The sequence below is a fragment of the Myotis nattereri genome (genome assembly GCF_964212035.1).
Source record: "Myotis nattereri genome assembly, chromosome: 3".
In the NCBI taxonomy this organism is placed as follows: Eukaryota; Metazoa; Chordata; class Mammalia; order Chiroptera; family Vespertilionidae; genus Myotis; species Myotis nattereri.
This window is the reverse complement of record NC_138077.1, coordinates 109978024-110050112: the sequence shown is the minus strand read 5'-3', so window position 1 is coordinate 110050112 and position 72089 is coordinate 109978024. Positions and strand designations below refer to the sequence as shown.

The 72089-nt window shown below is 40.3% G+C and overlaps 2 pseudogenes across 2 annotated transcripts; both read right to left on the bottom strand.

The window, feature by feature from the left end:
- Positions 1–44482: 44482 nt before the first annotated feature.
- LOC308517176 (elongation factor 1-beta-like) lies at positions 44483–45312 on the bottom strand (annotated as a pseudogene). The gene has a single exon. The product of its transcript is annotated as an elongation factor 1-beta-like (transcript).
- Positions 45313–59321: 14009 nt separating this feature from the next.
- On the bottom strand, positions 59322–60427 carry LOC308516442 (glycoprotein-N-acetylgalactosamine 3-beta-galactosyltransferase 1-like; annotated as a pseudogene). Its single transcript has one exon. The product of its transcript is annotated as a glycoprotein-N-acetylgalactosamine 3-beta-galactosyltransferase 1-like (transcript).
- Between the last annotated feature and the right edge of the window lie 11662 nt (positions 60428–72089).

Genomic DNA, 72089 nt, shown 5'->3' with positions numbered 1-72089 from the left:
CTTGTGATTGTTTATCTTTCTGGATTCATTTATAGTGCATGAACACTAATCATGCCTGTTATACCTATATGCCACATATTTTTCCCCTTCATGCCTTCTCTACTGAAGAGATACCTATCTCTGCATATTCTGTGCAAACCTTCCCAAATTTTTAGTTCAGTCTCCTGCTTCATCTGAAAGAGGTAACTCTTTTATTCCACCCAATTGTTCTCTCTCCTTTGAACCTTCACAACAAACTACCACTCTCACAGCACTGGCCACTTTCTATTTTCTAGCATGGCTGAATCAACTTTACACAAATTTTTTGAGGCCAGGTTCCCTGTGTAATGTGTTTTGTGTTTGTGTGTGTGTGTGTGTGTGTGTGTGTGTGTGTGTGTGTTTTGTTTGTTTTTTACCTCCCCAAAAACGTATAAAATCACAGGCATGAACTGTTGTGCAATAAACATTTTATTTATTTCCCTTTATTGATTACGATATTACAAATGTGTTCCTATGCCCTCAGTGTCCCCTCATCCCCCCAATCATGCCCTCACTCTCACCCCTTGTTGTCCACATTCATCGCTTATGTTTATATGCATGCATACAAGACCTTTGGTTGATCTCTCCCCCTCACCCCCACCCTCTCCTATCTTCCCTCTGAGTTTTGAGCATGTGATCAATGCTTCTCTGTCTCTACATCTGTTTTTGTTCATCGGTTTATGTTGTTCATTGTAATCCACAAATGAGTGAGATCATGTGGTATTTTTCTTTCATTGACTGGCTTATTTCACTTAGCATAATACTCTCCAGTTCCATCCATGCTGTTGAAAATGGTAAGAATTCTTTTTTTCTTACAGCAGCATAGTATTCCATCGTGTAGATGTACCACAGTTTTCTAATCCATTCATCTGCTGATGGGCACGTAGGCTGTTTCCAGATCTTCTATGGTAAATTGTGCTGCTATGAAAAGGGATGCATATATCCTTTCTGATTGGTGTTTCTGGTTTATTGGGATATATCCCTAGAAGTGGGATCACTGGGTCAAATGGGAGTTCCATTTTTAACTTTTTGAGGAAACTCCATACTGTCTTCCATAGTGGCTGCACTAGTCTGCATTCCCAACAACAGTGCACTAGTGTTCCCTTTTCTCCTCATCCTCTCCAGCACTTGTTATTTGTTGATTATAGCCATTCTGAGAGGTGTGAGATGGTACCTCATTGTTGTTTTGATTTGCATCTCTCAGAAGATTAGTGACTTTGAGCATGTTTTCATATGTCTCTTGACTTTATGAATGTCCTCTTTTGAAAAGTGTCTATTTAGGTCCTTTGCCCATTTTTTGATTGGATTGTTTATCTTCCTTTTGTTAAGTTGTATGAGTTCCCTATAAATGTTGGAGATTAAACACTTATCGGTGATAACTTTGGCAAATATGTTCTCCCATCCAGTGGGCTTTCTTGTTGTTTTGTTGATTGTTTCTTTTGCTGTGCAGAAGCTTTTTATTTTGATGTAGTCCCATTTGTTTATTTTCTCTTTAGTTTCCAATGCCCTAGGAGCTGTATAAGTGAAGAAATTGCTGCGGCATATGTCTGAGATTTTGTTGCCTTTGGATTCCTCTAGTATTATTATGGTTTCCCATCTATTATTTAACTCCTTTATCCATTTTGAGTTTCTTTTTGTGTATGGTGTAAGTTAGTGGTCTAGTTTCATTTTTTTGCATGTATCTATCCAATATTCCCAACAGCATTTATTGAAGAGACTATCTTGACTCCATTGTATGTTCTTGCCTCCTTTGTCAAATATTAATTGAGCATATTGGTTTGGGTTGATTTCTGTATTGTCTATTCTATTCCACTGATCTATATGTCTGTTTTTGTGCCAGGCAGTTTTGAGAACAGTGGCTTTGTAATACAGCTTGATATTAGATATTGAGATCCCACCTACTTTGTTCTTCTTTCTCAGGATCACTGCAGCTATTCAGGGTCTTTTTTTATTCCAGATGAATTTTTGTAGTTCGTTCTAGGTCTGTGAAATATGGTGTTTTAATGGGAAGTGTGTTGAATTTATAGATTGCTTTGGGTAGTATGGACATTTTAATGATGTTGATTATAACAATTCATGAACATGGTATGTTCTTCCATGTGTTTATGTCTTCCTCTATCTCATTTTTGAATGTCCTGTAGTTTTCTGAGTAGGGGTCTTTTACCTCTTTAGTTAGGTTTATTCGTAGGTATCATAATTTTTTTTGGTGTGATGGTAAATGGGATTGCTGTTTTAGTCTCTCTTTCTGTAAGTTCACTATTGGTGTATAGAAATGCCATAGATTTCTTGTGTTGATTTTTGTATCCTGCTACATTGCCAAATTCATTTATTAAGTCTAATAGTTCTTTGATGGAGTCTTTAGGGTTTTTTTGTACAATATCATGTCATCTGTGAAAAAGGACAGTTTTACTTCTTCTTTTCCAATTTGGATGCTTTTTATTTCTTCTTCTTGTCTAATTGCAATGGCTAATACTTCCTGTACTATGTGGAACAGGAGTGGTGAGAGTAGGCATCCCTGTCTTGTTTCTGTTCTTAAGGGAAATGGTTTTGTTTTTTGCCCATTGAGTATGATGTTGGCTGTGGGCCTGTCATATATGGCTTTTATTATGTTGAGGTATGCTCCTTCTATTCCCACGTTGCTGAGAGTTTTTATCAAAAATGGGTGTTGATTTGGTCAAATGCTTTTTCTGCATCAATTGATATGACTATTTGGGTATTTTTCCTCTTAATTTGTTTATGTGATGTATCACGTTTATTGATTTGTGGATATTGTACCATCCTTGCATCCCTGGGATAAATCCTACTTGGTCATGGTGTATGATTTTTTTGATGTACTGCTGGATCCGATTTGCTAAGATTTTGTTGAGGATTTTGGCATCTATGTTCATGAGGGATATTGGCCTGTAATTCTCTTTAATTGTGTTGTATTTATCTGGTTTTGGTATTACGGTGATGCTGGCTTCATATAATAAGCTTGGAAGTGGTCCTTCCTCTTGAATTTTTTGCAATAGTCTGAGGAGGATAGGTTTTAGTTCTTCCTTGAATGTTTGGTAAAACTCCCCTGAGAAGCTGTCCGGTCCTGTGCTTTTGTTTGCTGGAAGCTTTTTGATGACTGCTTCAATTTCATCCATAGTTATTGGCCTATTGAGATTTGTAGATTCTTCCTGATTGAGTTTTAGAACTTTGTATTTTTCTAGGAATATGTACATTTCCTCCAGGTTGTCTAGTTTGTTGGAGTAGAGTTGTCCATAGTATTTTTTAACCATCATTTGTATTTCTGTGAGGTCCGTTGTTATTTCACCTCTATCATTTCTGATTTTGTTTATTTAGGTCCTCTCCCTTTGCTTCTTAGTGAGCCTGGCTACTAAGCCTGGTTCATCAATCTTGTTAATCCTTTCAAAGAACCAGCTCTTGGTTTCATTGATTTTATGTTGTTTTTTTTTTTTTTGTCTCTATGTCATTTATTTCTGTTCTGATCTTTATTATCTCCTTTCTTCTGCTCACTCGGGGCTTTTCTTGTTGCTCTCTTTCTAATTCTTTGAGTTGTAGAGTTCTATGATTTACTACCAATTATTCTTGCTTTTTGAGGTAGACCTGTAGAGCTATAAACTTCTCTCTCAGGACTGCTTTCATTGTGTTCCATAGATTTTGGATTGTTGTGTTTCCATTGTCATTAGTTTCCAGGATGTTTTTAATTTCTTCTTTGATCTCATTGGTAACCCAATCAATATATAATAACATGCTATTCAGCTTCCAAGAGTTTGAGTGTTTTGGATTGTTTTTATTGTATTAGTTTATTTCTAATATTATGTCATTGTGGTCTGAGAAGATGCTTGGCATGCTTTCAATCTTCTTGATTTGGGGGATACTTTGACTGTGACCCATTATGTGGTCTATTTTTGAAAATGTTCCATGTGCACTTGAGAAGAATATATATTCTGTGGCTTTGGGGTGAAATGTTCTGAAGATGTCAATTAAGTCCATCTGATCTAGTGAGTCATTTAGGATTGCTGTTTCTTTGCTGATTTTTTGTGTATATGATTTACCAGTGATGTCAGTGATGTATTAAAGTCCCCTACTATGATTGTATTGTTGTCAATCTCTCCCTTGATATCTTCCAGGAGTTTTTTATGTATTTGGGTGCTCCTCCATTGGGTGCATATATGTTTATCAGGGTTATATCCTCTTGTTGCATCGATCCCTTTAGTTTTATGAAGTGGCCTTCCTTATTTCTTGTTATGGCCTCCATTTTGAAGTCTACTTTTTCAGATATAAGTATTGCTACCCCAGCTTTTTTTTATTTCCATTTGCCTGAAAGATATTTTTCTATCCCTTCACTTTCAGTCTTTGTGAGTCCCTTCTTCTGAGGTGGGTCTCTTGTAGACAGCAAATGTATGGGTCATGTCTCTTTATCCATTTAGCCTTTCGATGTCTTTTGATTGGAGCATTTAGTCCATTTACATTTAAAGTTATTATTGAAAAGTACTTGTTTGTAGCCATTTTTATTATTTGTGCCTGTGTTCTTTCTTACCTTTATATTTCTTCTTTTTACAGAATTCCCTTTAGCATTTCTTGCATTGCTGTTTTTGTAGTGATAAACTCCCTTAGCCTTTTTTTGTCTGTGAAGATCCTTATTTCCCCTTCAATTTTGAATGATAGCCTTGCTGGATAGAGTATTCTTGGATTCAGTCCCTTGCTTTGCTTCACTCTGTAAATTTCCTTCCATTATTTTCTGGTGATGTGCTTCTGTTGAGAAATCATTTGATAATCTCATGGGAGAACCCTTACACATAACTTTCTGTCTCTCTCTTGCAGCCTTTAAGATTCTCTCTTTGTCCTGAACATTTGCCATGGTAATTATGATGTATCTTGGTGTGGGTCTTTTCGGGTTCATCTTGTTTGGGACTCTCTGTGCTTGTGTGACTTTTTTCTTCCCCACATCAGGGAAGTTTTCTGACAATATTTCTTTGAATAGGTTTTCTAAGCCTTGTTCCTCTTGCTGTTGTTCTGGCACCCCTATTATTCATATGTTTCTTCGTTTCATGTTGTCCCATAGCTCCCTTAGACTCTCCCATAGCTCCCTTAGACTCTCCTCCTGTCTTTTAATTTTTTCTCCAATTGCAGTTCAGTTTGGGTGTGTTTTGCTTTGCTATCTTCTAATTCGCTATTTCGGTCCTCCACTTCTCCTAGTCAACTTTTGAAATTTTCCTTCGTGTTTTTATTGCAGCTATATCATTCTTCATTTCTTCTGGATTCTTACATAAGTTGTTGATTTTTTTCATCCATTTCTTCTTGATTCTTGCATAATTTGTTGATTTTTTCCTTCACCTGGTTTATGCACTCTAGGACCTTTAATCGGAATCTTTTTTCTGTCATGCTGAATGCTTCTGTATCACTTAGCTGCTTTTCTGGCAAGTCCTCCTTTTCTTTCCTTTGTTTTTTTTTTTTTTTTGTCTACCCATTTTTGGTCTCACCAACATATCTAGATGTTGAGTCGTGCAGGGGTTGCTTCTTGGGTTGCAGTGGTTCCTTGGGCTGCAGTTGCCCCTCAAGTGGTCGCAGTAGTGACTGCTCTTCAGTTGGCAGTGGCTCGTGTGGTGGGTGCTCTTCAGAGCAGTGGTGTCTCCTCTGGCTGGTAGGTGAGGCTGCTCACCCAGCTGCTGTTCCTTGGACAGGGGTGGGCTGATCATGAGGCTACTGCTCTTCATGTGGGGGTGGGCTGAGAGTGACTGCTGCTCCTTGGACAGGAGTGGGCTGTTCACATGACTTCTGCTCCTCGAAAAGGCGCTGGCTGCTGCTTCTTGAATCATGGCTGGCTACATGATGCTGTTCCTCAAATGGGGCGAGCTGCTCATGAGGCTACTGCTCTTTGGACAGGGGCAGGTTGCTTACAGGGCTACTGCTCCTTGTATGGGTGCGGGCTGCTTGCACAGCTGCTGCTCCTCAGATGGGAGATGGGCTGCTTGTGTGGCTGCTGCTCCTCAGGTGGGCATGAGCTGCACACGTGGCTGCTGCTCCTCTGATGCGGGCGGGATGCTCACCCAGCTGCTGTTTGTCGGTGAGGTGCAGACTGTGTGTGGCTGCTCCTTGGACCAGTGTGGGCTGTGCAGGGCTGCCGCTACTCATATGTGGTGGGTCTATCTGTTCGTGTGTATGCTACTCCTCGGACAGGGGCGAGCTGCTCAGTGCGGCTGCAGCTCCTTGGGCTGGAGTGAGCTGCATGTGCGGCTGCTACTCTTCGTAGAGGGGCTGTCTGCTCACGTGGCTGCTGCTCCTCAGAAGCGGGATGGGCTGCTTACATGGCTGCCTCTCTTCGGGTTGGAGCAAGCTGCACGTGTGTCTGGTGCTTCTCGGATGGGGGCAGGCTGCTCACCCAGTTGCTGCTGGTTGGACAGGTGCAGGCTGCGTGTGTCTGCTGCTCCTCAGATCATTGTGGACTGTGCAGGGCTGCCATTCCTCAGACGTGGGTGGTCTGCTCATGTGGTTCCTGCCCCTAGGATGGGGGAGACTGCTCGGGCAGCTACTGTTCCTTGAATGGGAGCAGGCTGCTAATGGTGATGCTGTTCCTCGTATGGGTATGGGCTGCTCACACTGCTGCTGCTCCTCGTATGGGGGCAGGCTGCTCGTGCAGCTGCTGCTCCTTGGATGGGGGTAGGTTTCTTGCACACCTACTGCTCCTCAGACAGGAGGAGGGTGTGGGCTGCTCAGCTGCTGCTCCTCAGATGGGAGCAGGCTGTTTGGGGCTGCCTTTCCTCAATCGTGGGAAGGCTGCTTGTGGGGCTGCTGCTCCTTGGACAGGAGTGGGCTGCTCATGTGCCTGCTGCTTGCATGGTTGCAGTGCCCCAGGCTAAGGCATTAGGCCAGTCAGAGGGGAGCATGATTCAGAAATCACAGGAGCCTGTGCCCAAGGTGGCTGGAGACTCGTTGACTGTGGGACCACAGCCGAGGTAGCAGGTCCCTGTCAGGGGTGTCTATAGAGTCACAGGTGATATCTTAGGGGCACCCTGGGTTGGGATAAGGCCTGGCTCCCAGTTACAGCAGCTCTCCCCTTAAAAACGCTAGGCTTCTGAGGATGAGCCGGCCTCCTGGAACTGCTTACAACAGTAGCAGAGGCTGCCTAGTTAGGCAAGCCCATTTAGCCTGACCCCGAAAGTCCTGAAGGATTTATCTGTGCCTCGGAGGCAGCAGCTTTCCAGGAATCTTGGCTTCCTCCATCATTGGGGCAACCAAGCCTCCTGCTCACTCCAGCTCCATGGCTGCTGGCCGCCATCTTGGTTGGGTTAATTTGCATATAGTCGCTCTGATTGGCTGGTGGGTGTGGCTTAAGTTGTTGCAAAGGTATGGTCAATTTGCATGTTTGTCTTTTATTAGTGTAGATGGATCACTATTACCATCATATTTAATTGCCATTGTTAGTTCCATGGGAGCAATACCTTTCACTTCAGATTGGGATTCCTTTTCTACCTCATGTAGCATCTTGTATGATTTTGTTAATTTGTTTATTTCATTTATGAGGTTTTTGATGTTGATCATGAGTCTTTCTGAGCAACCTTAGTTTTCTGGCCATGCTAACCTTTTACTCATCACTTTGGCCATATCTAAATATAGAGTTGAGCAAACTTCCAAGAAACACCATCTGAAGAGTGTAAAGTTTAGAATAAACTTGTCCATGTATTCTAAAACAGTATGGCTCATATCCTGATTGTGATGCAATATTTGCACTCACTGAAGCAAAAGCAAAAGAACTATTTATCTTACAAATATTTTTCATGAAATTTTTACATTCAGAATCTTCATTTGTCATTAATTTTTTAAAAAATATGCTGGGTATTATGGAAAATGAATATCATTTGGACAAACTTTGCCTTTGCTACAACATCGAGTAAATTTTCCATCTGATGATTTTTCATAGGAGAAATTTAGTGACAGGCAAAATTGACATGTAACAGTCATTCTACCACAACTGTGTTAGATAATTGCATCCTCATTTATTCCATTTTCTCTGTGAAGGCAGTTCCTACTAGTATTGGTAGTACTTGTCGATGACTGTTGTTCAGATATATTCTGCTGACGCTGCCACTTTCTTTTGGATTCAGAGGTATGTTGTGCCAATATTTGGTCTTCAGACATTTTTTGTTGATGCCACTTTCTTTCAGTTGCAGAGGTACATTGTTCCAATAGTTGGTCTTCAGATACATTCTGTCACTGACACCAGCTTTGTTTGGCTTCAGAAGTACATTGTGTAGTAGTTGGTCTTCAGACATATTCTGTTGACAATGCCAGTTTCTTTTGGCTTTGGAGGTACTTTGTGCCAATACTTGGTCTTTGGACATATTCCTTCCTCCCTCCTGTCAGGGCATGGGGTGTGGGTGAATGGGATTCTGGGCTGTAAGGGCACAGGCAGCAAGCTAACCAATAGCCAATTCCATGAGAAATTGGGCTCCCTCCTCCATCCTGTCAGGGTACGGGGTGTGGGTGAATGAGATTTGGGGCTGTCAGGGCGCTGGCTGCCTTGTAAATTGGTTTCTGATTATTGATCTTCATTTTTCTTTTTATTCTCATACAAAATCTTCATTAATGACTAACTGCAAATATTTTCTACAAGCAACTCTCAAGAAATGTTTTAGCTGGTTCTTAATAGACTAATGTTATTCAAAAGAAAAAAAAGAATGTTCCTTATTTCCTTAAATCAGAAGAACGGCTGACAAAGACTCTAACCAAACTTTAGTCAGTCTTCTCTGCAACATTTTATAGACTAGGCTTTGACCTTTGCATTTCCAGGTTGATCATTGCTTTGTTCCAGAATCTTACTGAATAGGTTTAGCCAGGATTTTCTATCCTCAATATCTGATCACCTTCTCTTGCCATCAGCAAGAATACTATTAAGTCAGTTTAGAAAAATGGCCACCCTCATGTTTTCTCTTAGTAATTGTTGGTCCACAGCCCACTACCACAAGCAGCTCCTTGACTTCAAATCTCTACTTGTCCATACTGTATTTGGTGGTGAGTCCAATCTTTCCTCTCACCTACTGAAAAACTGCCATGACCTGCACAGTTAGGTTCAGGATCTGAAGGAGGGGCCAATGCACAAATGAAAATTCTATACAAGAAATATGAATTTAGAAAGCACTGGGGGCCAGGTGGAGCATCTTTCTTGAAGAGACCCACTGAGTTCTGGCCTAGTATGCTTTTTATTTACTTGAATACACATTTGTCCTTTAGCAATGCATACAGTCAGATCAAAGGCAAAGTTTGGTAAACAATATAAAGATTATTAGGTTGGGAAATCACCTCGAGCCACTGCAATCACAGTGGAAGCAAAACTTGTGCTGTTATTCAGCCCTGATGAATATCAAAGTCCATTGGCCTTCTAATACCTCTCTTTGATGCTAACTGATGTTTGCTTTAGCCTCTGGCATTTCGCCCTTTTTGTTTTCTTAATAAATCTTGAAAAGTGAATGCTGTCTGTAGGGCTTGAGTCTTTTCTAAGCCTTTTCATTTCCCATCTGCAGACTAGGAATAAACATATAAGCCCAAGAATGAGACAGATAATAGTGGTTATGCTAAGAGGCAAATGTAGGGAGATCCAATGAAAAGGACTGAGTTCTTTCATGTCCTTTTAGAAATTGTTGTCAGTTTCTAAGGAATTAGTCTGTAAATTTGCCTGGGGCTTCTGCTATTTGGGGCCAGAGCAGTCATCTGTCTGCAGCCACAGGTACAGGTTGAAGCTCCAGGTGCAAGGTCCTCATTAGTTTGGTCCGTTCCTTCCATGGCTTCATGTTGGAGTTTGATGTTCCTTGCAGGAATCCACATGGGCTTGGAAGAGTTTTCTGGAAATACACAAGCATATTCTCTACCAAAGGTTAATAAATGGTAAGGACCCTTCCATAAACCAGACTCAGGATTCTTCTGTTTGGTCAAGCCTTTTTTCTTTTGGCTTATATGACACCAATGTAATTCCATTAGTGTCTTGCCATCAGTGTTACAAGTGAAAAAATTTAAGTTAATTAAGGCTTAGTGTAGTCTACCCACAGGAGACTTCTCCAGCATAACTATTCCCCCTTTTTCCCTTTTTGTTTTTCAAGTTGAGATTTTAGCCACTGATGTTGGCATTCTATAATTGCCTGTCCCTGGGAATTGTATGGTATTCCCGTGATGTATTGAATTTTTACAAAATTGCTGGAAATGAGTTTGTGTATGCAAGTTTATTGTCAGTTTTAATATTTTTTGGAATTCCCATGATGGCAAAAGCAGCTAGGCAATGATTAATGAAAAGGTATCTACAGAGACATGCAATGCCCCAAGGCATCCAAAAGGAGTATATTGTGTTACATCCATTTGCCAGATATGGTCCCTTATCAATCCTTGAGAGTTAATACCTGTATTAGGCCCTTGAGGCAGATGTAACATACAAGTGGGACATTCCTTGATAATCTGTTTTGCTTGCTGTCAAGTGACTGAGAATTGTTTAGACAACATTTTGGCAGGCTGATGTAAAAGCTGATGAGATTCTGTGGCTTGCTGTAATAAGGCAACTAACTGATCGGCATATGCATTTCCTTTTGTTAAAGGATCAGGCAGGCAGGGTGTTTTGAGCCCTGATATTAGTAATATAAAAGGAGTATTGTCTTTGCTGTACAATTTTCTGTACCTGTTCAAATAGTATAAATAGACTTTGGTCACTGAGCCATTTTAATCAAGTAGTCTTAATTCTGTTTACCAGGCCAGCAGCATAGGCAGAATTAGAAAAAAATATTAAGAGGCTCTTGGAAATTCTACAATGCAGCCTTAATAGCTTCTAATTCAATTCTTAGTAAAGAAGTATGACTAGTCTGGATGACTTGGTCTGAATTTATTGTATGAAAAGCAGCTTTACTATTAGACGAACCATCAGTAAAAATAGTTAAGGCTCCAGGAATAGGTTCCTGTCTAGTATTCTTTGGTATTATAATAATAGGGGTGTAATATAAAAATTGTATTAACTTGTTTTTAGTAGGTGATAACTAAGTTCCCCTGAATATCCACTTATTTCAATTTGCCAATTTTAATTAGTCTGAAATAAGGTTTATTTTCTAAGTTCATTTGTCCTTGGTTGTGGGCAGCAAATGACATTAATTGGATTTTCTGCTATCAGTCTTTCTGGGTATACTGATATAAGCTATTTACCTTTTGTTTAGGGAGGCAAAGTGCAAATTATTAACTCTTTTTTTTTTAACTGTTTCATTGCTTAAAGTATTACAAAGAGTATTATATATGTCTCTTTTCTTTTCTCCCCTTGGCCTTCCCCTAGCCTCCCATAACCCCCAGTGTCTTGTGTCCATTGGTTATGCTTATTTGCATGCATACAAGTCCTTCAGTTGATCTCTTACCCACCTCCCAACCCTCCCTGGACTTCCCACTGTAGTTTGACAGTCTGTCCAGTGTTGCTCTGCTTCTGTATCTATTTTTGTTCATCAGTTTATAATGGTCTTAATTATCCATAAATAAGTGAGATCATGTGGTATTTTTCTTTCATTGACTGGCTTATTTCACTTAGCATAATGCTCTCCAGTTCCATCCATGCTGTTGCAAATGGTTAGAATTCTTTCTTTTTTTACAGCATTATAGTATTCCATTGTGTAGATGTACCACAGTTTTCTAATCCATTCATCTGCTGATGGGCACTTAGGCTGTTTCCAGACCTTAGCTATGGTGAATTGTGCTGCTATGAACACAGGGGTGCATATATCCTTTCTGGTTGGTGTTTCTGTTTTCTTTGGATATATTCCTAGAAGTGGGATTAATGGGTCAAATGGGAGTTCTATTTTTTACTTTTTGAGGAAACTCCATACAGTCTTCCATAGTGGCTGCACCAGTCTTCATTCCTACCAGCAGTGCACGAGTGTTCCCTTTTCTCCACATCCTCTCCAGCACTTGTTATTTGTTGATTTGTTAATAGCCATTCTGACAGGTGTGAGATGGTACCTCATTTTTGTTTTGATTTTCATCTCTCAGATGATTAGTGACTTTGAGCATGTTTTCATATGTCTCTTGGCTTTCTGAATGTCCTCTTTTGAAGTGTCTATATAGGACCTTTGCCCATTTTTTGATTGGATTGTTTATCTTCCTTTTGTTAAGTTGTATGAGTTCCCTATAAATGTTGGAGATTAAACCCTTATCGGTGATAACTTTGGCGAATATGTTCTCCCATACAGTGGGCTTTCCTGTTGTTTTGTTGATAGTTTCTTTTGCTGTGGAGAAGCTTTTTATTTTGATGTAGTTCCATTTGTTTATTTTCTCTTTAGTTTCCAATGCCCTAGGATCTGTATCGGTGAAGAAATTGCTTCGGCATATGTCTGAGATTTTGTTGCCTTTGGATTCCTCTAGTATTTTTATGGTTTCCTGTCTTATATTTAAGTCTTTTATCCATTTTGAGTTTATTTTTGTGTAAGGTGTAAGTTGGTGGTCTAGTTTCATTTGTTTGCATGTATTTGTCCAATTTTCCCAACACCATTTATTGAAGAGACTGTCTTGACTCCATTGTATGTTCTTGCCTCCTTTGTCAAATATTAATTGAGCATATTGGTTCGGGTCAATTTCTGGATTGTCTATTCTATTCCATTGATGTGTATGTATGCTCTTGTGCCAGTACCAGGCAGTTTTGAGAACAGTGGCTTTGTAATACAGCTTGATATCTGGTATTGAGATCCCGCCTACTTTGTTCTTCTTTCTCAGCATCGCTGCAGCTATTCGGGCTATTTTTTTATTCCAGATGAAATTTTGGAGAGTTCCTTCTAGGTCTGTGAAATATGCTATTGGTATTTTAATGAGAAGTGCATTGAATTTATAGATTGCTTTTGGGTAGTATGGACATTTTAATGATGTTTATTCTACCAATCCAAGAACATAGTATGTTCTTCCATCCGTTTATGTCTTCCTCTATCTCTTTTTTCAAAGTCCTGTACTTTTCTTGACCAGTTTGTCTCAGTGGATAGAGCACCAGGATGTGGGCTCAAGGGTCCAGAGTTTGATTCTGGTCAAGGGCAGGTCCCTTGGTTGCGGGTACATCCCCAGTGGGGAGTGTGCGGGAGGCAGCTGATCGATGTTTCTCTCTCATCGATGTTTCTAACTTTCTAACCCTCTCCCTTCCTCTTTGTAAAAAATCAATAAAATGATTTACTCTTAATTGTCCTTGGTTTAGGAAAGATAGGACTTACTAGATAGTCCCAAACCGCTTCACATTTATATTTTTTACATGGTTGCCAACTGCTGTTACATGCTGTATTTGCCATTTCACTGCTTGAGTGAGGCGAGCCACGAAATTAGAAAATGATTCTGTAGGTCTTTGCATATATTTAATAAAAGCTTCCTTAGGATTCCCTAAATATATTGAATAAATTTTTCATTTTTTCCCATAGAGATTTTTAGATAAGGTCTTAACTAATTAATGTCCTCTAATAATTTCTAAAAATCATTTAACACCTTAAGGCAATCCTTTCATATTTCTACCTTTTGAGGCCTAATACATTGACTTTCAATTATGGTTCCTAGATATTTTGAGAGATATTTCTTTCTGTATCTTTTCTGGAGCAATCTTTAAGTCCTATTTAGGGATTTTCTTTTCTAATTAGGCAAGCATTTCTAAAGTTTGCTTTTCCTGTTGGCTTGCCGTAAATTGCTACATAAAGACTTTTACTTTCTTTTAAACAGAACGACCAACTTGGTTGCCTTTCAGAAAAACAGGTAGGAGAGAGACCTGCTGGCCAATACCGCAATGCATACATCTTAAGTAAAAGTAATTTTCTTTTTACTTATGGTGTTTTATTAATGGTGAGATTTAATACTTGAATAATAACTTTTAGTTTACTTTGTAAATAATAGAATAGATTTTTAAATTTCTCCTTATTAAGCTTAAATTTACTTTTAAACAGCATTTCTTTTGACTAGTGTTTATTTGCATATGTATCAAATTCTACTTTGGAGTTTACTAGAACTAGTTGCTCATAAAATATTGGCTTTACATATAAATGAATTTATATGAGATTTTGATTATATTGTGAAAACCTAACTTATTAAGTAATTAAAGTATGCATGTTATGTCCAGATTTCAAGACCCCCCAAAGATCCACCAGGGAGCACCAAATCCAATGCAAAAGCAGAGAGTCTTTTATACAGGCTCACTTGGTCCCCTCCCCCCCCCCCTCCCGCCGCCTCCATTACTGGATACAAGAGAGAGCCCAGAGTCCCAAGAGAATGAAGAATTTATAGGGCTTGGGGTCGGGGGTGGGAGCAGGGTGCAGCTAGGGTCTGGTTACACAAAGACAGGGGGGGTGGCTAGCATACTTTTGGCCTTGGGCTAGTTTCCCCACTTTCCCATTGGCCGAGATAAGGGCAGGCTGAGTAACTGATACATTTTGCAGCTTTTTCTTGGAAGAGGGGTTAAGGACACAGCTACCAGTCCTGTTCTGTCCTTTTATTCCCCCCTTGTCTTGGAACTTCCGGCTCAATCATGAGATGGACTGCATTTCTATTCCACCATTGCTAGAGGCCCGTACTGGGCACACAGAACTATCAACTGAAGTATTCCTATAAGCTTAACTAATGGTCCGGTGGAAGGGAAAGAAACCATTTTAGCTTTAACAACTTCTATTGAAATAGGATTTTTCTTCTTAAAATTGCTCCATGGCTATTAAAAAGCCAAATCAAGATTAATTTATCTACTGTCCTGATGTTTGCATAAACACAACAAGAATGGTAACTGACTATCTTTGCTGGAATTTCATGGTTGAACCTTAATGTGCCCCGTAGGGCCAGGAATCCAAGCCATCCAGCTGCCATCAGGCCTGCCTGCAGTATCTGCTGAGTTAGGTGAATCCCTCACCTGTAGCAACTCCACCTGAGCCCACGCTCTAGGCTTTAAGGCCCATCTCAGTAGCCCTTCTACTTGTTGCGGCCCAGATTGTGTGGGAGTTCTGCAGGGACGCAGAGGCATCTTTACTGCTCCCCTTCTACTTTTACCAACCGCCAGTGATGGTAGGGCATGGGCCTGATGCTCCAGTGCCAGCTATCTTCAGGGCTTTCAAGCAGGATACCAGGCTTTCTTAGTGGCATTTTTACTGGCTTCAAGTCTTTAGAGCTCAGACAGGTTTCTTTAAAACATGATACTCCAGTCAAAGTTTTCCGTTAATAAAACCACTAATAGGAACCAGTCTTATTGGATCTATGCAAAGAAATATATTGCCATGACTTATTTAGCATTGCCAGATTTCGGAGGAATTACATAAGGAGAAAAACATACTGATCTACTCTAAGATTTTCTGACTTTCCTTGCGAATTTCTTTTCATGGATTTAAAATAAAACAGTAACTGTTGGCATAAAACCTTCTTTCTACGCATAACCATGCCTCAGACCTTCTATTCTAAACAGGCTTTTTCTAGCTTTACTACCCCTGACATGGGCATGGTGACTCAGGCCTGAAAGACAGTATTACAGGCTGCCAACTGTTAGCTGTCTCTCAACAGAGACCAAAACCTGATGGGCACCCTTCCCTGCCCAGTTGGGCACCTGCCCTCTTGGCAGCTAGATACCCTTTACTTTTGGGGGTCACCCCACAGTCCCCTTCCAGGACATCCAGCACACATTCAAACCTGCAAAAGAATCAAAGGTTAATATAACATATCAATACAATGAAACATAATATTGGCATCATGGCCGCTTCAGGCAGCCAAATCTTCTGCTACTAAACATGTGATTCTATAAATTGTCCTTGTCTTTTTGGAGCCATGTCTATGAAGATGCAGGCATTATCTAAGTGTATTACACAGTATTGTGGGGGTTCCTGGTGACAGGAGTGATCGCGAGTCATGTCACCAGCATCGGGCAGGTCAAGCACGCTGCAGCTTGAGCTTGAGCGGGTTGCATTGATCTCGATCGATGCTCCATTTGGTGATGAAGTCTTTCCGGGTCATGGATGGGTCCGCTGACCGGACGTGAGTGTCATGGACCCAGGTGGCGACGCTGTCTACCTTGAGAACAGTGGGGGTTGTCAGCACCACAGTGTAGGGACCCTTCCAACATGGCTCTAGGGTCTCCCGGCGGTGCCTTCTGACGTAGACCCAATCTCCTGGTCTGTGCTGATGAGGAGTTTGGGTTGGGCTGGTCTCGTAGATAGCGTGGAGGAGTGGCCAAATGTCCTAGTGTGCCCTCTGGAGCCCTCTCAAGGAAAGAGATAGTTAAAGAAAAGGGTTTTATAGGGGGTGGCCTGCTAAACATGATAGGAGAGCCACCCAGTCCCCACCAGTCTCCGAGTTAGGTTTCTCCTCTCTTGGAGAACTTCAAAGTCCTGATGGCTTCTAGGTAACTCTGTTTATTAGTTACAGCGCTCTGCTTTCTTGCCTTTCTACCAGTTCCCTTTGTGGCAGAGCAGCAACCAGGCCTCTTTCAAGGGAGTGCGCTAGTAGTTGGTATCAGCCCCTCCTTTGCTAGCAGCAACAGGTACCAAACCCTTTCAGTATATTTGACCAGCTTTATTCCCGCTCATCTTTACAGATTCTAAGGCCCATTGTCTTCCTTTAACCAGCAAGCTAATGACACTGGCCTGTATTATTTAATTTAGCACAGGCGGGGGGAAGGGCCCATGAAATCTCTGCCCTGAGGAACTGTGAGCCCTACTTTTAAATGTCCTAATCAGACTAGAAAATCCACAAATACCTTTTAAATCTACCTCAGAATTTTAAAATCCCAACCCAGCACAGAATATCACATAGCAAATCAAAGTTCCCAGCAAACAAACAGACAGATGTTTACTAGTTAGGCGGGCTGATTCCACCTCTGACAGAGAGCAAGCGGCCCTGGGGAAAGATCCCAGTGGCCACTCAAGGCGCTTTGCTATCGGTCAGAGCACTCAGCCTTAAAGAAATTAAGCGTGTGCCTTTTTTCCTACAGACTTCTACACTTACATGAATAAATAATTATACCTAAGTAGACATATAAACATCAAATAAATATTTACACTTATACCCTTTTAGTGAACAAGTACCTTTACAGTCTTGGGATCTTTTTTTTTTTTTTTTTTAATATATTTTATTGATTTTTTACAGAGAGGAAGGGAGAGAGATAGAGAGTTAGAAACATCGATGAGAGAGAAACATCGATCAGCAACCTCTTGCACATCTCCCACCGGGGATATGCCTGCAACCCAGGTACATGCCCTTGACCGGAATCGAACCTGGGACCCTTCAGTCCGCAGGCCGATGCTCTATCCACTGAGCCAAACCGGTTTCGGCCAGTCTTGGGATCTTGAGCAGATAACAGGAATATAGCCCAAGTCCCCTGATGGGGGGCCTGACAGGAACAGATGTGGAGGCCTCCCTTTCCCATGTCTCAGGATGGGATTCTTGACCTATGTCTCATCCAGGTAGAAATGGTACTCATATTGAACAAGGAAATCAAGACTAAATAGACACAATAACTAGATACATTCCCCATTAAGAACTTTGAGGTGTATGCCATATTTATACCATAAAATACCAACAAATCAGTTTCAGTTGTGTCGAGATACAGAACAAGTCCCTGAACAGAGGCAGTAGAAAACTTCCTAGGAATGCTTCTTTTCTCTAGAAGCATTTCCTCCAGATACAGGACAAGTCCCTTAGAGATTCTTGATAATCTACATCAGTAATCTATTCATACAATCCCCTAAAAGTTAAAGAGGAAGGAAAGAACCATTCAATGTCCTTCAAGAGGATTTTGGCGAAACAACAAAATTGACAGATTAAACACATTGGAAAACCAAGGCCAGAAGTACCCTCTGACGTTTCAGGGGTACCAAGGAAGGAGAAGTTAGTCCAGCTCTTCTCACAATCCACCATTAGTGACCAGTCCCAGCTCACTGGTCTACCATCTATTTAATATTTCTTTTTCCTCCTATTACACCAAGGCCATGCTTTTTAGGTAGCTAGAATTTTTAGCCTTAATTTTTAGGTGATTAGCAATATATTCAAAAAATTTTTTAAGAGACATAGAAATTTTACTAAACAATTTTAAATAACAAAGATATATATTTAAGCAATAAGGACAGATCAATTTACAGAAGCAGAGACAGCATACAATTTAAACCACAGCTTTGGGTAAACACATTATCTAGAACCTAGGTTAAACTTAGGCATATCCTGGGTCTCCCGAACACTGAGTTGGCAAGTTAACTGGAGCCCTTTAAGATCAGTATGAAACCACAGTTTCCACCTGAAATAATTGTACTTTAGAAATTGGATTACTGCTATCAGTTCCTTTTAAAGACTTTGACATAACCTTTAATTGTCCTTAGTTTAAGGAAAGCAGGGTTTTCTAGATTTAAGAGATTGGCTTAAAAATAAATACCTGAGGCAAGCACACTTCCTGCCCCATCCACATTTCTGCAGCAAAACTCTGCCTTAAAGCTCTACCCCTGACTAAATCAGAGGGAGGGGCCTTTGCTGTTTAAACTGGTCCTTGTATCAAAAATCTTCAATTGAGGTCACAAAATCAATCCTCCCTTCTCAATCAGACCAATAAGCAAAGGCATTTAGTTATTATAATTACAGAACTTTTCCCAATTCAATCCGAATCTTAAACTTTTAGCTGGCAAGTCAAGTATTCAGCATTTTTTAATCAGTAACATTTTTAAGAATAAACTTCAAAAATGCAAGACATTTTAGCATTTGTTCAATTTAGCAAACTCCCAAACCCTTGGGCTGCCTTTGACTGGAAACAGGTAACCATTAAAATGCAAATTAGTTACATTCTTTCTCCCAAGGATGAGAAACTGGGAAGCAAACCGGTTTCCAGAAGTTGCCACTGGCGGGAAATTTCCGCCCACCTGCTTGTTCTTTTGGGGGAAGGGAGGCTAGCCCTTCCTCCATTAAGAAAAGCTTTCTTAATTAACAAAGGACCAGTTTTTTGTTTTTCGTTTTTTTTCCCCTTTGGAAAAACTGTTCTTTATTATGGAAATGCCAATCCTGCTGCTAGAATTTAGCTAGCATCTTTTTTCCCTGGGTGAATGATTAGTCTTGGGATCCATCCTGCACATTTGAAAGGAGATTCCAGCTTAAAACTCTATCCAAAATCGGATGGTGTGCACATTAGTTTTAAGCCAGCTTTCTCCCTACACATGCACAGAAATCCCAGATGCATTTACTTGGGGAGGGGTGACCTGTTTTCACAGATCTTCACTCAGACAGCCACCCGACCACCACACAAAGGAGGGGAGAGGGCAATCCCCCTCCCTCTACACTCACACACTTTTACCAGACATTCATTGAGAGTTTAAACAATAACAACTTCCCAACTCCTGAGGGAGCTCTACAGCCTCCCCCAAGCTCCTTGAAATGATCTATCACAATACCCAAAGGAGCAGTCTGAGTCTATCATAACGTCCATCCAGCAAGTCTACAAAATAAAACAGAAACACAAACAACTAAAGGGCCCCAAAAAAGTGCAGCCTTCCAACTCCATGGAAGCAAAAACCGAAAGCTAGACGATGGCTGCGTGCCAACCAGCAGGAGCGACCTGCCTTGTCTCAGATAGAGGGGTTCCTACAGACCTTCCAACTCCGCGGAAGCAAAAATGCATCCCTTCAGATGGAGGATCGAGGCATCCCCTGACTCCTCCCGCCCGTGGTCCCCCCAGTGCGTCCACCTTAGACCATTTACAGGCATTACAGGTTTCAGAAGTGAGCTCACACAGGACAGAACACACATAACAGAATAGATAACACACAGACACTTACCGAGGTCAGTCAGACTCTCTGAATCAGGGTCCCTCGTGAGTCTTGGGGGTCCTGCACGAGCCCCCAAATGTTATGCCCAGATTTCAAGACCCCCCAAAGATCCACCAGGGAGCACCAAATCCGATGCAAAAGCAGAGAGTCTTTTATACAAGCTCGCTTGGTCACCCCCCTGCCTCCATTACTGGATGCAAGAGAGAGCCCTGAGTCCCAAGAGAATGAAGAATTTATAGGGCTTGGGGTCGGAGGTGGGGGCAGGGTGCTGCTAGGGTCTGGTTACACAAAGACAGGGGGGTGGCTAGCATACTTTTGGCTTTGGGATAGTTTCCCCCACTTTCCCATTGGCTGAGATAAGGGCAGGCTGAGTAACTGATACATTTTGCAGCTTTTTCTTGGAAGAGGTGTTAAGGACACAGCTACCAGTCCTGTTCTGTCCTTTTATGCACATTTATTGAAAAAGCAAAGTAAGCAAACTTACACATTTGATCTATGAAGTACCAGATGCCACCCCACTCCCCAGCCAATCTGAAGAGCAGGCTGGGTGGGGATCTGAGGCATTATGTATGTTCCTGTTTTGAAACTCCACTGCTGAATATTATGATTTTGCTTAAGAAGTATTCAGCAGCCGAAACCGGTTTGGCTCAGTGGATGGAGCGTCGGCCTGCGGACTGAAGGGTCCCGGGTTCGATTCCGGTCAGGGGCACGTACCTGGGTTGCGGGCACGTCCCCAGTGGGGGATGTGCAGGAGGCAGCTGATCGATGTTTCTCTCTCACCGATGTTTCTGGCTCTCTATCTCTCTCCCTTCCTCTCTGTAAAATATCAATAAAATATATTTTTTTTTTAAAAAAAAAGTATTCAGCAAACTTGTCCTGCCAAGCTTAGAAGCGGAAACCTCTATAAAATTTAAAATATATGTATACAAATAGAACACAGTTATTAATTTTTATTTGACAACTTCCCATGTGATTTCAAATATATTAGATTGGCCTAATTTAGTTCAAAAATATTTCTTTTAAGAAGATAGAATAAATCCTCAAATCATTCCAGGGCCCCTAAAATGTCCCAAAGCTGTCTCTCAGTTAAAGTCTTGAAATTTAACTTGGAAAGACTATCAAATATACATAACCCAAAAATCATATCACACACTTTTTGTAATTATTCTAAAAGGTATCAATTAAATTTAAACTGGTTTTAATATTAAAAATTTGGTTGACCATAGAATTAATCCCCCCCTTTTTTTAATCAGGCCAATAAAATATTATATCCTAAATTGAAATTTTACCACACATAGCACACAAAAAAACTATAATATATTTTGAACTACTGTTTTTTTCAGAGAAAACAGAAGAGTTATTTTTCTCAAAAATGAATTTCCATACTTTATGCCTTCTATCATCATAACTATATAATTTCTCCCAACTTAGTTTGAACTTTTAACTCTTAGAAGCCTCACATTTAGGTGACAAATTAAATACTTAGCATTTCTCAGATTAGTAATATATTCATATTTTAAGAGATATTTTTAAATAAAATACAAGACATATTAAATTAATAGACTAAAATCTATCCTTTAGATATGAGGCAAACTGATATTAATATTTCAGTATTCTGTTATTTCATAATATCTAGATATTTAATAATTTTTATTAATTAATTTAGCAAACTCCAAAGTTCTAAGTTACCAAAGACTTTGGAAAACTATGCTTAGGCATATATAATTACCACTGAAAAAGGTTTACCATATATTTTTCATTTTAGTTATATATAATTTGCCTTAACAACTTTGAGATCTTAAAGCCAATTATTATTACCCAAGGCATTTTCCTTGGCAAATTCTGTAAACAGAGTTAACTCACTGGCTTTCAGTGGCTTTAATATTAAAGTATTATTTTATTTTCCTTTATAAAAACAGGAGTGACCCCAGGTCCTGGGAGGCAACCTTGGAATGTGATCCATTATTATTCAAGAACTACCCATTATTATGGAAACACTAATCTTGTTGCCCAGACCAAGCCTGTATATTTTCCTTGTGTCATTTTTGCCATCTTCTAAAGAAAAACAGTCTTGGGCTTATTCCATAGCATCAGTGAAGAGATGGGGCTTAGGCCAAGAGGCCAACTAAAATCAGGTGGGTCACCTTCTCCTTGAACTAGCTTTTTTCTCTTCATGTGTATAGAAGTCCAGGACACGTCTCCAGATTGTGAAAAATGTCTCCTCTATCCAAATTTCAAATGACGGACTGGGAAATAAAAACATGGTGAAAATGAGCCTTTTAATAACACTTCTAAGAGCGGGCGTCCATTTTGCAGGATCACCAAGAGACCTAGTAATTAATGGGCTAGGGTCTTTTTTAGTTACCTTTACCTTCCTTTGTCTAGGGGAATTTTCCTAGGATTTGTATTATTGGCCACCTGTACTGCTCATATTCTCTCTTTCCCCACCCCCACATTCTGTTTGCTCTGGGAAAATTTAGTAATGGCCTGGCCACCGACTGTGTCTTTTCTATGAAGATAAATTAAATCAAAGGCATGCTTAATAGACTAATAATAATCAAATTAAACCACAAACAACAAAGACAGATAAAACAGCAATCATCAGACAAGCACTCATAACACATAGACAAGACTTAATAAATCAGAGTTCTTTTCATGAATCTTTCAGATGTTTTACATTGCCTGGGACTTACAGCCAGAATGCGGCCCAGAGGCCTGCCAGGTGGATTCCCAGTGAACATCCACAAACAGACTGTTACATCATATGGTAATTTTCAGACAAAGCATTAAAGAGTCCCTTTTTAAATGGACTGTTAGGCCCATTTTTTCTAGTTGATGAGCCTTCCCACACTGGAGGTAGAGGATCAGGGGGATTTACAGTCTCTACCTTAAGAGGGGGAAGAAGAGGGTGTGGTGATAAATCCTCCTGGCATTCTGTAGGCTTTTGATCCTCAATATGAAGTTCACAATATAGAGCTTGAACAAGAGCCCGCATAGTTAAAGATGACAAGGGCACTTGTTTTCCTTGAGCTTGATTCCTTCTTAAATTCCTACCTACTTGTTTCCAGAGATCAAGGTCTAATGTTCTAGCATCAGAGAACCAAGGATTATACTCTATGATAATATGCAAAAACTGTGAGAGAATACTTTCTGACACCTTAATTCTTTTATCCTTGAGCATGCAAGCCAAAAGTCTACAATAATGTTTTTCTCCTTTACTCAAATTCTGCCCCATTATAACTTGGTTGATTCCAAAAATGTCCCCGTCCACTCACGGTTGCTACTCTGAAGCTGGCAGGGGCTTGTGTGCCAGTGAATTTTCACCTTTCTGGTGAGTTTCCACTTTTCCTTTTTCACTTCATTTTTCGCTCAGGTGAATCTTCTCCTCCAGTCCCTGTTTGGGCTCCAGTTGCTGTGACCTGCACAGCTAGGTTCAGGATCTGAAGGAGGGGCCGACACACAAATGAAAATGCTACACAAGAAATATTAATTTAGAAGACATTGGGGGCCAGGTGGAATCTCTTTCTGGAAGAGACACACTGAGTTAAGCTTTTTATTTACTTGAATACACATTTGCCCTTTAGCAATGCATACAGGCAGATCAAAGGTAAAGTTTGGTAAACAATGTAAGGATTATAAGGTCAGGAAATTGTCTCGAGCCATTGCAATCACAGCAGGAGCAACACTTGTGTTGTTATGCAGCCCTGCTTAATATCAAAGTCCACTGGCCTTCCAATGTCTCTCTTTGATGCTAAACTGATGTTTGCTTTAGCCTCCAGCACAAAACCCTGTTTCAGTAGTCACTTACAGTTTTTCTTATCATATTTCATAAGTGTCAGAAAAATTTTAACAGTATAAGAAGAAAATTCATGTGCCTATTATGAAAAAATAACATTTCTGATAGAAAGGCTCACCATCGTCAAAGGATAAATAAAAAATTAAAGTATTTCAATCCTATTTTACACTTAATGTGCTTCATACTTGCCTTTTATCTGATAATTAGTAGTAATATCCAGATAGCCTACTAAATTAATATAATAGTATTGATAATGGTGAATTTTAGATTCAGACAGACATTAGCTATTATCCTAGCCATGTGACTTTTTAATCTTCAAGATTTAAGGGATTATTTAACCTTTTTAAGATAAAATACTTAATTTACTAAATGAGCATAATAATAATATATTTCTGATAGGCTTGCTGTAAGGATTAAATGAGGTGATACATATAAAAAACATCATTAGTGCTTAGGACATTGATGGTGCCCAAAAAATATTAGCTATTTTAAATTTTTGAATATTATTAATAATTAAGTACTTTTTCATTTTTATAGTTTTTCTATTTATTATATCAGATATTTCCAGGAGTCACTTTTAAGAGGATTTTCTACTTACCACCATAATCTAAAATTATTGATCTCATGGGAGGATGCATTTGATATGTGATGTATATAGGCATGCATAATCTTTTCCCAAAATAGTCACCTCAAAATTCTCTCTAAATAAATCATGGTCAAAATTTATTTTCTTTCTAATCATGAAAGTATCCATCAGGAGCCAGATAACATTCTGATATTTTATAAAGAATCAGAAATAACTCAGTAATTTCTAGCAGGTAAGATTATTAATTTGGAAAAATTAATTCTTCTTTAATTATCAAGAAGAAATAGTATCATATAAGGGTCTAGTCAACTCAATAAGCTATTCTTCTTAATAAGTTGAAGCATATGAAATCACTGCTGAATGACAAACATAAAAAGATATCAGCAGTTTCACATTTCAAACTAAATATTGATCAAATGCATTTCTATGATTAATGTTAACTACATTTCCTCTTTTGTGTGTTCTAATTCTTAAATGATAACATATTTGCTTAAACCCTGTGTTTGCCCATGCCAAACCTAAACAATCATAGGTTAATTTCAATGCATATGAAGGTGAGGCACTGTATGAGTTGGATTCTTAGATATAGATGACAGAAACTACTCTGGCTAACTAAGCAGAAAAGACATTTTCTGGGAGGACACATCATAAAATAGAAAGGACACTTGGAAAACTAAGCTTATAAGCAGGCCAAAATTCTAAGACTTGTAAACTTAGAACCTACCATAGTTTGGGACTCTCTGCCATCTCTGACATTAACTATAGTACTACTCCACTATATAAGCTAAAAATAATTTTAATTGGACCCTGCACTCTTTTTCTCATTCTCTCAATATTTAAAACACTGGGATGGCGTGTCTGATTAGCTGAAAACACATCCTCTGACTAGCCTTCAAATGACAACTTCGCCTTTCTGTCTTCTGTAATGGGAAACAGAATCCTGCATCCTATCTATCTTGTTATGTTTTCTGAAATAGGAAGAATGTTTGTATGCTGGGCATAAGTACTTAGTTCATAGCCAGAACTCTCTCTCTGGATTTATTCCTATATAACACTCTGTTAGAGTAGTACTAGATTGCTACAGACTAAAGAGCTTTTGCATTTTCAATTAGTTTTTTTGGCTTATATATACAAACTAGAGGCCTGGTGCACAAAATTTGTGTGTGTGGGGGGGTCCCTCAGCCTGGCCTGCACCCTCTCGCAATCTGGGACCACTTGGGGGATGTTTGACTACTGGTTTAGGCCCAATCCCTGTGGCAGTCCAGGACCACTGGCCCCTAACCACTTGCCTGCCTGCCAGTCTGATTGCCCCTAAACATTCTGCCTGCCTGCCTGCCTGATCTCCCCTAACCACGTCTGCCTGCCTGCCTGATCACCCCTAACTGCTCACCTGCCTGCCTGATCACCCCTAACCACCTCTGCTTCAGCCCCCGCCACTACAGCTTTATCAGGAAGGATGTCTAGAATGACATCTGGAAGGTCGTTTGGCTGTCTGGTCTAATTAGCATATTAAGCTGTTATTATTATAGATACGTTCCCATTTGAAAATATATATGCGTTAGACTTATTTTTGTAAGTCTAAAATAAAGTACAAATTAAAATTATGAACTAAAATACAGTTTCTAATCTTCAAAAAGTTGGTAGTTTAGAATTGCACATATTTATTTAATTTTCTCAATTGTACTCTCAGTGTTACACAAAAAGTGCCATGAAAGAAATATGAAGAACAGTTTTTTGTTGTTTTATTGAGCAAATACATTTGAGTATTGCTGGAGATGTTATACTTACATAGATAAAGTTACAAATTTAATCCATGTATGGAATATTATTAGTTTAACAGAAGAGAAACACAAATCAATTTGCACCTAATGTACATGTGTGAATTTAATAAAAATTGAAAAGTAAATAAACCTGTTTGCTGATGGTTATGCTTTTTATTAAGGGTAGTAAAAATGTTTGCATGTGATTAAATCATTTTAAAAAAAAAATAAATTCATGTTTTCAATATGAAGAATTTATTACAGATTAATTTTAAAAGTGCTGTAAGAGAAGTAAAAGCTTTATTAAGAGGTAATCTATACTAATAAAAGGGTAATATGCTAATTAGACCAGACATCTTCTGAACGACCTTCCGGATGTCCTTCTGGACAAAGCCATGGTCATGGGACCTAGGCAGAGGCAGTTAGGAGTGATCAGGCTGGCAGGGTAGAGCAGTTAGGGGGATCAGGCCAGCAGGGGAGAACAGTTAGGGGGATCAGGCCAGCAGGGGAGAGCAGTTAGGAGGATCAGGCTGGCAGGGGAGAGCAGTTAGGGAAATCAGGTAGGCAGGCAGAGGTGGTTAGGGATGATCAGGCAGGCAGGGGAGTAGTTAGGGGCGATCAGGCAGGCAGGCAGGTGAGCAGTTAGGAGCACGGATTGTGAGAGGGATGTCCGACTGCTAGTTTAGGCCCAATCAAACTGGCAGTCGGACATCCCCTGTGGGGTCCCAGATTGGAGAGGGTGCAGGCTGGGTGGAGGGACACCCCCCATGCACAAATTTTGTACACTGGGCCACTAGTAAAATTATACTTAATCACAATTCTTTCACAATGGGAATGAAAGTGACTAAATCTACCATTCTGTATGACATTTCAGTTCTTTGAAAATCTTCTAGGATCTCAAAGGCAGTTGGTTCTTTACATGAGCACTTCTTAGCACATTATATTTCCCAATCTCAATTACCTCTCCATTTACTCATTTAAAAGAACTCTGAAAAAAAAAGTTGGCTTTAGAACATGCAGTAAAAATGTAAACTATTCCTTCTGCTGAAGTAATACAGTGAAATTACTTCAAGTTTATAGCTGTAATTTAGTTGTTTGCAAATGTTTTTTTTTTCTTTATTATAAAGAGTTGAGAGGTTTTGTTTGTTTTTATCCATTTTCAGGGGTGGAGAGGGCTTTGAGGTTAAACCAGCTTTTGATGCTAAATGAAAAACAAGTTTTTTAAATATAAAACTGATTAGAAAATAAGAAAATGGCAGAGGTATACAGGGGCATGTCCTGTGCCTTGTCCCGGAGCAGATAAGGGTGAGTAGCTGAAACGGGTAACATACAGCCCAAATAAGCAGAGGTTATTCAGCTGAGAGACAGTTTGCATCCGGGAAAGACAGAGGACTCCCAGAAAAAGGGGATGGTTGGAGACTGTGGCTGAAATTTCTCCTGGAGCACCGGCTCAGCAGCGGAGACCGCGTCATCTTGAGTGGCTATTACCGTAATCCAGAGATCGGCTATTAGCCCAGAAACAACGGATCTCAAGCAGCCCGACTACGTGAACTCAGACGAGCACTGTTTCTCCTCACGGAAAGGTTAGATTTTTCCTAAAGGTCGGTTTGCAATTCAGGTTGGAGAGAGGAAGGTGCATGGGGGGAAATCTGCACCCCACAAAGTCCACAGCCGTTGGGGCCAGTGTGATCCACGAGTGTGGAAGGGCTCCCGCAGGGCTGCTGGCAGAAGGGAATGCTAAAAATAAGCCCATAGCTGGACTGATGCAAAAAAGCAGCCTTGGATTTTGCCAGTCTGCCGGCTACTTGGTGCCAGAGGCAAGAGGGCACGCAGAGACTGCGCACAGACCTGGAAGGTGGAGGCTTGCAAATTCGCACAACTTCTCAGGCTCTTGTTTTTACACTTCCCCTTAAATCTGTGCTTTTGATTATTAAACACAGTGCATGGGATTTCCCAGTTGGGGTCACTCCCAGAGCCTGTAAGGGAAAGTTGTTTTTAGGGAACCTGGGAAACAGAGCAGGGAGTAACAAATAAGAACCAGCTCTGGGAAGTGGACTTTCCCAAACCAGTTTCAAGTACAATAGAGAAAATAAACCCTAACTACTGGATAGAGAGGACTTATAGCCTTGGAGGTCAATCCAGACACACTGCCACCCACAGGGAGAGCCACAAACTGACTCTTCTGTAAATACAAATAAAGGCAGTCTGGGAAACAAATACAGCCTGCCTTAAAATCAGGACTGTGGTTTACAACACGGAGGAACAGTGTATCGCAGGGAAATTCAACACTCTCTTGAATACATGGCAGGACTAAGGCATGACAAAAATAAGAGTAGAAGATCTGAAGCACCTTCACTACTTCACATTTTTCTTTTTATTTTTTAAAATTCTTTATTCACCTTTTAATTAAGAACCTATTTTTTTATAATTTTTTTATTTTATTTTTTTCATCACCTGATTTTGCCTATTTAATTACTACATTTTTATTTTTAACCAGTATTATTACTATCATTTTACCATTTTTAAAGTGTCATTTTATTTTTTCTTTATTTTATTTTGGGATTAATGTTCTACACTCTATTTTCATCATTCCTTTAGCATCATTTTTCTCTATCTCAACTTTACCTTTAAGCCAAAACTCTCTTCCTAACTTTTCCCCTTTTGTTGTCCTGTTTCTCTTACCCTATTCCTGATTTAGATTCTCCCTATTCCTTCTTTTTATCCCCTGTTTAAATTTCACCCTACTTATATATCTAATTTCAAATCCCTTGCTCTAAATCCATATACACCTTTCTCTTATCTTTCTTCACTATTCAATTTTTTTCTCTCTCTCTGTCGTTTTGCTATTGTTTGCTTGATTTTGAGTATATTGGGTTTTTTATGCTTGTTTGTGAGATTGTTTTGGTTTTTATTTTCATTTTTCTGTTTTGCTTTTTTTTTTTCTTTCTCTGGTTATTTTTGTGCTTCTGTTTTCCCTTGCTTCGCTTGATATTAGTGGTTGTGTGTAGTTTGCATTCATCTCCAGGGATCTGTTGCTGGAATTCCTTGGGATTAGTGGCGGTTCTATTAGAGTTTTCTCCCCATATAAATAGTCTCTTCCCCTCTTCTATTTCATTCTCTCTCTTACTTTTTTTTCTCTCCCTTTTCCCAATCTCATTTCTGTACTGCTTTTTTTTCTTTTTCTCTTTTCTCTTTTTCTCTCTTTTCTTCTTTATCCCCTAATTCTCTTCGCTCGGGTGGTCACCTTTATTTGGGGTTATTAATATCGTGAATACATTTGTGTTCAGTACCTTGTACATTGTGCCTTGTTGTGTCGTATTTTGTGCCCTTAAATCAATGCAGCAGAGAGAGAACTGGAGAAGAGAGATCATGGTGAAACAAAGAACCAACCCACATATGAAAGAAAAACAGTCATCATCAGAACAGGAAGTAAATGAAATGGAGGCAATGGAGGCAAGCAACCTGTCAGAGAAAGAATTCAGAGAAATGGCCATAAGGTGGATGAAAAGGTTGGAAGACAAATTCAAGAATATGTGTAAGAACCAAGAGGAAATGAAGAAAAACCAAGAAGAAATGAAAAATGACATCACTGCTATAAATAACTCAATAGAAAGCACCAACAGTAGACTAGAAGAAGCAGAGGACCGCATCAGCGAGCTAGAAGACAAGGTAGGAAAAAATACCCAAGCAGAACAGCTTCTAGAAATAAAATTAAAAAGTAGGAGGAGAGCCTAAGAGAACTCTGGGACAACACGAAACAAAACAATATCCGAATAATAGGGGTGCCAGAAGGAGAGGAAACTGAGCAAGGAATAGAAAACCTGTATGAAAAAATAACAACAGAAAATACCTTAACTAATAAAAAAAATAAAAAAGAAATAAAAAAATAAAAAATAAATAAATATCAAACTGATTAGAAAGTATTTAAATATTTACTAAAGCATAGTTGTAATACAGTAGTTGAATATATCTAAAAAACACTGGTTATCCTTAAAGGCTCTATTTAAAACAGGCGTATTTACTTAAAAAATAAAATGATTCATACATGAGTAAATTTAATAAAATATGGGTGAAGCGCTTTTCTTACTATTTTCAAAGCTATAATGCATACGTGATGCAATGTCATTTTATATTGTGTAGAAAATGCAAACACAAGATAATGTTGGTCTAGTAAAAAAATATATATAACCTGAGCCTAGAAATAACAGTTTCCTGAAAGGCCTTTATAAACCATGTAATGTTGGAGTTTCTAAGTTATTTGACTGTGCGTGTAAGAGGTTTGTAAAACTCTCCCTTCATGCTTCCTGAATCCTGACTTGAATTCAGTCCTCACCATGGACAGACAGCCACCATCTGAGTGCATAGGAGAGAACTGGAGGCGATTCCAAAAATCCTGACCTAATATTAAACTTATTTTACCCTTTTCTGTATCCTTTAAGCCTACAGTGGTAAAATGCAACTTTATTAACATTTAGATATTGGAATGACTAATTTTGTAAATTTTTAAAACTTTTTTTTCCTGTGGGACTAAATTGTTATGCAAATAAAAGTTTGGAACAATAATAAAAAAAAGGATAAGGATTTGATATTTCTATAATATTTATTTAATCTATTCCTAACTGACTAGTAATCAGATTTATTATAATAATTAGACTATGTCCATCATTTAGAGAGTTTTCTTATATCAAATTTGTAACTTCCTTCTTATGCTTTGACTTCAGGGTCATGGGTTAGAATTAGAAAATGGGGTCTCTGAGACTTCTGTATGAATTGGATGAAATAAAGGAAAAAGGACAAAAGGGGTTTGAAGAGTGTGGTATGTCTTAACTGTGATGGGTTTCCATGCTTTTTTCCCCTGCTATCATAATTTAAACTACATAATGACAGAGGACTCTAATACAATAGAGAGGATTCTGGAATTTTCCATCTTTAAACACTAGAGAAGAAATGTTATCTCAAAATTTTCCACAGTGGCAGCTGGCTCATAACACTAAGGATGTTATAACATGAGTTATCTATGAGAAAAATAAAAGAAAAGGTCTCAATAAAAAAAGACCTAGGAAGAAAAGAGACAACCAGAAGGAAAATTTGTAAAATATAGCTCTGACAAAGGTCACTCCAATTGATGTAGGTTTTTCTGCTACAAAATTCTTTTTATGTACTTAGTTGTTAAATGTTAAATCTTACATTTTATTTTATTTTTATTTTTTTATTGCTTAAAGTATTACAAAGGGTATTACATATGTGTCCCTTTTTTCCCCGCCCTTGACAATCCCCTGGCCTCCCCTACCCCCCAGTGTCTTATATCCATTGGTTATGCTTATATGCATGCATGCAAGTCCTTTGGTTGATATCTTACCCCCTCCCTCCTGCCCCCCAACCCTCCCCGGCCTTCCTGCTGCAGTTTAACAATCTGTTTGAGGCAGCTCTGCCTCTGTATCTATTATTGTTCAAAAGTTTATAATGGTCTCTATTATCCATGAATGAGTGAGATCATGTGGTATTTTTCCTTCATTGACTGGCTTATTTCACTTAGCATAATGCTCTCCAGTTCCATCCATGACGTTGCAAATGGTAAGAGTTCCTTCTTTTTTAAAGCAGCATAGTATTCCATCCTGTAGATGTACCACAGTTTTCTAATCCATTCATCTACTGGTGGGCGCTTAGGCTGTTTCCAGATCTTAGCTATGGTGAATTGTGCTGCTATGAACATATGAGTGCATATATCCTTTCTGATTGGTGTTTCTGATTTCTTGAGATATATTCCTAGAAGTGGGATCACAGGGTCAAATGGGAGTTCCATTTTCAGTTTTCTGAGGAAACTCCACACTGTTCTCCACAGTGGCTGCACCATTCTGCATTCCCACCAGCAGTGCACGAGTGTTCCCTTTTCTCCACATCCCCTCCAGCACTTGTCGTTTGTTGATTTGTTGATGATAGCCATTCTGACAGGGGTGAGATGGTACCTCATTGTTGTTTTGATTTGCATCTCTCGGATGATTAGTGACTTTGAGCATGTTTTCATATGTCTCTTGGCTTTCTGAATGTCCTCTTTGGAAAGGTGTCTATTTAGGTCCTTTGCCCATTTTTTGACTGGAGTGTTTATCTTCCTTTTATTAAGTTGTATGAGTTCCCTATAAATTTTGAAGATTAGGCCCTTATCAGATATGACATTGGCAAATATGTTTTCCCACACAGTGGGTTTTCTCGTTGTTTTGTTGAAAACCTTCCATTTTAAAATGAACTTCAGTTTCACCATGGAAAAGGGCTCTAACCCCTGCAAGCAATGGTTAGTCTGTACATATGTATTTCATTTTATGCCATGTGTTCTTTGCTCAGATTTTCTATTTTTCTTATACGATGCCCTTAGATAAGGGCACTTATTTGTCTGAAACATCACTGTGTGAATGTGAATTGATATCCTCTGTGTATTTGCCTCAGGGAAATTCTTTTCTTATGGATGTTCCAGATGTCAGAGTTTACACCTGTTCCTAATGTAAAATATATGTTAACCAACAAAAATAAAGTTTTATAAGTCATATGCTTTAAACTGAGAAGCTCATGTAAATAGATACAGCACGGTGTAGATATATAAAACAACTCATATTTGTCTGAAAGATATATAATTTCTAGAAGAGTGCAAATATGTAACTTAAAGGAAAGATCTGGATTAAGTATCATATATTTAAGTAGCTAACTAGGGGTAGCATAAGTGAAAGGTTTCCTGGTTCCCACAGGATTATGATTTTTTTCCCTAGCATTGATACTAAAACAGCCAGTGATTAGGCATAAAGGAAAAATTAAAATTTTAGTAAGAAATATTAATCCCTGAACATAAATAGAATTTAATAGCTTTATGAGCTTTTTATATTTCATACTAGAGGCCCGGTGCATGAAATTCATTCCTGGGGGGGGGGGGGGGGGAGTCCCTCTCCAATCTGGGACATCCCTTTCACAATCTGGAACTGCTGGCTCCCAACTGCTTGCCTGACTGCCTGCCTGATCGCCTCTAACAGCGTCTGCCTGCCAGCCTGATCACCTCCTAACCATACCCCTGCCAGCCTGAACGATGCCTAACTGCTCCCCTGCTGGCCCAATCTCCCCCAATTGCCCTCCCCTTTAGGCCTGGTCCACCCCCAACTGCCCTCCCCTGCAGGCGTGGTCACCCCTAATTACCCTCCCCTGCCAGCCTGGTTGCCCCTAACTGCCCTCCCCTGTTGGCCATCTTGTGGCTGTGGGCACCACCATCTTTGAGGATGAGACAGTTAATTAGCATATCCCCACCTTATTACCTGTGGGTGCCGCCATCTTTGCAATGGCCTGAGCATCAATTAGCATATTCCCTCTTTATTAGATAGGACTAGAGGCCCAGTGCACAAAAATTTGTGCACTTGCTGCGGCGGGGGGGGGGGGGGGTTCTTCAGCCCAGCTTGTGCCCTCTTACAGTCTGGGACCCCTTGGGGGATGTCTACCTGCTGGCTTAGGCCCACTCCCCGGGGGATTGGGCCTAAGCTGACAGTAAGACATCCCTCTGGCAGCCCGGCAGCCCTCGGGGGATGTCCACTTGCCAGTGGGGAGCAGACCTAAGCTGTAGTCAGACATCCTTAGAGCTTCTGAGGAGGCGAGAGAGGCTCCCACCACCACCGCTGTACCAGCAGCCATCAGCCTGGCTTGTGGCTGAGCAGAGCTCCCACTGTAGGAGCGTACTGACCACCAGGGGGCAGCTCCTGCATTGAATGTCTGCCCCCTGGTGGTCAGTGTGTGTCATACTGACCAGTCATTCCCAGTCTTTCTGCTGTTAGGGTCAGTTTACATATTATACTTTTACTATATAGGATAGAGGCCTGGTGCAGGGGTGGGGGCTGGCTGGTTCACCCTGAAGGGTGTCCCGGATCAGGGTGGGGGTCCCGTGTGGGTGCCTGGCCAGCCTGGGTGAGGGGCTGATGGCTGTTTTCAGGCTGGCCACACCCCCTTCAGGGTGGGGGTCCCCACTGGGGTGCCTGGCCAGTCTGGGTGAGGAGCTGAGGGCTGTTTTCAGGCTGGCTGGCAGCTGAAGCCCCCAGCCTCTCCTTTTTTCTTTTTCTTTTTTATTCTGGGATTTATTTACCTTCTATAATTGAAACTTTGTTGCCGTCACTGGCGCTCCCAGCTCTGAGGCCACGGCTGGCTGAAAGCAGGTATCTGGGGTTTGTTTGGCTTCTATAATTGAAACTTTGTTGCTTTCAGAGCTGTTGCTTTCTGAGCTCAGAGCCGGACCGTGGCAGGCAGGGAACCTTGGCTTCCTCCATCACTGGAGCAAGCAAGCCTCCTGCTTGCTTCAGCTGCATGGCTGCCAGCCGCCATCTTTGTTGAAAGTTAATTTGAATATCTTGCTGATTAGCCAATGGGAAGGGTAGCAGAGGTATGGTTAATTACCCTTTTTGTTTTTCATTAGACAGGATAATTCATATTGCAGCTAGTGATGGTGTCAAGGATAATAGAAAAAAGCCTATATGCTATACAATACTTTAGCATTTTTAAATAATAACCACTCAAACATCCATTAAACTAATATTTAAGTGCTTAATATGTGCCATGCAATGTTCTTGGGAATCTCTATAACATTTCTTGGCTTCTACTGTCTAATCTGTAAAATGAATAACATTTTCCCTATCCTAGTGAGGATGGAAGCTAAAGATGCTCTGTTTAACTTAATTTACCTCTCTATATATAAAGCCAGTGTCCCTAACAACCAGAACAACCAAATGACCAACTGGTTGCCATGAGGTGGCATTGACCACTTCTCGGTCCCTCCCACCCCAGCCTGCGAGCAGAGGCGGGGCAGGACTGGTGACTGGTGATCAGGTTCAACTGCTGATCTCTTGGTCCACCCTCGCCCACCTCCCCTATGCTCTGATGGATCAGCAATGGTTGATGGGGGAATCAGGGTGGGTTGCAGGAGGACTGGGCTAGCTGTCAGGACATTGGGATCACAAGCTCATGTCCAGCTGCTCAGGGGCTCAGGCTCGGGGGTTCATCTCCATGCACATGTGCCCAGCCAGTGCTGATGCAACACACTTCCCGCTTGGGGCCATTCATGCCAGGGCAGGTAGGTCGCAGGTGCGCCCTGCAGCCTCTGTCAGCACCTCAAGCCCTAGCAGCATTGGCAGCGGCAGTGGCAGCAGCGCCTCCGGCATTATTGGCCCGAGCAGGCAGCGCGTTTCATCAGCGGCAGGCCCAGCACATGTGCATGGAGGTGAAGTCTCCGATGCCCGCTTTCCCACAGGCTTGAGCCCCAGAGCAGCCGGGATGAGCTGGTGATCCCAACAGCCTGACAGCCAGCAATGGAGGCAGCGTTTGGCCTGGGGACTGGCGAACTGGCAGAAGATGGCCCAGATCGCAGAAGGCTAGGCCTAGGGACCCTACCTGCACCATTAATTGTGTGCTGGGCCTCTCATAGTTTTATAATTTTATTACTTTAGGTAAGATTTTCTGTTTGTTTCTAATTTCCTCTCTTCCACAGAAAAAAAAAATCTAAGATTAGTAAAAGCATAAACAAATTAATAAACAAAGCCAGCAAAATAAAACCATGGTTAGGAAAGCCTTCTGATTTTAAGAATTACTTATTCAATAATACCTTGATTTCTAGATTTCTACCTTTTTATTTCTTCCCTCATACATAATAATAATACAGAGCAAGCAGAATTGAAAAAAAAAAATTGCTCACCAAAAACTGCAAACTATTTCAGAACACAAATTAAATAAATTAACTAAAACTTAAAAATACTTGCATAACATTAAAGGTTGGCACTATGATATACAACTCACTTTTAAAATAAAATTAGATGACATATTCAATTCAAAAAGCCCATCTGCAGAAAGGCAGGATCTTTCCAAGGAATGCTTTTGATCATTGTCACATTAAGGCATGGCAATTTTTGATAGAGATCTTTGTAAAAAAATCACTTTAGGACTCTTAAAACTACAAAATTAAAGTATTTATTTTAAAAAATATTTTATATTCCTTTTAGATTTTACATTCCTATAATAGCTTTTTTCTACAAATAGCTGTAATATAAGTTTATTATTTATTTATTGACTACATTTACATTTCTAAAGTTTAAGATAATTAGGCTACTGTTATATTTTTAAACTTTTTTGGCAGAGGAAAATGAATACCTAATCCACAGTCTAATAAACTAGTTTTTTTAAAAATATATTTTATTGATTTTTTACGGAGAGGAAAGGAGAGGGATAGAGAGTTAGAAACATTGATAAGAGAGAAACATTGATCAGCTGCCTCTTGCACACCTCCTACTGGGGATGTGCCCGCAACCAAGGTACATATCCTTGACCAGAATCGAACCCAGGACTTCTCTGTCCGCAGGCCGACGCTCTATGCACTGAGCCAAACTGGTTAGAGTTAATAAACTATTTTTTATTGTTTAAAGTATTACAGCCCTAACTAGTTTGGCTGAGTGGTTAGAGCATCGGCTTGCAGACTGAAGAGTCCTGGGTTTGATTCCAGTCAAGAGCACATGCCTGGGTTGCAGGCTCAATCTTCAGTAGGATTTGTGTAGAAGGCAGCCAATCAATGATTCTCTCTCATCATTGATGTTTCTATTTCTCTCTCCCTCTCCCTTCCTCTCTGAAATCAATAAAAATATATTTTAAAAAATAATAAAAAATAAAGTATTACATGTCTCCTTTTTCCCCAGTTGACCTCCACCCCTGCCACTCCCACCCCCCAGGAAAAGCACCCACTCTCGAGTGTCTGTGTTCATTTGCTATGCTAATATGCATGCATACAAGTCCTTTGGTTGATCTCTTATCACTCTCCCAACTCCCCCCCTCCCCCCGCCTTCTCTCTGAGGTTGCATGGTCTGTTCAGTGTTTTTGTCTCTGGATCTATTTTTGTTCATCACTTGGGTGCCCATCAGCAGATGAGTGGATTAAAAACCTGTGGTACATCTACACAATGGAATGCTATGCTGCTATAAAAAAAATAAGGAATTCTTACCATTTGCAACAGCATGGATGGAACTGGAGGGCATTATGCTAAGTGAAATAAGCCAGTGAGAGAAAGATAAATGTCACATGATCTCATGCATTTGTGGCATATAATGAATAACATAAACTGATGAACAAAAATAGAACCAGAGTCATAGAAGCATCAAACAGACTGTACAACCTATGAGGGAAGCGGGGGGTGAGAGGGTAAGAGATCAACCAAAGGACTTGTGTGCATGCATATGAAGACAGAGACAGGGGTGGGTGAGGGCATGCGCTTGGGGGTGGGGGCAGTTGGGGAGAGTTCAATGGGAGGAAAAGGAGACGTATGTAATACTTTAAACAATAAAGAATTTGAATTAAAATAAAGATATATGAAGCAAAAAGAAAACCCAAGGAACTCACAATCCCATCTTTCCTTACAGCCCCAAACCTTCCTACTTTTTTCCATTCCCTTCATTCAGAAATTAGAACACTATTTTGACTTCTATCACCATCAATTATTTTTTTATGTTTGAATTTTATAAAAATAAAATCATAAATATGTATTTCTTTAATTTGACTAATTTGGCTCAACAGAATCTGTATGAGATATATCCATATTATTGCATATAAAAGTATATTCTCATCAATAGTAGATTATATAGTACTACAGGCCCAGTGCACAACATTCATGCACTCGGGGGGCGGTGAGGGGTTCCTCAGCTCGGCTTGTGTCCTTTAGCAGTTCAGGAGCCCTCAGGAGATATCCATGGAGAGTAGGCCTAAGCCACAGTTGGACATCTCTAGCACTACCACAGAGGTGAGAAAGGCTCCCACCACTGCCGCTGTGCTCACCAGCCAACATCCCAGCTTGTGGCTGGGTGGCGCTCAACCTGTGGGAGCCCACTGACCAACTGGGGGAAGCTCCTGCACTGAGCATCTGTCCCCGGGTGGTCAGTGCACATTATAGCGACCAGTTGTTCTGCCATTTGGTTGATTTGCATATTACCATTTTATTATATACTAGAGGCTCGGCGCACGAAATTCGTGTATGGTTACGGTCCCTAGGCCTGGCCTGTGGTCAGGGCCATCTTCCCCAGCTGCTGGCAGCCAGCCCCCCCACCCCCCGCCACCCAATCCTGGTTCCCCATTTGCCATTGGGGGGTCAGAGATTGCTGGCCAGGGGGAGAGACCCAGAGGTAGTCAGTGCAGCTCATAGTGACTGGTTGAGCGGTCATTCTGGTTGTTCTGCTGTTTGGGCAATTTGCATATTACCCCCAGGTGCTCAGCCCCAGCCTTGCAAGCAAAGTCCCTTTGCTGGGCAGGTTCTCAGGTGGAAGGCTGAGCACCTGGGGGAAGGGCATGCAGGAGGAGAGCCCCCAGGGCCCAGGGATTGGGGTGAGGCCTCCACCTCTAGAGCGCCCCCTGCAATTACACACTCCAGTGCACACTGTGGCTCCAGGATGGTAGATTGAGACCAGGATAGGAATTGGACCAGAACTTGGTTTGAGCTCCCCTTGGACTTGTGCTGAGCGGGCCCTGGTGGCATGGGCCCCAGCATTTGGGGCCTTAGGTTTCTATTATTTTGGCCTCCTGAGTATTCCTGTTTCTGCAAAGATTACAGTTGGGGTTCTCCTTATATCCTGCCATGGGGAGTGCCTGTCTGGAACTGAGGCCATAGGTGAGGGGAATGGACAGAGTCTGGTCCTTGGCTTTTGGTGATCAGTTTGTCTGCCTGGATGCACCACAGGACCCCAAAAAGGTGACTTTTCTGAGCTTTCATTTGCATGTCCATACCGTGCACACCTTCTCTGAGATAAGGAGTCCAAGGGGAAGGAGAAAGGTGTGAATTCCTCACATGTGAATGAGGCTTTACACTTTGAATTGCTAACCTGAATCAGTGATCTAATTTTGTGGTTTCAGGATCCTTTGGCTGGTTGGGTTGGAGTGGTGGTGAGGTAGAGTTTTATATTTCTACTAGTGGCCTGGTGCACACAATTTGTGCACGGGGGGGGGGGGGGAGCTGTCCCTCAGCCTGGCCTGCATCCTTTCCAATCTGGGACCCCTTGGGGAATGTCCGACTGCTGGTTTAGGTCCTAAACCAGCAGTCGGACATCCCTCTCTCAATCCAGGACCACAATCGGCAGTCGGACATCCCTCTCGAAATCTGGGACTGCTGGCTCCTAACCACTCACCTGGCTTGCCCCTAACCACTCTGCCTGCTGGCTTGATCACCCCCCAACTGCACCCCCTTCAGGCCTGATCACCCCTAACTGCCCTTCGCTTCTGGCCTGATTGCCCTCATCTGCCCTCCCAGCCAGCCTGATCACTCCCAACTGGCCCCCCCTGCTGGACTGCTCACACCCAACTGCCCCTCCATCCAACCTGATCGCCCCCCAACTGCCCCCCACTGCCGGTCTGTTTGCCCCCACCTGCCACCCCCCGCCAGACTCCTCTACCCTAACTGGCCCTCCCTGCTGGCCTGCTTGTCCCCCTGCGGGCCTGATCACCCCAACTTCCTCCCCCTGCCTGCCTGCTCATGCACAACTGCTCCCCCTGCCGGCCTTCCTGCCCCCAATTGCCCCTCCTGCGGCCTGCTCACTCCCAACTGCCACCCCTGCCAGCCTGCTCACTCCAAACTTCCCTTCTTACCATCCTGATCATCCCTAACCTCCTCTGCCTCAGCCCTGCCACCATGGCTTTGTTCAGAAGGATAATCAGAAGGTGCCCCAGAAGGCCTCCCAGTCTAATTAGCATATTACCCTTTTATTAGTATAGATAGACACTCACTGCACAGATGGGGGCTGGCTGGCCTGCCCTGATGGGGGTCCCTGATCTGGGTGGGGGTCCCCACTTGGGGACAGGGTCAGCCGGTGCAAGTGGCCACAGGCAGATTGAAGGCTGGCCATGCCCCCAATTAGGGTGGGAGTCCCCACTGGGGGGCAGTGCTGGCTGGGGTGAGGGGCTGCGGGCAGTTTGCAAGCAAGCCATGCTCCTGATCAGGGTGGGGGTCCCCACTGGGGGGCTCGCCCGACCAGGGCAAGGGGCCACAGGCATTGTGATCATTCTGGTCATTCTGCTGTTTGGGTTGTTGGACTTTTATTATATAGGACTAGTGGCCCAATGCATGAAATTCATGCAAGAGTAGGCCTTCCTTCCCCTGGCTGCTGGCACAGGCTTCCCTCTGGCAACCAGGACCAGGGCTTTCCTCCGGCTGCCAGCAGGCACCCGTCACCCAGGCTTCCCTCCCAGCCCCGGCTTCGTCCAGAAGGTCATCTGGAAAAACATCCAGTCTAATTAGCATATACACTTTTATTATTATAGAGGATTTCATGGTATAAACATGACATTGCATTTATCTTTGTTATTGTTGATGGACATTTGGGTCCTTTCTAGTTATTGGTTGTTACTATGAAAATCCTGATTCATATAGGTACAGATATTTATGTAGTCTTGGAACTGTATACACTTCATCATAATAGAGCCAGCAAAAATAGTTTTCCAAAATGGTTGTATTAATTTACAATCCCTGCATGGATTTATATGAAAGTTTAGTTGCTCCACATCATGGTCAACTTTTGGAATTGTCAGCCTTTTAAATTTGCCATGATGGTACTTTATCTCATTATCACATCAATATGCATATCCTTTATTAAGTTAAACCTCTTTTCATATGTTTATTGGTAATTATATTTTTTCTTGCAAAGTGCCACATCTTTTTATTTGTCTTTGTAATATTGAAATACACAAATATCTTGGACATAAATCTTTTGTCAGATAAATGCATTGCCTTTAAAAGTCTTTTATTTTAATCTTTATTGTTGAAAGTATAAATAGGTCCTCCTTTTACCCCAATTAACCTTTTTCATTCCCCCTCCCCAGACCCTCACCAACCCATTGTCTGTGTCCATGGGTTATGCATATATGAGTACAAGTTCATTAGTTGATCTCTTTCCACTCACCCTCCCCTGTCTTTCCTCTGAGGTTCAACAGCCTGTTCATGCTTCTATGTCTCTGGGTCTATTTTTGTCCGTCAGTTTAATTGGTTTATTAGATCCCACATATGAGTTAGATTGTGTGATACATATCTTTCTCTGACCAGCTTATTTAACTTAAAATAATGTTCTCCAGGTCCCATCCATGCTGTTGCAAATGGTAAGAGATCTTTTTTATTGCCACATAGCATGCCATTGTATAAATGTGCCACAGTTTTTTTATCCACTCACTAGAGGCCAACGCACTACATTCCTGGACTGGGGGGAGGGGTCCCTCAGGCTGGCCTGTGCCCTCTCACAGTCCGTTACCCCGCGGGGGATGTCCGCCTTTCAGCTTAAACCAGCAGTCAGAAATCTCTCTCACAGTCCAGGGCTCTTACAGTCTGGGACCCCTCGCTCTTTACCACCCGCCAGCAGCAGAGGCAGGAGAGGCTCCTGCCACCACCACTGTGCTCACCAGCTGTGAGCCCTGCTCCTGACTGAGTGGCACTCCCTCTGTGGGAACGCACTGACCACTAGGGGACAGCTCCTGTGTTGAGCGTCTGCCCCCTGGTGGTCAGTGCATGTCATAGTGATCTGTCATTCTGCTATTCAGTTGATTTGCATATTAGGGTTTTATTATATAGAATATGCTGATGGACACTTAGGCTGTTTCCAAATCTTAGCTATTATAAATTGCACTATTATGAACATAGGGTGCACACATTCTTTCTGATTGATATTTTAGATTTCTTAGATATGCTCCTAGAAGTGGGATCACTGGGTCAAATGGCAGTTCCATATTTAATTTTTTGAGGAAATGCTATACTGTTTTCCATAATGGCTGCACCAGTCTGCATTTCCATCAGCAGTGTACTAGGGTTTCCTTTTCTCCACAACCTAACCAACACATGTCATTTGTTGATTTGTTGATGTTAACCATTCTAATAAGTATGATGTATTATTTCATTGTTGTTTTGAACTGCATCTCTCAGATTATTAGTGACATTCAGCATTTTTTAATATGTCTCTTGGCTTCCTGTATGTCCAATTTAGAGAAGTGTCTATTTAGATCCTTTGCCCATTTTGTAATTGGATTGTTTGTCTTCTTTTGTTAAGTTGTATGAGTTCCCTATATATTTTGGAGATTAAACCATTATTAGATGTGACATTGGCAAATATGTTCCCCATGCAGTAGGCTCTCTTGTTATTTCCTTGATTCTTTCTTTTGCTGTGCAGAAGCTTTTTATTTAGATGTGGTCCCATTTATTTATTTTCTCTTTAGTTTTCCATTGTCCTAGGAGATGTGTTGGTAACATGTTGCTAGGACATATGTCTAATATTTTGCTGCCTATGAATTCTTCTAACATTTTTATGTTTTCCCATCTTACATTTAAGTCCTTTAACCATTTTGAGTTTATTTTTGTGTAGGGTGTAAGTTGGTGGTCTACTTTCATTTTTTTGCATGTATCTGACCAATTTTCCCAGCACCCTTTATTGAACAGACTGTCTTGACTCCATTGTATGCTCTTGTCTCCTCTGTCAAATATTAATTGAGCATAACAGCTTGGGTCAATTTTTGGGTTCTCTGTTCTATTCCATTGGTCTATATGTCTGTTCTTGTGCCAGTACCATGTTGGCTTAAGCCCAGTGGCTTTGTTGTATAACTTGATATCTGGTATTGTGATTCCTTCAACTTTGTTCTTCTTAAGATTTCTGTAACTACTCCTGGTTGTTTTTAATTCAATATAAATTTTGGAGTGTTTGTGCTAGGTCTGTAAAATATGTCGCTCATATTTTAATAGGGATTGTGTTGAATCTATAGATTGATTTGGGTTGTATGGAAATTTTAATGATGTTGATTCTACCAATCCATGAACACGGTATATTCTTTCACTTGTTTATATCTTCTGTCACCTTTTTCAACATCCTGTAGTTTTTTAACTTTTTTTGCTGTAATGGTAAACTGGATTGATTTTTTTAGTTTCTCTTTCTGAGAGTTCATTATTGGTGTATAAAAATCCTATGGATTTTTCAGTGTTAATTTTGTATCTTGCTATATTGCCAAATTTATTTATTAAATCTAGTAGTTATTTGATGAAGTCTTTAAGGTTTTCTATGAACAGTGTCATGTTATCTGTGAATAATGAGAGCTTTAATTCCTCCTTTAAAATTTGGATGCTTTTTATTTATTTTTCTTGTTTTTATTTGTCTCTGTCATTTATTTGTCATTTATTTCTGTCATTTATTTGTCTCTGTCTTTATTATTTACTTCCTTCTACTTACTCTGGGCTTTTCTTTTGTTTCTCTTTCTAATTATTTAGTTGTAGTTTTAGATAACTTATTATCAGTTTTCTTGTATTTTGAGGTAGGCCAGTAGTGCTATTCACTTCCCTCTCAGGGTTGCTTTCACTGTGTCCCAAAGATTTTGGATTGTCTTGTGTTCATTTTCATTTGTTTTCAGTATGTTTTTTATTTCTTCTTTGATCTCTTTGGAACCCATTCATTGTTTGATAGCATGCTATTTAGCCTCCAAGTATTTGATTGTTTTTGAGCATTTTTATTGTAGGTGATTTCCAAATTTATGCCATTGTGGTCTGAAAAAATGCTTGATATGATTTCAATCTTCTTGAATTTGTAGAGACTTAGCTTGTGTCCCAACATGTGGCCTATCTTTAAAAATCTCCCATGTGCACTTGAGAAGAATGTAGCTAAGCGATGACATGTTCTGAAGATGTCAATTATTTCCACCTGATCTAGAGTGTCATTTAGGCTTAGTGTTTTTTTGTCTAGAAGTTTTATCCAGTGATGGATATATATATATATATATATATATATATATATATATATATATATCCTATCTAATAAAGGGGAAATATGCAAATTGACTGTCACATGGCCACAAAGATAGCAGTGCCTATAGCCACAAGATGGTGGTGCCCAGTCCCCTCAGACCTGCTGAAGTCCCCCAGTCCTTTCTGCCCTGCCACTGAGAGCAGACAGCGGGGTGTGGGGGCTTCATTGCCATGGCAACGGTGAAGCCCCCAGGCCCAGCAGACAAAGAGCAGAACCCGGGGCATGGTGGCTTCATTCTTGCTGCAGTGGCAGTGAAGTCCCCAGGCTCCACAGACAGAGAGTGGACAGCAGAGCATGGCGACTTTGTCTCCTTGGTGGCGTTGAAGCAGCCAGGCCCTGCAGAGAGCAGAGAATCACAGGGAGTGGGCCTAAGCTGTCAGTAGGACATCCCCTGATGGCTCCTGGATTGGAGAGGGTTTAGATCAGCCTGAGGGACCCTCCCTGTGCACGAATTTTGTGCACTGGGCCTCTAGTGTGTGTGTGTGTGTGTGTGTGTGTGTATTGATGCTCCTGTATGGGTGCATATATGTTTATCAGAGTTATAGCCTCTTGCTGTATCAATCCCTTTAGTATTAGGAAGAGGCCTTCCTCATCTCTTTTATGGCCTTAACTTTAAGCTCTATTTTGTCAGATGTAAGTATTGCTGCCCCAGATTTTTTTTTTTTTTCATTTTCATTTGCCTGAAACATTTTTTTTTCCCATCCCTTCAGTTTCAGGGTGTGTGAGTCCTTTGTTCTGAGGTGGGTCTCTTGTAAACAACATATATATGGGCTATGTTTTCTTATCCATTTGGCAAAAATATGTCTTTTGATTGGAGCATTTAATCCATTTATGTTTAAGGTTATTATTGATGAGTACTTGTTTGTTGCCATTTTATTTATTTATTTATTTTTTCTCTTTCAAGCTTTTACTTAAGGGCATGGATTCAGGATGGATTTTAGATCTTGTTGAAAGCAGCCACGTCCATGGACTCCACATAGTCCTCAAAAGCAGTGATCTGCTCCTCCAGCATGTCTGTTCCAAATTTATCGTCTTCCACTACACACTGTATTTGAAGCTTTTTAATTCCATACCCCACTGGAACCAGTTTAGAAGAGCCCCAGACCAAGCCGTCTGCTTGAATGCTCCTGACACACTCCTCTAATTTTGCCATATCTTTCTCATCATCCCAAGGTTTCACATCTAATAAGATGGAAGACTTGGCAACAAGTGCAGGTTTTTTGGCTTTCTTTGATTCATACTGTGCAAGGCATTCTCTTAGCCTCTTTGCTTCTTCACTTTCCTCCTCGTTCTCAGACCCAAAGAGGTCAATGTCGTCGTCATCGTCTTTGCTGTCGGCAGCTCCGCTTCCCGTGGTGTCTTCCACGTTAGCAGGGTCATACTTGCCCAAAGCTTACTTCACTCCAGGCAGGCTGGCCTTCTCCTTCTAGTAGGACTTGATGTGATTGTACCAGCGCAGTGCATGGCACAGGTCGGCGGGCGGCGGGCTGGACATGGCTTCGAACACGGCCACATCTGCCTGGGACAGCACATACCCCTCGATGTAGCTCTTGTCTGCCAGGTAGTTGTTGAGCACCTGGAGGCCGGACGGGCTTCTGAGGTCTCCAAAGCCCATGGCGTTGCTGACCCGGGAGCTGGGTGGCAGCAGAGGGAAGCAGGACGCGGGCTATGGTCAGCGAGCGCTAAGAGGGGAAAAAGGCCATTTTATTCTTTATGCCTGTGTTCCTTCCTCCCTTTCTATTTCTTTCTTTTACAATAGTCCCTTTATCATTTCTTGCATTGCTGGTTTGGTGGTAATACTCTCTTAGCCTTTCTTTGTGTGCAAAGCTTCTGATTTCACCTTCAATTCTGAATATTAGCCTTTCTAGGTAGAGTATTCTTGTATTCACACCCTTGCTTTGCATCACTTTGTACACTTCATTCCATTTCCTTCTGGCCTGATGTGTTTCTGTTGAGAAATCAGTTGATAGTCTAATTGGAAATATCTTGTAGGTAAATTTCTTTCTCTCTCTTGCAACCTTTAAGATTCTTTCTTTGTCTTTTAAGTTTTCCAGTTATGATATGTCTTGGTGTAGGTCTTTTTTAGTTCTTATTGATTGGGACTCTTGGTACTTCTTGGACTTGTGTGATATTTCTTTCAAACTCAGGGAAATTTTCCGTCATTATTTCTTCAGATATGTTTTGTATTCTTTGCTTAGTTTCCTCTCCTTCTTGTACCCCTATTATGCATATGTTGTTTCATTGCTTATTGTACCAAAGCTCCTTTAGGCCCTCCTCTTGCTTTTTTTATTTTTTCCTGTTGCTGCTCTGCTTGAATGATTATTATTATTATTTTTCTCCTTATCTTCTAACTCACTGATTGGTTCTCAGCCTCTTCTAGTCTACTATTGAAACCTTCTATTATGTTCTTTATTGCAACTATATCATTCTTCATATCCTCTTGATTCTTATACATGTTTGTGTATTTCTCATTCAGCTACTTATAATTCTCATTGAGTTTCCTGTAATTCTCATTCTGATGTTTGAGCACCCTTATAACCATTACTCTGAATTCTTTCATTGACAAATTACTTTCTTGCATTTCATTTGTTTCCTTTTCTGGTGAATCGTCCTTTTCTTTAATTTGGGGTTGTTTCTATGTCTCCCCATTTTCTGTCCCTTTATATTTGTTTCTATACATTAGATCAAATTGCTATGCCACCCAGATTTTCTTGGATGGTCTTATGTGGTAGATGTTTTGTGAGACCCAGTGGTGCAGTTTCTCAGATCTCCTGGGCTGGGTGGTCTAGGGAGATCCCCTGCTTGAGATATTTGGGTTCTCTTGTTGTATTTGGGTATTACATGTTATTGCCCAGTTCATAGATAGAGTCTCTCTCAAGGTGTCTGATTATGTGGCTAGCTCCCTAGCATATAATGCCAGGCATTGTGGAAGTGCTGACTGAACAGCACAAAATACAGCGAGACAAGACAAGACAAAGGAGGAACATAACATAAATGTACACAGGACCCCTATAGCCCCAACAAATGTGACCATCAGATAAAGCAGAATTAGGAATGAGAAAAGAGAGCAAGAATGATTGGGAGAAGAAATTTCAGGGAGAAAATACAATAAAACACACAAATACAGCAAAAAGCACAAACAAAGAACACCCACAAAAAAAGGCAGGGGCAGAATATGTAGATGCAGAACTTAAATAAAGACAATGATGTTAAAGTATTAGAGGAATAAGGAAAGGATCATGATTTAAAATAAGGATGGTGAAAAGAAATGAGAAAACAAAAAATAAGAAAAAAGAATTTGAGAAGGAGAATAGAAGAGAGAGCAGGTAGTCCTAAATTTAGGAAGTGAAAATGTTAAGAAATTAGGAGAGGAAGAAAAGAGAAAGGGAAGAGAGAAAAAAAATAAGAAAATTTAATAGTGACTAAAAAGAAAAGAGAAAGGAAAATTGAGTAGGAGCAGGGAAGAGGAAATTAGATGTATGAACAAAACAAGAGACTAGAAGAGGGCTGGGCAAACTTTTTGACTCGAGGGCCACAATGGGCTCTTAAACTGGACCGGAGGGTTGGAACAAAAGCATGGATGGAGTGTTTGTGTGAACTAATATAAATTCAAAGTAAACATCATTATATAAAAGGGTACGGTCTTTTTTTTTTTTTTAGTTTTATTCATTTCAAACGGGCTGGATAAGGCCCACAGGCCGTAGTTTGCCCACGGCTGGACTAGAGTAACAACAAATCAATAAAGCAGATAGATAAGGAAGATTAATTTTTTAAAAGGGGAAGAAAGAGAGGAAACATAAAAACTGAAAAGGAGAAAGGAGAAGAAAAACAGGAGGGAAAGAGAAGAGAGGAAGAAAAGGGTGCAAAAATACAATAAAAAAAATGAAGTGAAGTGTAGTTCGCATCAGCGAAGTTTTATACCCCATGGGAGCTGGCTTAGGACCCCACTCTTCTGTTCTGTTTGCCAGTTCTGGGCTTACTGACATGTAGTCAGGTGTTAACCCCTTCTAGGAATGGTACTTTGGCTTTTAGTGCCCCCACTTCAAGCTCCAAGTGATCCTCTGGTCCACTGCTTGTGACTGTCTCCACAGGCCTTGCCTGCAAACTGAAGTGGCCAATCTGCCCTCTTTACCTGACTGCATGCTGTCAATCTTAATCACTCAAGATCTGTTTCTGACAGGGGTTGGTGCTGTTTCACTCTCAGGGAATATGATGGGTGTTTTTTCCTGTCCCTGAGCTACTACTCTGCAAGTGGCCCAAAACAGTACTCTGTCCTTGGCTGGACAGAGGTCTTTGTGTGGAGACCAATGGGGTCAGCTGGGACCTTGGATTTTTTATCAGTGTGATTTCTAGAAGAGTGGAGCAGATGGCCACTCTTGTCACAGAGGGCTCCTTGTCACTGTTCAGACCTGTAAGCTTAGCCTCTACCTTTGTTTGCTCCTTAAAGCTCAAAATGCAGGGTGTATCACTTAGGGTGTGTTCCCGCTCCCCCTACTTCAGCGGTTCTCAACCTGTGGGTCGCAAACAATGAAAATACATCCTGCATATCAGATATTTACATTACGATTCATAACAGTAAAAAAATTACAGTTATGTAGTAGCAACAAAATTAATTTTATGGTTGGGGGTCACCACAACATGAGGAACTGTATTAAAGGGTTGCGGCATTAGGAAGGTTGGGAACCACTGCCCTACTTAGTTCCTCCCAGGGAAAATGGCCATTTCGGTTTGGAAGTGAATGAACAACCAATACAGGACTCCTGGCTACTGTTTTCCTATGTGTCCCTGCCCTGCTTCCCACCCCTGTCTGTCCACAGGCACCTCAAGTCCATGCCTCCCTCCTTACACCAATGCCTTGGGTGTGTAGTTTCAAATGAAACTCCTGTGCTCTGGATTTGAGATTTTAAAAAAGCTATCTAAATTCTGGTTCTCTTCTCCACTGGCTTTGGTCTGCCTCATCTAGACTCCACTGCTTTCTGCCTTTCATAACTGCTTGGATGATAATGGCCCTATGGCTCACACTGCTACAGATCTGGAGGCATTGCTGCTACCATTGCTGCAAGCAAGTGTGTATGCACCTGGAACAGTTCTCTTCATAGCTCATCACCCTCCTCTCAGGGTAATTACCCTCTCAGTATCATGCCCTTTCTGCTGTTCTCCAGGTGCATTCTGTTCTTTCTTGTCATTAGTAACGTCATCAGCTGGACCACTGTTTAAAATTCCAGGTGTATTTCCAGCCTGGCCCTGGGACCAGGTGCCCAACAGGACTGTCTATTCAGCCACCATTTTCTACTACACATTTTAACATTCTTAATGGTGAATCTTGATGGGTAGAAATTTTAGTTTTAGTGAATATAGCTTTATTAACTTTTATTCTTTGACTAGTGGCCCTGTGCAAGAAATTCATACATGGAGGAGGGGGTGTTCCTCAGCCCGGACTGCACCCTCTCCAATATGGGACCCCTCGAAGGATGTCCTACTGCCGGTTTACAGGGATCGGGCATAAACTGGCAGTCAGACATCCCTCTTGCAATCCTGGACTGCTGGCTCCTAACCGCTCACCTGCCTGCTTGCCTGCCTGATTACCCCTAACCACTCTGCCTGCTGGCCTGCTTGCCCCCAAATGCCCCCCTGCTGCCAGCCTGATCACCTCCAACTGCCCCTGTGCCAGTGTGCTCACCCCCAACTGCTTCCCCTGCCAGCCTGCTCACCCCCAACTGCCCCCCTGCTGGCCTGCTTGCCCCCACTTTTTCTCCCCACTGGCCTGCTTGCCATCAACTGCCTCCCCTGCTGTCCTGATCACCTCCACTGACCCCCACTGATGGCCTGCTTGCGCCCAACTGGACCACTGCTGGTCTGCTTACGCCCAATGGCCCCACCTCCCCACCAGCCTCATCACCACAACTGCCCACCCCTCTTGGCCCCTAACCACCTCTACCTCAGCCCTGCCACCATGGCTTTGTCCAGAAGAACATCTGGAAGGTCTCCTGGAAGGTCTCCCAGTCTAATTAGCATATTACCCTTTTATTAGTATAGATAGAGGCCTGGTGCATGGGTGGGGGCTGGCCGGTTTGCCCTGAAGGGTGTCCAAGATCAGGATGGGGGTTCCCTTGGGGTGTGGGGAGGCCTGGATGAGGGGCCTCTGGTGGTTTGCAGGCCAGCAATGTCCCCATAGGGTGACGGTCCCCACTGGAGGTGTGTGGCCACCAGCAGTGAAGGAGGGTTTTCTTTTCTCCCCATCCTTGTCAGCACTTGTTGATTCATTGATGATAGACATTCTGACAGGTTTGAGGTGGTTTTTCATTGTCATTTTGATTAGCATCTCTTGGATGATAAGTGACTTTGAGTATTTTTCCATATACCTCTTTGACTTCGGTATGTGCACTTTTGAGAAGTGTATATTTAGGTCCTTTGCCAATTTTTTGATTGGATTGTTTATCCTCCTTTTATTAAGTTTTATGAGTGCCCCTATAAATTTTGGAGATAAAACCCTTATTAGATGTAACATGAGCAAATATGTTCTCCCATAAAGGAGGCACTCTTGTTATTTCCTTGATTCTTTCTTTTGCTGTGCAGAAGCTTTTTATTTTGATGTTGTCCCATTTGTTTATTTTCTCCTTAGTTTCCATTGTCCTAGGAAATGTATTGGTAAACATGCTGCTAGCAGATGTGTCTGATATTTTGCTACCTATGAATTCTTCTAATATTTTATGATTTCCTGTATTATATTTAAGTCTTTTATCAATTTTGAGTTTATTCTTGTGAATGGTGTAAGTTGGTGGTCTTGTTTCATTTTTTTTTTTGCATGTATCTAATTTTCCAAATTCCATTTATTGAAGAGACTGTCTTGACTCTATTTTACGCTCTTGCCTCCTTTGTCAAATTTTAATTGAAAAAAATGGCTTGGGTTGATTTCTGGATTCTCTGTTCTGTTCCATTGGACTATATGTCTGTTCTTGTGCCAGTACCAAGCAGTTTTGAGAAACGTGGCTTTGTAATATAGCTTAATATCTGGTATTGAGACCCCTCCAACTTTGTTCTTCTTTCTCAAGATGGCTATGGTTATTCAGGGTCTTTTTTTTTATTCCATATGAATTTTGGGAGAGTTTGTTGGTATTTTAATGGGAATTGCATTACATCTATAGATTGCTTTGGGTTGTACCGACATTTTAATGGTGTTGATTCTACCAATCTATGAACACAGTATATTCTTCCATTTGTTTATGTCTTCCTCTATCTTTTTTTAAAAAAGTACTGTAGTTTTCTGAGTACAGGACTTTTACATCCTTAGTTAAATATCACTCATTTGTGGAAAGTAATTAGCAACATAAACTTTTGAAAGAAAACAGACCCAGAGACAGAGAAGCATCAATCAGACCATGAAACCTCAGAGGGAAGGTAGGGGAGGGTTAGGGTAAGGGGGAGAAATAAACCAAAGGACTTGTATGCATGCATATAAGCCTAACCAATGAATACAGACACCAGGGGGGTGAGGGCATGAGTGAGGGATGATGTAGCAATGGGGGGATAAGGACACATATGTAATACCTTAATCAAAAAAGAAAAAAAAGAAAGGGTGTTCTATTTTGTCAAATGCTTTTTATGCATCAATTGGAATTATTATGTGATTTTTGTCCTTCAATTTATGTGATGTATCATGTTTATTAATTTACGAATACTGTATTAGCCTTACTTTCTGGAAATAAATCCCACTTGTTCATGGTGTATGATTTTTTAAATGTATTTCTGGATGCAATTTGCTAATATTTATTGAGGATTTTAGCATCTACATTAAAAAGCATTGGTGGATGCAATTTGCTAATATTTTGCTGAGGATTTTAACAAGTATGTTCATCAGATATATTGGCCTGTAATTCTCTTTCTTCGTCTTGTCTTTACCTTTTTTTTTTGTGGTTTAGGGTAATACTGGCTTCATAGAATGAACTTGGAAGTATTCCTTTCTCTTGAAAATTTTGGTATAGTCTGAAGAGGGTAGGTTTATTTCTTCTTTGAATGTTTGGTAAAACTCCCCTGTGAAGCTGTCCAGACTAGGGCTTTTGTTTGCTGAATTTTTTTTTTTTAATACTGCTTCAATTTGCTCAGTATTTATCAGCCTGTTCAGGTTTTCTGATTCTTCCATATCTGTGGGTTCCATTGTTATTTTGCCTCTTTCATTTCTGATTTTGTTTCTTGGTGATCCTGGCTAGGAGTTCATCAATGTTTATTTTTTTCGAAGAACCAGCTCTTGGTTCTATTGATCTATGGTACATTTTTTTTGTCTCTGTCATTTATTTCCACTCTTATCTTTATTAGTTCCTTCCTTCTACTTACTCTGGGGTTTTCTTTTCTCTTTCTAATACTTTAAGTTGTAGGGTTAGATAACTTACCACCAATTTTTCTTGTTTTTTTGAGGAGGGCTTGTAGAGCTATGAACTTCCCTCTCATAATTGCTTACACTATGTCCCATAGATTTTAGGTTGTGTTTTCATTGTCATCTATTTCCAGGATTTTTAAAATTTATTCTTTTATCTCTTTGGTAGCCCAATCATTGTATAACATTTATTGATTTGCGAATATTGTACCAGCCTTGAATCCCGGGGTCAGCATGCTATGGAGGCATGCTATTTAGCCTCCATATTTCTTGTTTTTACTGTAGTTTATTTCTAATTTTATGCCATTGTGATCTGAGAAGATACTTGATATTATTTCAATCTTCTTGAACTTGTTGAGATTTAGCCTGCATCCTAATATGTGGTCTATCTTTGAGAAGGTGCACTTGAGAAGGATGTATATTTCATAGCTTTTGGGTAAAATGTTCTGAAGATGTCAATTATTTCTGATCTAGTGAGTCCTTCAGTATTGATGTTTCTTAGCTGATTTTTTGTCTAGAAGATTTATTCAGTGATGTCAATGGGGTATTAAAGCCCCCTACTATGGCTGTATTGCTGTCGATCTCTCCCTTGATGTCCTCTAGAAGTTTATTTTAATGTATTTGCATGGTCCTGTATTGGGTGCATATATGTTTATCAGAGTTATAGCCTATTGTTGAATCAACCCCTATAGTATTATGAAGTGGCCTTCCTTATCTCTTGTTTTAGTTTTCACTTTGATGTCTATATTGTCAGATATAAATATTTCTATCCCAGCTTTTTATTCACTTCTGTTTTCCGGAAAAATTTTTTCCATCCCTTCATGTTCAGTCTGTTTGAGTCCTTTGTTCTAAGGTGCATTTCTAGTAAACAGCATATATATGGGTCATGTTTTCTTATCCATTCGGCCACCCCATGTCTTGTGATTAGAGCATTTAGTCCATTTACATTTAAGATTATTATTGAAAGGTATGTGTTTGTTGCCAGTTTTATTCTTTTTAAAAAAATATATTTTATTGATTTTTTACAGAGAGGAAGGGAGAGGAACAGAGAGTCAGAAACATCGATGAGAGAGAAACATCGATCAGCTGCCTCCTGCACGCCCCCTACTGGGAATGTGCCCGCAACCAAGGTACATGCCCTTGACCGGAATCGAACCTGGGACCCTTTAGTCCGCAGGCCGACACTATCCACTGAGCAAAACTGGTCAGGGCGCCAGTTTTATTCTTTACGTATATGTTTCTCCTTCTCTATCTATTCCTTCTTCTTATACCAGTCCCTTTAGGATATCTTGCATTGCTGGTGGTGGCAATACACTCTCTTAGTCTTTTTTTGTCTGTGAAGCCCCTGATTTCACCTTCTATTTTGAATGATAGTCTTGGTGGATAGAGTATTCTTGAATTCAGTCCCTTGCTTTGCATCACTTTGTATACTTCATCCCATTCCCTTCTGGCCTGATGTGTTTCTGTTGAGAAATCATTTGATAGTCTAATGGGAGATCCCTTGTAGGTTACTTTCTTATTCTTTCTTGCAACCCTTAAGATTCATTCTTTGTCATTAACATTTGTCATTGCAATTATGATGTGTCTTGGTGTGGGTCATTTTGGGTTCATCTTGTTTGGGACTCTTTGTGCTTGTGTGACTCCCCCCAATCGGGGAAGTTTTCTGTCATTATTTCTTCAAATAGGTTTTCTATTCCTTGCTCAACTTGCTCTCCTTCTGACACCCCTATTATGCAGATGTTGCTTCATTTCATGTTGTCCCAAAGCTCTCTTAAATTCCCTTCCTGTTTTTTATTTATTTTTAAATTGCTGTTCAGTTTGGGTTTCTTTTTTACCCTATCTTCTAACTCACTGAATCAGTCCTCAGCTTCTTCTAGTCTACTCTTAAAACCTTCCATTGTGTTCTTTAATGGAGCTAGGTCATTCTTTATTTTATCTTTATTCTTATACATGCTGGTAAATTTCTCATCTAACATCCTTATAACCATTACTCTGAATTCTTTCTCTGAGAAATTGCTTGCCTCCACTTCATTTAGCTTTTTTTCTGGTGATTGTTTCTATGTCTCCCCATTTTTGATGTCCCTTTGTATTTGTTTCTATAAAGTGAGTTGCTGTCAACTTTTTGCCCTGGGCAACATATTTGAGTTCTGAAAAGTTGAAGGCCCTAGTGGTCCAATGGTCCTGGATTCCTTAGCCCTGATGCTGGGTCTGCCTTGAGTCTTATGCCTTTGTTTTCTCTGCTCTGAGTTGTACTCACTTCCCCTAGGGATCTGGTCCCTCAGTTGTCTGCTGCAGATTCTTGGGTTCCTTGGGGGTGGGGGGGAATGCACAGTTCCTCTGGTGTGTGACTCCCTATAAGGTCCTAGAGCCCCCTGGAATTCAATTCACTGTGTGGCCCGGCACTCATGACAGGGTGATGTCCTAGGATCCTCCGGCCCATAACGTCAGTGTGGTCTTGGGGGCTGAATGGGGTGGCAGTGGTCCTTTGTAAGTTATAGCTTCAATTTTATACTTGCACTGTGTCTACCCAATGCATTTGGCCAATTGTTTCAGTTCTTGCTGTTTTTGCTGTACTATTTTCTCTTCATAACAAATCAAAAGCCTCTCATTGGTCCATCTAGTTAAGCATGTAGTTAGGTGGTTACATTTATAGGTTTCCTGGGTCTCCTTGAGTCCTTCCTTTGTCATCCAAATGTTTAAGCACCTTTATAACCAATACTCTGAATTCCATGACCAGTGCAAATCACAGTGTGGCAGAGGCTGTTCAGAGCCACCAGGAACAGTGGAGGCCACAGGACTCCCAATTGCAAAGAAAACCTGAGGAAGAAGTGGAGTGCCTTATTTGTGATTAATGAGTTCTGTGCTACGCTACCCCAAAGTCATGAAAATATTCTATGATTTGTTTTGGAAGGCTTTTATTTTTTTTATTCTTGTATTATTTATTAATTATAGTATTATTTTCTATATGAACAACTGTATACTTACTTTTTCCCCACCCTGTACATAGTCTGCATCAAATTTAGATATTATTCATAAAATAAGTATTTTGTCTGTTAATACCTGACATATTTCAGCTTGTTTAAGCACTGTGCATTTTCTTTATTTTCTTTCTTTTTAAAAAATATTTATTGTAGAGGGTATTACAGCTATCCCCTCATTACCACCTCATTTCCCCCCTCCACCCAGTTCCTGCCCTGCCCCACCCCAGGCCTTCACTACTCTAATGTCTGTGTCCTTAGGTAAGATCTTTGGTTAATCTCTTCCCTCTGAGATTCATCAGTCTGTTCCATGTTTCCATGCCTCTGATTCTATTTTATTCACTAGTTTATTAGATTTCTTGTTTGTTTATTTTCATGTTTAGATTCAATTGTTAATAGGTATGTATTTATTGTGACTATATTGTTCATATTTTAAATCTTTTATTTTTTTCTTCTTCTTAAAGAATACCCTTCAACATTGCATGTAATACTGGCTTGGTGGTGATGAACTCCTTTAGCTTTTTCTTGTCTGTGAAGCTTTTTATCTCACCCTTATTCTCAATGAGAGCTTGCTGGGTAGAGTAATCTTGGTTGGAGGTTCTTGCTATTCATCACTTTGAATACTCTTGCCACTTCCTTCTGGCCTGCAAAGTTTTTATTGAGAAATCAGCTGACAGCCATATGGGAGCTCCCTTATAGATAACTAACTCCTTTTCTCTTGCTGCTTATAAGATTCTCTCTTTGTCTTTAACCATTGGCATTTTAACTATAATGTGTCCTGGTGTAGGCCTCTTTATGTTCCTCTTGTTTGGGACTCTCTCTGTTTCCTAGACTTGTAAGTCTATTTCTTTCACCAGGTAGGGGAAATCTTCTGTCATTATTTCTTCAAATAGGTTTTCAATATCTTGCTTTCTCTCTTCTCCTTCTGGCACCCCCATAATGATAATTTTGGTACACTCAAAGTTGTCCCAGAGGCTCCTTACACTCTCTTCATATTTTTGGATTCTTTTTTTCTTTTTTGCTCTTCTTTTTTTTTTTTTATAAATCTTTATTGTTCAGATTATTACAGATGTTCATCTTTTTTTCCCCCATAGCTCAACCTCCACCTGGTTCCCACCCCACCCCATGCCCTTACCCCCTGCCACTGTCCTCATCCATAGGTGTAGGATTTCTGTCCAATCTCTTCCCGTACCCCCTACACCCCCTTCCCCCCAAGAATTGTCAGTTAACTCCCTTTCTATGCCCCTGCTTCTATTATATTCACCAGTTTATTCTGACTTAATTTTTAGGTTCACTTGTTGATAGGTATTTATTTGTTGTCACTTTATTGTTCATAGATTTTTATCTTTACCTTTTTCTTCTTCTTCCTCTTCTTAAAGAATATCCTTCAGTATTTCATATAATCCTGGTTTTGTCGTGATGAACTCCTTTAGCTTTTTCTTGTCTGTGAAGCTCTTTATCTGGCCTTCAACTCTACATGATAGCTTTGCTGGGTAGAGTAATATTGGTTGTAGGTTCTTGCTATTCATCACTTTGAATATTTCTTGCCACTCCCTTCTGGTCTGCATTGTTTCTGTTGAGAAATCAGTTGACAGTCGTATGGGTACTCCCTTGTAGGTAACTAACTGTTTTTCTCTTGCTGCTTTTAAGATTCTCTCTTTGTCTTTAGCCCTTGGCATTTTAATTATGGTGTTTCTTGGTGTGGTCCTCTTTGGATTCCTCTTGTTTGGGGTTCTCTTCGCTTCCTGGACTTGTAAGTCTATTTTTTTCATCAGGTAAGGGAAGTTTTCTGTCATGATTTCTTGTAATAGGCTTTCAATATCTTGCTCTCTCTCTTCTTCTGGCACCCCGATAATTCAGATGTTGGTACATTTGAAGTTGTCCCAGAGGCTCCTTACACTATCTTCATATTTTTGGATTCTTTTTTCATTTTGCTTTTCCAGATGGGTGTTTTTTGCTGATCCTTGAAGGTTTCACTAAGTTCCTCAGAGGTTCGTAGAAGATTCTTGAGTAATCTTATAACTGTGGTTCTGAACTCTATGTCCTCCATTAGTTTGCTTTCCTCTATTTCTTTCATTTGTGACATGTTTCTTTGTCTTAGCATTTTTGACTGACTGCGAGGACCCACTGTGTCTATAAGAAGAACTGCTGTGCTGGAGACACCCTTATGGGGTAGGACTTGCTTCAGTGGGGCTTTGGTGCTCACTGAGTCTGCCTCTGAAGTGTGTCCCTTATGGATGTGAGGAATTGAAATCTGGTATCTGACCAGGGGTATCCTGGCTCCTGGATCTCCAAGTCAACCACTGTGTGAGTCCACCCAGCAGGAGCTACAGTGATATAAGCAGGTTTCTCTTCTTTGTTTGGGATTTGGAAGTTTTGGAGCTCTCTGACCCAGCTGCAGTTAGATTAGGCTGCAAAAGCTGAGGTGATTCCTTTGCACTGCTGAGCCCAGCTTGGGAGGGGATGTAATTTGAGTGGGGCAGGGTCTCAGAGAATCACCAGGGCAGAGAAAACAGCAATGGCTGTCGTCAGCGTCTCCATGACTCTTCGCGTCTCTGCGAGTCCTCGCATCTCCGTGACTCCACGTCTCCGCAACTCCGCATCTCTGCAGTCCTGCGCCCGCACAGCAACAATGATCCCTGCAAGCAGCTCTGCGAGAAAGCCACCCTCACTTTCCAAACTGCTGCAAGACAGTCCAGTTTCTCCCCGTAGGAGTCTGGGACCCCAGAATCTCGCCTTAAATGAGCTCAGTGCATTCAAGAGCTTGTATCTCCTTCTAATTGAAAAAAAAACTGCGCATCCAAGTGCAGCCCGCCTCGTGTGCGCCTTTGTACCTCTGTTCTTGGCACTTCTGCACCTCCTACCCAGTCTCAATGTGCTTCTTTCTTTCCTTCTAGTTGTAGAATTTCCACTCGGCCAGCTTTCCCATGGTTCTGGATGATAGCTGTTTTGTCTTATAGTTGTAGTTTCAATGTTCAAACATTGTGCATTTTATAATGTTTTTTATTAACTCTGGACAAAACCTTGCATTCAAATTATTTTTCCAGTGTAATAACCACCTTAGATCCTAAAAATGAATTTTAAAGCTGCTTTAAAGAAGTTATGAAAAGCACAAAACAAGTTATTATATCTCAACAGGATAAGAATGAAAAGAACTATAATTATGTAGTTGGAAAGAATTTTAAATGATCAATTAAAAGTGTAGCTTTGTAATTCCTGAGTGGCAGTGATATAAAAAAACATTCCCCAAGTAGCTTTAAATTTACTATTTATTAGTTACCCATAATTAACAATGGGTAAATATGGGGACAAAATATTTAATCAAATGCTTTAAAGCTTTGAGTAAATATTAATAGTTGAAAATTGTATCCAAGAATGGTTAAACATATTTAGAAGAGACAATGGCGACTCAGGATAGTACCTTAGATATATTGCTGTTTCAGTTCCAGACCACCACGATAAAGCAAGTGTTGCAATAAAGCAAGTCATTATCTTTTTTTTTTCTTGAGGAGAGAAAATTTTTTCTTGCCTTGTAAAAGGTGCAACATCTGTGAAGCACATAAAGCAATAAAAAATGAGGTATGCCTATAAATGGTTAACTATTAATTAGAACCAAGTATATATATTATAATCAAGGTCCATGATCATTTCAAAATGTGGTTTTATTAATGCGCATTAGAATGAGTACCATTCTTATTCTACCTTCTTCTGAAAGAAATATTGCCAATTTTAAATAGTCACAACAAAATTTAGATTAGACAAAACTACACACGGGTATGTGTTGGGAGAGGAGGGGTTCATTTTTACCATACTGTGAATATAAACTCATGTCTTGAGTTTATAAACAACACTGAACAACAATACTTCCTTCTAAAATTTTAAGGCAGATCTGTTTAGCATCATGTGTGTGTTATTAATATGGTACAGTGTAGTTTTAGCAACTGTTTTAACTTCCCAGTGAAAATAATACATGTGGTCAGAAATAGGGAACAAAATCTTCTTAGACCCTCTGACTTACCAACATTTAAAAACACAAGTTTTTCATATATATATATATATATATATATATATATATATTACTGTATCAAAACACATTTTAACAGACTTCACAGCTTATTAAAGCTTCAGTTTATAGGTATTCATATGAAAGATTTCTAATATGGAATGTTCATTTAGAATTCTTCACTGGGCTTCCAGTGTTCTACATCAGAAATGCAGAAGTTCTTCTTCAGTGCAATGTTAGACATTTTACCTCTGTTCATTTATGCTTTTCTTTCAAGGTTTCCCAAATTTTACTTTGGATCTTCATTTTTGTATGCTTGACTTATTTCCTTCCCTATATTTTCAGGTAAGGCAGGTTGATATCTGTATAAATATCCATATGGACGAAGATGATAAATGAGGTATTCTAACTCATACACGATTGTAGGATCAACATAGTGAAAAGAAACTGCAAGATCAGAACAGCAACCAGGACCCCCTACAGGAGGGTAATAGTTATAATTCCAGTACCAAAATGTTTTAGGTAGATAACCCTTGATTAAGTGGTCCTCTGCTACAAAGGGATGAAAAGTTTCTTTTCCAATGGTATCTCTGGAATCTCCCGCTTCTACATTTATAATTTCCATGCATCTTCCCAGTGCTAAATCTTCAATGGAGGAACTATGTGTACATTTCTCTGTTTTAAACGCATCAACAAATCTCTTCAAGGTTTCTTTGCTCAGAACATATCCTGCTCCTTCACTCATGTAGCCCTACTTAACGTAGGGCTTAAATCTTCTCCCAAAGTAAATGGGTTCTTCAGGGCTGTGTTTTGAGAGAAGCCATCTCAAATTGTCTAGTATAACATATGTATCGTCATCAGCTTTCATAAACCAATCAGCATCTTCTAGATAGTGATCATGAACATACTGAAAAGCTTTAATTGTTTTCCAGTATAGCTGGTCTCTACCTTCTCTGGTTTCTAATCCCACAGCAGGGAAGTCTTTGTCTTCTTCTGAACTCATAAACAACACTTTATTACAGCGCTGGGCCCATGTAGCTTTGACATGTTTAGCCTTTTTCTCTAGATTTTAAGGTCCTGTCATAACCCACCAAAGAATTTTAACCTTCTGATAGAGGTTTTCAGCGATGTCAGTGTTCTCATCTTTATGTTGGCTAGCATCTGCATTGAAGTTCATCTGTCCTTCTAGATGATTCTGTCCATTATCATCTGAATGTCTAGCATGAGGATCATTATGAAGAATCTTGGGTTGGGTGTCACCCTGTTCTCCCATCAAAATACTAAATAGCTGAGAACATAAAACAAATCCAACTGCTGATCTACAGAGGAAGATTAAAAAATTCAGCCAAGATTTAGAGGCCATTTCCCAAAAGTGTATTTCTGACGTCAGCAGTGACTTCCTCTCTGCCCCCCAGGAGGGGCGGAGAGGAGAACAACACGAGGTAGGCAACCTTCGCTCCACTGGGCAGCACAGAAGTGCTCCCGGCCGCTAGCCAGGGCCGCCCACTGACGCCTAGATTTCTCCCTGGCAGCAGCAGGGGCTGCCGTGGCGACCAAGGTGCCCCCCCCCCCCCCCCCCGGGCCCGCTCCCGCCCTCTAGCACCGCCCCTCCCCTCAGTTGGTCCAGGCCACGGCCTGCCTGTTTTAGAAGGCTTTTAGTTAGAGCTTTTATACTAGGTTTATTGTCCATCCCAAATTAATTTTCATGTTTGGTTTGAAGTATATGTCAAGATTCATTCACAAATAAAACCACAGTTATGTAAACTATAATCTAATTTCTAAAATCTATGATGAGGCTATGTACAATTTTAACTTGAGAGATTTACATTGTGAATAGTGACCTGGAATGGTAGAAGTTTAAAAGAGTTCTTGAGGATAGTTTAATTACCTGCCTCAGAATTCCCAAGTGGTTGTAAAATTTTCTACTTCCAAAGCAACATACATGAGTCTCAATTTCTTCATAGTCTTGATGTAGCACTTTTCAATTTTAGCTCTTCTAGTGGGTATCTCATTATGGTTTTCAAATATTTTTATAATGAGATTTTGTTAAGTACTTTGAACATGTTTGGCATTCTCCATATTATCACTGATAAAAGGAAAAGAGTATAGACAAAATGCATGAGAATACTGATGCAGGTTGAGTAGACTTAGCATCATGGAATCCAGTTGGGGGCTATGGGGAAAGCGTTTGGGCAGAATCTGAGATGATTTAAGGTCAGAATTTAAGCCTATGAATTTGTTATTTACTACTTGAATATAAGTTTTTTCACAAGAAGGTGAGGATCTAGCTTAATAAAATACTATTCTCTTTTTTCTCTCAATCTGAAGCTTAATTATTTATATTTAATACTTAGATTTTTATTTATCTTAAAACATTAATAAATTATTAGCATTTCACAGTAACATTTAATAGCTATTAATAAGGCTTCACATATTTTAAAAGTGTAAAGTAATGAAATATTTATACTTTGCCAAAGTTGGGATTGAAAGCATTACCTTCACATATACCACCTCTTTATCAGGTTCTCATCCAGATATCCATCTGCTGTTTTTCTTTTGTTAGAAGTTAAATAATACATTTTTCATGTAACACAATCAAGAACTAGAGAATTTGATATAGTTATAAATACTCAGGAGCATGGGATCCAATGGCATGTGGTATGCGATAGAAACTGAGCCAATTTCATTTGAGTCCAGATGTATACAGCATCCAGGCTGTAAGAATAAACATGTTTTGTAAATTTTTTTAAACAACATTGTTTATGTTTAAAACATAACTGCATTGTTATGTTTTTTAGCCTAATACTGACATTTCTGTACATGATTCCAGAATGTTGCTTTAATGAACTACATCGGAACAAGGAATTCCGTACTAATATTCTGACACATTCGTCTGAAAAATACTCACATACCACTTCATGTCCTCTGCTTTCCTTTAAGTTTTATTTATTCTGAGATGTTTACCCTTATTTTACATAGAAATATAAAGAGAATATCAAATCCCCAAATCATATTTCTGCCTTTGCCAGAAACAATCATCACTATAAAAGAGAAAAACCCCCACAAATGATGATTGTGTGCTAGCTAGAGTATGAGAGGGCTACCATTTCTACTTCTTTTTTTTTTTCAGCCCTTTATTGTTTTCAATTTCTAGCATCTATATAATAATAAAAGCGTAATATGCTAGTTAGACCGGACATCCTTCGGGAATTCCTCCCTCTGGACAAAGCCCCAGTGGGCGGGCGGGTGGGGGCTGTGGCAGAGGCAGCTGAGGCCCCCCAGATGCAGCAGAGGTGGTGGGCAGGGACAGAGGGGGCCAAGGCCCTTGTAGTAATTTCATTCATTGGGCCTCTAATAAGCTATAAAAATATGTTTACTGAAATGTGTGAAACTTTAGAATATAACTGAAGATAAATGCTAAATTATATATAATTTAATCTGTTTGCATAGAAAGCAAACTTATTGTAGATTACATTTTCCAATATTTCACATACTTATCAGCAACAGAAAACAACAGAGTTATCCATGGCATTAAACCAGCCCATGCCAATTATGTTATTTTATTGCTGCTTTCAAAGCAATAGTTCTGTAAGGAATCCAAATGAAAGCTCAGTTCAGCAGCACTCTGTATTCTAAAGTGTTTGCTATGAGATCAGAAATATAACAAATGTGACATGAGGGTACAGTGTTCAAAGAAGAAAAATGGCATATCATACATAAAAGATGAGCTGATTATAATTAGTGAAGGCCAAATTATAGTGTGTCCATAGATATTATAAGAATACAAAAACATTGCAACTACCTAAAATAATATAATCAACAAACTCTGAATTTACTGATTAATTTTAGATTAATTTAAGATTTTTAAAATTTTTAATTTTAGATTAATTTAAGATTTTTAAAATTTTACATATTACATTTTACTACCACTAGCATCACAACCTGTTGCTCTGTGTTTTTTTTTCCTAGAGAACTTGTCTTCTGTTTCAATTTATTGTAAACTAAAGTAAGATATTTATTGTCAGTTGGTAAACATGCCAACATCAACTGTACATAGAAATAGGAAAATGTCCTTGGAAAAATCATCATTTTTTTGTTTAGGTAAAGAATGCCATTTATTTAGGTACAAACTTTTTTTTTTAAATATATTTTTATTGATTTTTTACAGAGAGAAAGGGAGAGAGATAGAGAGTTAGAAACATCGATGAGAGAGAAACATCGATCAGCTGCCTCCTGCACATCTCCCACTGGGGATGTGCCCGCAACCCAGGTACATGCCCTTGACTGGAATCGAACCTGGGACCTTTCAGTCCGCAGGCCGACGCTCTATCCACTGAGCCAAACCGGTTTCGGCAAGGTACAAACTTTTTATTTACATTACTTTAAGTATGAGACAAAAATAGAAATTTCTCACATTTTTAATGATTTCCTTGGGCATGAGACCAGCACAAGGCTGGTTTAAAAATAAATAAATTTTTCATTAATTTTCTACCCATGTAATCACAGATGCTGTTTAGAAATGCTTGTGTGTGCATGCATGAATGTCTGTGCACATATGCATGTGTGCATGATTGTGTGCATGGGCATGGGTATGTACAGCATTCAAACTATCTTCCCTTGCACCACTCTAAAATCTTGGTTTTAAGGATAACAGTTTAATCCAAATATGAAACATGGGAATGGAAAAAGAGGAGTTAAGTTGGCTTCCTTCCAAATTACATTTAAGTTTCCCATCAAACTGGTATCAGAATTACCTTTCCTAACAAAACACAAATATTAATGGGTTAATCGTGCCAAGGTATAATAGAAAGTAGCTTAGCTTTCCTTGTGCTGGTCTTATATGCACTGATGTCTAAACTTCTAATTTCCCTTTCTTTGCCTCTTAATGACAGCACAAGTATATCCCATGATTTTATAGTAACTTTACAGTAATAGAAGTGTCTTAATTTCAGGAATTATATAAGCCCAACCCATTAATTTCTCCTTCCATTTAAATACCACCCTAACCTAGCTGACCTTTGGCCACACAAACAGCAACAAGGAAAATGATATGCATTGTCTATTCTTTTACTTTTTTTCTACTCAGGTTGTGGAGCCTAAAGCATTTACAATTTGGGACAGTGCACTCCCTTTACGAAAAATTAATACAAATAATAAATACAGAATTTGGTCCATGGCATCCCAAGAAGGCCTATGCACGTGAGAGGCTCTGAATTTGAACTTCATTAGCTTCAAGGTACATTCTCCCCTGCCTTCACCTAGCACTTCCTCTCTTTCTCCTCATCCTCTTGGATGGCATCCCCCACCTTATTTTTTTTACCTCTCTCACAGCTTTTTCCCCCCTCCCTAGCTCTACAAATTTATGAATTCCCTTTGTTTATTATCTATTTTCCTTCAATAGAATATACATTTCACAAGCATAGGAAGTTTTATGTACAATGTGTTGCTACATCCCTAGCATTTAGTATATCACCTGATGTTGATTTGGAACTCAACAAATATTTTTTGAATGAATGAATGAGCATATATATGAATGCCAGACTACTAAGTCAATTGTGGATACACAAAAATGTGTAAAGCATAACCTTTATGATCCAGGAGTTTACAGTACATTAGAGGAGATTATTATGAACATAATGAAGATAGTACAAGTATAAAATACTTTGCTATAGAATAAGTATTATAATACAAACTTTGAATTTTATTGGGACAACAGAAAAAATTGTACTTAGTTGCAAAAGATGAAAGTAAGACCTATTCTTGCCTAGAAGTAGGGTAGGGTAAAATAAAATGCTGTGGTAGAAAAATATGATGTGTATACAGGTAGTCAATTGTGCAGTTTGATGGTGGTGATGAATAGGAGGAGGCAGAGTGTAGGTAGAAAGGTTAGGTTGTGCCATGTTAGAGAAGGTTCAGAATGTCAGACAGGGAGAATGCATGGTGGTTTACAGGCAAAAAGAAACCTTGTAAAATTTTGAGCAGGAAAATGATATGGACATGTCTGTTTTGGGGAGGGTGAATAAAAGTGAGGGAGAAAGCAAGAACAGATTGAAAGCAGAAAGACTAGTCAGGAAATTATTAAATTATCTAGGGAAGAACAGAGAGGACTAAAGTCATAGTGGCTGTGAGGAACAGAAATGAAAAAGTGGTTTTCAGGATAAGGGGGGATAGACTGGAAAGACCTTGATGATTACTTTGATGTTTATTATAAAAGTGTTGTCCATTATTTATGCAGAGAATGTTTCAGACAAGCTATCAATGGGAGTGATAATTAAATTAAATTGTTTTATTTTCACTCAGTTCTGTGATACAAGGGTGTGAAAATATATTTAGAAGCAGAAATTCTAAGGACCATTTCTTTGCAATTCATGTGGAATGAAAGTTTACCCCCTAACCTGAAATTTCCATTCAGGTCAGAAGCTGAGTTAGACTAATTTATGCAACCTATGCCTGTAATCATCAATTCAAACAATGGTCTTGCACATATGGAAAGCCAGTCATCCTCATTGCCTCAGTTTCACTGGGGAATGAGAAAAGCAAAAAAAAATTCTATATGTGAAATATTTCATGCTTGCAAAAGAAAGATGAGCAGCTCTCTCAATGAGAATAAAATCTCTAAAATGATCTCATAAATTAGAGCAAGAGACTTGCATACTACAGCACAAAACCCAACAAACAAACAAACAAAGGTGATCAAAGCATGAAGGCAGATATACACTCTATGGTCCTGGAAAAGAGTAAAAGGCTCTGTTCCTCATGGTTGTCAGAATAGGGGAGCAGCAAACAAAGACAGGAAGGGTTATGTTGGGGACACAGAAACATAATTGGATTCCTCTGCCAAGCCTGGTAATTAAAATGAAGACACACAGTACCTTAGTTGCTCTGCAATCCCACAATATGTTTGAGATTAACAACCCTTGAATCTTGGTTTTACTGCTATATTATCTGAACATACAATATGTATGTCTTGCCATTTTCAGAATGCATGCAGAGAGGTTTCTCCAGGGGCGTGAGGATTTAGAAGCAGCTAACCAGAGAACCTGTGTGCTCTGATCACACTTCCCTGGCTGCCACGGATATTTTAGCCACATTTGAACAGAAAATAAATGAGAGAGGAGAGAGAGAGAGAGAGAGAGAGAGAGAGAGAGAGAGAGAGAGAGAGAGAGAGAGAGAGAGAGAGAGGAGAGAGAGAATGGCAAGTGATTTAAAGCTTTGCCTCCGTATTTCAGAGAAAAATTAGTCTCTGTTCTGTAGCTTCGCATTGTTACCTGTTTCACCAGTATTTCTTTTTCTCTTTTTGACCTCACTAGTGCCTTTTAAAATTAAAGTTATAAAATGTGTTGTTGGATCAAGCTGCCTAGAGAGAGCTGATAGTCTATGAGGGACCAATATCTTCATTGATGCTGTCCCACCTCGCACACTTCAAACCCTGTGCCATATCCGGGCTGTCCTGAATGCAGAAGGAACTTGGTCCCTGCTCACTGGGGCTATATGGCCGTGCCTGGACAGCACCTGTGGGGCAGGTAACCCACAGCTGGCCAGCCACATCCAGGACACTACACACAATAAGGCCCTCTGCTGCTGAAAGACTTTCTGATTATGAATATGGTAATTTCAGCCGAATTCTTGCTTGTAAAATGCTGAGAGTTCCTCCATGCTCTGGTGAGGATGTTTGTCAGGAGCCAGATATGGGTATTGTAAAGGGAACTGGAAGTACATGCCAGTAATTAATATTATATCTTGTCCCCCAAAACATTCCTGGTCCCCTTATGTGTTAGTTAACTGACTCTCCACTTCTTCTGAGAAGTAATGATGAAGTCAATATAAACACTGAGCTTTATACCCAATTTCTACTATTAAAAGGGAGAAAGACAAACACATTAAAGCAGGTTGGCAATGCCTAAAAAAAAACCTCAGTGATACCTGGTATGCTTCCTAGAGGACAGGGAGTTGGGGATCTGATTTTTCAGACTGAAGGGGTTGTTTCTGGTGATGAGCTCATGGTGACAGGTATCACAAATAATCTGGAGCAAAAGGAAGTTGAATGGGTTTAAAAAGAAAGAATAGGAAGACCCTGCAGTATTTTACTTCTGTTTCATTCGTGGACTAATACCTCTTACAAAAGAAAACCCTGCCAACAACAGCTCAACACTAATTCAGCCTGGCATGGTATGAAATTGATCCCAGCTCTTAGCTCACCTGCTGGTTATTGAAAGAAGAGGTTAGCAAAAGACCAGAGGCGAATAGGTGATTATTCTTACAGTACTGTAAGGTGCTTTGGGGAGAAGGGGAGCAGATGTAGGTGTGGAGAGGAGCGGCCTCTGCATAGCTGGGGCTCTAGCTGGTGAATCTGAGAATGGAAACAGCACTACGATGTGATGCCTGGCGCAGTCGCTATTAGTGAGTGCCATTGTGCCCTTACTGCAAGCACTCAAGTGTTCAGAGGGGGAACCAAGGATCCCAAATGGAGAAAAACAATATGCAGAGCCTAATATCTTTAAATGGGTAAATTATCTTTTCCTTGAGAAAGCAGAAAATGTTAGTGGCTAAGACTTCCAAGACCTTTTATAATACAGGTAAGTAAGAAAGAAAAGATTATCCCAGTACTTTTGTAAGCAATTAAAGCATGCCACTCAGTGCCTTGAATAAAGCTGGGAGCACTGATATAAATTTACTGCTATGTCATTAAAATATGCTATTGCACTTGCTTTTAGTCTTTATGAAAAATATTTTACAACTGGAGGGTTTTTATTTGTAGAGTAGTATTTAATTTATCTTATTTTTATAATGTATAACATTAGAATAAAAATAAGTTGTGTTCCTATTTATCTTATATCTTTCCCTCTTAAAATCCATCTTACTGGACAATTTGCCACTGAGAGTAAATTCTCTGAGCCAAAGTTTCTTTTATTTTAGGTAATAAAATAGTTATTCATTTATAAAATTGGATTAGGGGTAGAATTTATGTAACAATACTTGTAAGAAACAGAACTGAGCAGGCTGGATAATGTTGGCTGTCTCCCTGCCTATCTTTTCTGACTCAAGGGAATGCTTTTATTTGGGACTTCTAGAAAACTTAACTCTACTTCCACCACTGAGTAGGTAATGCTGAAGGAGAACTGATCTCTTTACTCCAAAACTGTTCCTACACCTAGCTACTCCATTGATGAAGTGGTAGAAGGCAATAAGTAGATGTCACTTCTCTTATGTCACAGTAAGGTAGGCTTGATTGCCAACACAATTTTCCTACATAGATATATGATAAAATGTATCTAACTATTTCTGAAAGAGCACTTTTAATAAGAGTAAAAACTCTGAATCATATAAATTATTGTTTCAGAGTTTAATTGGCATCACATTGTTTTTCCAAGTGATAACATAAAATAAGGTATATCTTATCATCAGCAGTCTTTGTTTTAATGCAATATGTTAAGTATCCTACCTAATAAAAGAGAAACATGGTAATTAGCCATACATCCGCTACCCTTCCCATTGGCTAATCAGGGCGATATGCAAATTAACTGCCAGCCAAGATGGCGGCCGGCAGCCAGGCTACTGACATGAACAGGAGGCTTGCTTGCTTCAGTGATGGAGGACTTCCAATGTTACCCGCCTGCCGCTGATGGGCTCTGATCTGCTAAGAAACATTGTTACAAATATAGAAGCTAAACAAAACCCCAGAAACCTGTTTTCAGTAAGCCGGGATCTCAGAGCTGGAGTCGCAACAAAGTTTCAAATACAGAAAGTAAACAAAGCCAGAAACCTGCTTTCAGCAGCTGAAGTCTCACAGCTAAAGCCGGCTCTCAGCTCCAGTGACAGCCATAAATCCAAGAATTAAAAAAAAAAAAAAAAAAAAAAAGGACTAAAGGAGCGGTTGGGAGCTTCAGTCACCCTCCAGCCTGAAAACGGCCTTCAGCCCCTCACCCAGACTGGCCAGGCACTCCAGTTGGGACCCCCACCCTGAAGGGGGTGTGACCAGATGCAAACAGCCATCATCGCCTCATGCAGGCTGGCCAGGCACCAGAGCGGGACCCCCACCCTGATCCAGGACACCCTTCAGGGCAAACCAGCCGGCCCCCACCCATGCACCAGGCCTCTATCCTATATAGTAAAAGGGTAATGTGCCTCCAGCACTGGGATCAGCGGAGCAGGGAGGCCTCCTGGCCCCTGGAGCAGGGTTACAGGGGGCAGTGACCAAACCCCCTGATCACCCTGCGGCTCTGTTTGACAGGGGCAAGACCACAACCTCCCTATCTGTCCTGCTCTGTTCGTGACAGGGGAAGGCACACCAACCCCCTGATAAGCCCTGCTCTGTGCCTGATAGGGGGGAGCTCCCCAACCCCCTGATTGGCCCTGCTCTGTGTGTGACAGGGTGCGGCCCCCCAAGTCCCCCATTGGCCCTGCTCTGTGAGTGACAGGAGGCAGCGCCCCAACCCCCTGATCGCCCGGCTCTGTATGTGACAGGGGTGGCACCACAACCCCCTGATCTACCCTGCTCTGTGCATGACAGGGGGTGGCGCCGCAACCTCCCCATCGACCCTGCCTTGAGTGTGACAGGGGGCGGCACCCCAACCCCCAAATCGGCCCTACCCTGAGCGTGACTGAGGGTGGCATCGCAACCTCCTGATCTGCCCTGCTCTGTGCATGACAGGGGGCAGCGCCCCTACTCCCCAATCTGTCCTGCTCTGAGTCCGACCAGGGGCTGCACCTAGGGATTGGGCTTGCCCTCTGCCACCCAGGAGTGGGCTTAAGCCAGCAGGTTGTTACCTCCCGAGGGGTCCCAGACTGCGAGAGGGCACAAGTGGGGCTGAGGGACACCCCCACCACCACCACCACCAGTGCACAAATTTTTGTGCACCAGGCCTCTAGTTAATAAATAAAATGGTATGATGAGAGCATAAAAGGGGAAATTGACCTTTAAGGAGATAAAAGAAAACTTCCCTGAGAAATTAATTTTTGAGGTGAGATCTAAAGAAAGGGCAGATGTTGAACCCGTAAAGGAGAACGTCTAGGCAGAGGGAACAGTATGTGCAAAGATCCTATGACAAGGAGAAACATGGCACTCAGAAATGTAAAACTAAGTGCAGAGTGTCAAATCCCAACCTTATTAAAACCTATTTTCAAGATGTAGCTTCTTATAAATTAAAAACAGACTCTTTCTTTATAGACATAGAAAATATATCCAATATCTAGAACTCCCAACACGATTTAGAAGTTAATATCATTCCTTTGTATCATATCTTATTTTTATTTTTAACTGAAAAGGAAAGTCTGCACTCATTGATGAGACAGAAATTTTTCTCTGTCTTTTTGAATGTCTGCACATGAAGTTTAGTTTATTCATTATGATTTCAAATGACAGCTGTTAAGAAATTCAATAAATATTTGATTATTAATCCAACTACAAAATAAGAAAACTGGTTGAATCACTGTATAACACAAGTAAAATCATAATGAAATAATTTGAGTTTCATTTGAATGTAATAACCCATATGTCATAATTTTTTTTATCTCTTGTTGATAAAGTATGCTAATAACCTTCTCAAAACCTGTATATATTTGTAAGGAACAGAAAAATATTATATTCTAGGAACTTCATAAACACTTATGATATAAATATATATTTAAAATAAAATTTTAAAATTGTAAATGAGTTGTTTGTACTTCCCTCTTAGAACTGTTTTTGCTGTGTCCCATAGATTTGGGGTTGTGTGTTTACTTTCATTTGTTTCCAGGAAGTTTGTTATTTCTTCTTTAATCTCATTAGTAACCCATTCATTGTTTAATAACATGTGTTTGAATGTTTTTGAGCTTTTTTATTATAGTTGAATTCTAGTCCCATCTCATTGTGATCCAAGAAGATGCTTGGTAACATTTTAATCTTCTTGAATTTGTTAAGACTTATTTTGTATCCTAACATGTGGTCTATCTTTGAGAATGTTCCGTGTACACTTGAGAAGAATGGATATTCTGCTACTTTAAAGAATCCAGTTAAAAAGTGGGCAAGGAACCTAACTAGACACTTCCTTAAAGAGGACATTCAGATAGCCAATAAACATATGAAAAAAATGCTTACCATTACTAATAATTAGGGATATGCAGATTAAAACTAGGATAAAGTGCTACCTCCCACCTTCCAGAATGGCTACCATCAATAAATCAATAAGCAAGCGATGGTGGAGATGTGAAGAAAGGGAACCCCAGTACACTGCTGATGGGAATGCAGACTGGTGCAGCCATTATGGAAAACAGTATGGAGTTTCCCCAAAGTTAAAATGGAACTGCTATTTGACCCAGTGATTCCACTCCTGGGAATAGATCCTAAGTATCCTGAAACACCAATCAAGAAATAACATATGCACCCCTACGTTCATAGCAGCATTATTTACAATAGCTAAGATCTGTAAACAGCTTAAGTACCCATCAGTCGATGAGTGGATAAAAAAGCTATGGTAAATTTACACAATGGAATAATATGTGGCTATAAAAACAAAGGATATCTTACCCTTTGCCACAGCATGGATGGACCTGGAGATTATCATGCTAAGCAAAATAAGCCAGTCAGAGAAAGGTAAGTATCAGATGATCACATTCATATGTGTAATCTAATAAACAAAATAGATTCAGAGACATAGAAACATGGAACAGACTGACTGTTTCAGAAGGAAGGTGGGGTGCGTGGGCTGGATGGGGAGTGTTTAACTGGAAAACTTATATGCATATGTGTAGCCCATGGGCACAGACAGTGGTGAACTCCTGGGAGAAGCGGGTGCAGGGTGGAGGGAGTCAATGGAAAAAAAAGGAGGGCCTCTGTAATACATTCAACAATAAAGATAAATTTTAAAAATAATAGGCAAAGGACCTAAATAGTTACTTCTCCAAAGTGGACATACAGACATATTAAAAATGCTCAAAATCACTAATCATCAGAGAGATGCAAATTAGAACCACAATGAGGTATCGGCTTGCACTTGTCAGAATCAACAAGTGATAGGTGCTAGTGAGTATGTAGGGGAGTGGGAGCTCTGGTACACTGGTGG